Here is a 68939-nt window from a genome sequence, read left to right as displayed (position 1 = left end):
GTAGTTCCATGATGGCATGCAAGATTGGGATAGTGGTTTTTGCCACATTTATAGATATGTCTTACAGACATTATGATATCTTCTTGTTGCAAGTTGCATATAGGATGAAGCTGTTTCCTTAATTGCTGGATTTTATTTTGCAGTAAAGCTATTAAAGAGTTGTCAACTGGGTTGAGTATTGAGAGTGCAAATATTGAGTGTCTGTATTTGCGGGCATCCTGCTACCATGCGATAGGAGAATATAAACCAGCGGTATTATAATGTTTCTTTGGTTCATTTGGAATATCAGTTGTATGTTTAGTCATTTTACATTGATCTATTGGTCGCAGGTCAAGGACTATGATGCCGTGCTGGATTTGGAACTAGACTCAATGGAGAAGTTTGTGCTGCAATGCCTGGCTTTTTATCAGGTTTATTTTGATTTGAATTAGTATGTCTTGTATTATGTCCATGTCTTGCACTTTTAAGGACTATCAGACTATGTAATTGGTAATATGAAGGACTCAAAAGTATTCTGTGCACTATTGCATTTTTAGATGTGCATTTCCATCATATATCATATGGATACTGCAACCTTGGACACTTATCTCTTTTTCATTTCATTTTCTTACTCATTAGATTAAACATTTTTATTGCTTGCATGAGTAAAACTGATGCTTGACAAAGCATTAAGTTTGAAGTCAAACTAGTCATTTCTTATCCTGACCTGTATGATAGGACTTGAAATTTGTGATTCTGTTTTTCTTTCAGAAAGAGATTGCTCTGTACACGGCATCAAAACTCAACAGTGAGTTTGTCTGGTTTGATATTGATGGAGATATTGATTCTCTTTTCAAGGTGATGACTTGTGGAGATTATATTTCATTTATTTCCAGTTGATTATGATATTCTCTGTTCTTTTTTTTTTTTTTGTCAAATCCTTTGAGTCTGGTACATGCTTGTCAGTTCAGAAAACATCCATTATTTAGCACAATAATACCAAAAAATAAAGGATATTCCTGACATTTTGTAAGTAATAATATAAAATATATGAGGTATGAATTGTCATCAATGAAGTATAAAGTGGTTAGTTGGTAACTGTGGAAGCTATTCCAAACCTCTTAGCAACTATCTGTGTGACTGATGAGGTTGAAATGTGAAAAAATTAACAATCATCTATCTCTTGCTAGAAAATTTTCATCTACTAATTGTGAAATTGAAGAAGCTGAAATGTGAAGTCTCAAAATCATGTTTGTTTTTTTTGCCTATTAAAGAGAGGTTATGGTTAAAATGTTACTGTAGTTCTTCCACAAGATACCCTTACCTTCAGTTTCATGGAAGATCCTCTTGATTAATTTGCACACAAACACAGAGACCAGTATGAGGTGTTGAAAAAGCACTTTATGTCGGCTATATATCCAACCATGCTATTACAAACAGAGCTTAAAACGTACTCTTCTAAATTAATAAACTAGGGATCATTAACAAATTGTTCCCATATTTTTTTTTTTTTCAATTCTCCTGTTTTATGTATATATTGTGTTTTTGTTATCAAATTTTCAGGAGTACTGGTGCAAAAGATTGCACCCCAAGAATGTTTGCGAAAAGGTTTACCGGCAACCCCCCTTGCGTGAATCTTTGAAGAAGAGCAAGCTTAAAAAGCTAGATTTTTCAGTCACAAAGCAGAGTACTGCTCTTCTGCAAGCTGCTGATTGCATTGGGAAGAAAATCCAATATGATTGCCCTGGTTTCTTACCAAATAGGCGACAGGTGATTTTAATGTCAATTATAGGTTTGAAGTTTATTCCACTTTTGTGGCTTCTTACTTGCATTCTTTGCTATTTTTCAATGTGTTTTGGTCCTTATTTTCTGTAATCAAACCCATTGGCTTGAGGAAAAGTTGAACTGGTTTGTTACTAAATTTGAACAACTTACACACACACACACACACACACACACACACACATATATATATATATATATATATATATATATATAATTGAAGTTGCAGATGTTGCAGTGAATTTGAGCCCCTGGATTTTTCACCTCCCATGTGTAGAAATTAAAATAGTATGTATGCTCTATTATTTACTACTATTCAGTAGTGTTTGCAAATTTCTTAACCACAAGTGCATCAAGCAAGACTCAAGTTATGTCCTCATGGAATATTGCGGAGCTTGTCCACATTATTGAGACACCATAGTCCCTAGTATAGATTTGATGATGAGATACATTCAAACCCATTTTAGTGCCAGAGTTTGTTTCTCTACTTTTTTTTTTTAACTCTAAAATCCTCACACGGTTATGATTAATTAGACATTTATATTGGTAGTATTTAGCATTCTTTTCTTGTCTGAAGCATCCAACTCAACATATATAGAACTTTTTTTTGGGTCAAACATGTATATAAGTATATAACTTGATGCATGCCAATGGCTCTTTAATTTTCCTTTCTTTTCTAAAGAGCTTTGATTATTCAATCAATAATTCTCTTAATTTATTCGTATTATGTCTCCCAGCATCGTATGGCAGGATTGGCTGCTATTGAAGTTGCACAGAAGGTTTCAAAAGCGTGGCGTTCCTTTCAAGCGGAATGGAAATACTCAAATAAAAGCACATCCAAGAATGGCAAGAGACCGAGGAGAAGGGAAAGAATCAATTTGCCAAGCCAGAATAGAGGTGGTGCTGGGTGTAGCACTAGCACCTCCTCAGACTCAACTTCATATGGCATTACGCAGTCAAAATCAACTGGCCGTTTTATGATGTCATGGCATGATGTTTATTCAGTGGCTGTCAAATGGCGGCAGATTTCTGAACCTTGTGATCCTGTTGTGTGGATTAACAAGCTAAGGTACATTGTGTGCTGGTTCATATACTAATCATCTACATGCTCAATACCCATCGGACATCATGTTGAACTAAATTTCATTCACTTTTTCTTGAATGATTAAATAATGAATCAAATTGTTTTCTAATGTGAACATGGACATTTCTTTAATTCAGTGAAGAGTTTAATGCTGGATTTGGGTCTCATACACCAATTATCCTTGGACAAGCAAAAGTTGTTCGCTATTTCCCAAATTTTGAAAGGTAAAGGGTCTTTACTATTCTATTTGTTATTGAACTCTCTCTCTCTCTCTCTCTCTCTCTCTCTCTCTCTCTCTCATCACTTGAGTCAATGTGGCAGGACATTTGATGTTGCAAAGACAATCATGAAGGAAAGAAAATATGTGCATAACAAGTTAGATGGCCTGATTGATCTATCTGGGAAATTGCAAGATGTGAGTTCATTCAATCCATCATTTATACTTTCGAAACATGTTCTATTTTACCATACTTGCAGGAATATATTTGAATGCTGTGATATTGCCACTTTTAGTTCACAATAAAAAAAAGGAGCCATGCACATATTCATTTATTCAAAAACAGGAGGCAGAATTTGTTTTCCTTCATTTGTTTTTGTTATTTTGGGGGGAAAAGTTACAGTCAGCAGTAACGAGTGGTATCTATTTTTGGCAAGAATCATGAAGAATGTTGCTGTCAGTAGCATTCTGTGAAAAGCTACTTTCAGGCGGTAGTAAAGAGTAATTTTTGCAAAGATGGTTGGGCCTTTTTAGACTTGTTTTTTCTGTTTGTGAAGTTGTGGGTGTGGATTGGATGGGTTCAGTTGGAATTGAACTTGAATTCTGAAAATTGGCTTTTGGAGAATTGGTTATTGAAATATGCACCAACAATGTTACTGTCAGACAGTAGCTGATTGTTACATTCTCAAGAAAACTGTTGCCTGGCTCAATTTGGAGTTGTAGGCTTGTAGCTTTCCCATTTTTGAAAAATTATGTCTTCGATGTATGGAATATTGATTGCTAGTGCAATTACATATGTAGGTTATGCATGCAAAATCCTGCGCTGATCTGTACAGGGCTGTTGGTGAGGACTTCTGGTTGGCTACTTGGTGCAATAGTACTGCCTTTGAGGGGTAAAATTGCATATCTCAAATATTTGATGTTTTCACTTTTCACAATAAAAATAATTGCATGTCAACCCTAATTTATGGTTTACTTTGCCTGTTTCAGGAAATATCTTGAAGGGACAAGGATTACCCTCGTAAAATTGTATAGCTCTATAACTCTTCGTCTTGCAACTTTCCCTTCCTTTATTCCATTTCTTTTGTTTATATTTTATTCTCCATTTTAATCAATGTTTTTGTTCCCAAATTTCTGGATACATAAAATCAATTTTCTAGGGCGGAGCAGAGATATGACTTTGCAATCAGAACACCTTGTACACCTTCTAGATGGGATGAATTTGATGCAGAAATGGCAATGGCATGGGAAGTATGTTACCCTACATCTCTCTGCATGATCTGATTATTTATATTTAATTCTGATACTGGATTAGGAATTTTTACATGAGTGGCTTCTTCAATTGGAACATGTTTATGTGTTTTTTATTTTCCTGCAATTTTGCGCCTCTTAATGTCAGCAACATGGGGGAATTTTTACATTTCATTGCCTGATCCTTGGATCTTTTATATGAGCAGCGAATTGTGTAGGAAGAAATACATAAATCTAAATATTATACATGGGAAGTGCCTGGAATACCTTTTATTATGCCCTATTTTTAGAATCTTCCCAAGCATTATGTTGGTCAGTGGGGATATGTACTCATACCAAGATCTATCTGTATATGCTGTAATTAATGCTTACCAAGATCTATTATATTGTGAACTCCCATGCTGGTGCCTTTCTTCGAGTTGTAGCAAATTCTTTTTGGAGCATTCTCGCCTTAAAAGTCCCTAGATCCGGATTAGCAACTTGATCACTTATATATAAGCAGAAATTGGTATTTGAGAAAGATATTAAACATGGTAGTCTTCCGGATAAACTGGGCTTTAGGCCGGTGCTAGTGAACAGGTTTTAGCTAGTTTTGTTAACAAGCAGATTTATATGAGCCATTGCTCCTGTTTCACTCGGTGTTTCAGTGATCCTCTTGGTTTAATTGCTTGGTTGAATAAACTAATAACATTTGGATGCACTGGCAGGATATATGCAATGCTTATTGCGGTGAAAATTATGGGTCTACTGACTTCAATGTGCTTGAAAAAGTGAGAGATGCAATTTTAAGGATGACATATTACTGGTATAACATTCGACCTGTGTGGCTGGATATGGCATGCTTGTCTTATCCTAAGAAAGAGTATTACTCATATAATTGCATTTCAGGTACAATTTTATGCCCCTTTCAAGAGGATCCGCAGCTGTTGGGTTCGTGGTTATGCTTGGACTACTGCTTGCTGCTAATATGGAGTTCACAGGAATTATCCCTCAAGGTTTACAGGTGGACTGGGAAGCCATTTTGAACGTTGATCCAAACAATTTCGTGGATTCGATCAAGAGTTGGTTATATCCATCTCTCAAGGTAACATCATCCTTGAAAGATTATCCGGATGTGGGATCGACTCTTCAAACAACAGGTTCAGTTGTTGCTGCTCTAAGCACTTATAATGATTGAGCTTTGAGCAGTCCTGAAGAGGTAAGTTCACTGCATCAGTAGGTCATTGTTACCATCTAACAAGACATCATTTATCACTTAATAATTGTGCTGATTTTGTATATTTGACTTTCTGGCAGCAGTTTGTAAGCGAGAATGTAATTGAAACAATTTTTTCTTCGGGTCTTACTCTGCATAGAGAAAATCAATCAGCTTGAGGCTTGCAAATCTTACACCGGCTTAAGTGCGTGCTCTATGTTTATTTGTTGTACAGTTGTCTAGAATAATCTGTAATTTTCTTTGTTTTCTGATTAACATTCAATATATTGATCACAATAAATTTGCTTCCATCGTTTTGCTTCACAAGGAATAATTTTTCATATCATATTAGGATATTGTCATGTTGATTTGTTTAGTTTGTTTTCTTCAAGCACATCAACCTGAACACATCAGATATAAATAAATCCCAAATTTTGAATTGGATTCATGCATTATTGGCTAATATTTGATCTTTTTTTTTTTTTTTCTTTTTATGTTTTGCGACGGCTGTAAGAAAAGCTTGCCAGTTACTGGTTCCAATCAAGGTTTTAAATATCAGTATCTTTATATCTATCGGAACTTTGAAAAAGGGGATATCGGCTCCTATATCGTTTTTGAAAGAGTCAATTTATTAGAATTATCTTATCTGCATCCAAAAAGAGACTAGTGGTGGAAAAATCGCTTGCTAGTTTACGAAAATGCAATAATCAAACCAAGACATATGAACTATATAGTACGAATTGTAGTGATGAGCATGATAGTTATAGATCTTTTTAGACCTGCCAACTGTTTCCCTTATAAGGAGATAATGAGGATGAATCTAACTGGATGATTGATCATATACTTCCCCATATTGATTTTATCTATAAGCGTCATAGCCAAATTGATTGTTGCCTTCATGGGATTCATTTGATATCCCACTGCGCTCTGTGCTTAAACTAATAGAGTTAAAATTTAAGGCAATTAAAGAAACATCAGATGGGATATTTTGATCATCAGTTGCACCTCTAGTCCTCTTCCCATATCGAGTCTTTTCTTGAGCACCATGACCAGCTGTTCTCACTCCATGGTCTTCATCTTGGGTGGTATGATCAAAATTACCTTCACAGGTAAGTTGGTTTAATCCTCCACCGACAGAAGATTGTCCACATTCACTTTCACCTCTATCACATGTTCCGCTTCCACCCTCTCCACCATCATCAGAACTATCTGGAGTCACTTGGCCTCATTTGAATAATTGAACCTTTATCTTCTTTCTATTATTCAACTACAGAATACAGAGTTACATACTACATACGGAGTTACAGACACAGTCACATACTACACAGTACCAAATCTCTTCTCACACAAATTTGCATTTAGAGAATTACTTCTCACCCAGAATAGCCTTGAAGGTATTTCTCCTCACCTAGATTCGCCTTAAGGGGATTTCTCATCACCCAGATTTGCCTTAAGGAGATCTCTTTTCACACAGATTTGCATTCAGAGCATTACTGAGTTTTTTCTATTTTTTATTTTTTTTCATCAGATTTTACAGATATTTATTCACTTTATTGGGAATACCTCCCAAATATCTAATATATCGGGGATATTTGACGATGTCCGAGAAATTTCACAGAAACTGTAGAAAATAATATTTTAACCCCCTAAGATATATCGGTCTATCGAAAAAGGGAAATATCAGAGGATATATCTTCGATATTTCAAACCCTGGTTCCAATTACAATATTACACTACATGATGGTAATGCAATTACGTTCTTGGCTATAAATAAGGGTTTTTGTCTATTTACCCCATTTCTAGAGATTTTTTTTCCCACTTACCCCATTAAGTTTTTTTAATTCCCTCATACCCAAAACACTCTAAGGAGATCTTCCCTAATACTCCATTAAGATTTTTTTTTAATACCATTTTACCCTCACCTTTGTTACTGAGAGAGAGAGAGAGAGAGAGAGAGAGAGAGAGAGAGAGAGAGAGAGAGAGAGAGAGAGAGAGAGAGAGAGAGAGAGAGAGAGAGAGAGAGAGAGAGAGAGAGAGAGAGAATGGAAGAGAGAGAAACCATAGGGGGACTTCGCCGGAGCCCGGTCACCGATCGCCGAAATCCGATCACTGGCCGCTGCCCAACGGACTTTTCTGAAAACTTCACTGGAAAGGTTTATTGCCCACAGACATCTATCAGCCATGTATTGCCCCTAATAAACGTTTATTGCCCCCCAATAGGACTTTCAATAGCCAGAATGGGAACTAATATCCCTAAATTTAGACAGATAAAACTTTGATTAAAGAAAAAAAAAAAATTATATCAATTCAAAACGTCTATTGCCCCCCAATAGACATTCAAAATTTTTTTTTTTCCTTCTGCCCCATTACTTAAAAAAAAATCTGATTTGGGCACCCAAGAGCTGGACGTTTCTCGCCGGTGCTTCGCTCTTCGACTCCAAGTTCGTTGTCTTCAGGTAGCTTCGACCGGAGCTCCACCGCGTTCCACTCACTCACTCACTCATCGGCGTTTCTCAGTCACTCAACAACCTCAAGCCAACACATAATTGAACCAATTGAAACTGTCATAACCGAAAACTAAATTTGAATGCTTCCGATTGAATCTGCCGACGACGGTGAGAGAGAGAGAGAGAGAGATCGAGGTGAGAGAGAGAACAGAGAGAAACAGAGAGGTCGAGGTGAGAGAGAGAGGAGGCGATGACCACCGGTCGCTGCCGTCCTTCGGGACCCCCAGCCCAGAGCCCCCTTGACATCGGCACAAAGCGCGACCGCATGCCTGAGGTTGCCGTCGTGGTGAGGCCGAGATCTGGGAAGCCGAAATTTGGTCTGGCTTGTTGGCGCGCGGTGCTGGTTCGAGGAGAGAGAGAGAGAGAGAAACCAGATCGGAGGAGGAGAGAGATGAGGTAAGTGGGAATAAAATGTAATTTATTAAATAGGTTAAGGGTAAAATTGTCAATTTGCTTCAAATTGAGTTAGTGGGAATAAAAATTTATTGCTGGGGTAAGTGAGACAATTTTAGCTGATTTTGGTGCTTTGGGTCAAAGACCCTATAAATAAACCTAGTTCAAATAGAAAAGTACATAAAATAGAGCACTAACATCAAATTCGAATTGGTGTTCTTTGAATGTGATAACATGGAGCCGAAAGAACATGAAGTTTAAACTTCCTCCTAGGTCACTAACAACTTAACTATTCAATGTAAGGTGTCACTAACAACTTAACTATTCAATGTCAAATAATGCTCTTTCCCCTAATGGGGAATAGCTTTGTCAAACAAATCTAATCAGAGATATGCTTAGCGTGTCGTATCTAACCACCGATGTACTATCCTCTCCACTAATAGTAAATCCATACAATAATTGTCTTTTTCTTACATAAGAACGCAATTAATATTAGGCAGAATTGCATATAAACCAAATCTGACTTGGTTATCAAGGTTTAATAATGGTATTAGTAGGTAAAGTGTCCGAAAGTGGTTAATCTAGATGATAGAAGGGCAGAAAGCTGGCAGGTCTTTAGAAAGTGGAGGATAAAAAGACAGGTTTGGTTTTGACGTTGTTGTTTCTGTAGAACCCAAATTCAAAATTCAGGCAAAGCTTCATTGTTATTCTCATAAAAATTAACACGAAATGCGATTGAGTTCTTATTTGACAAGCAGATGTAATGTCTACTAATTTACATATGATATTTGGTTATACATAACATCTTTTTAATAATATGCACGTAAAATTCACTGTTATGTTATCAATTGATAAGAGAAAAAATATATCTAAACTCAAGCAAAGCTTTATTGTTATTCTCACAAAAATTAACACGAAAGGTGATTGAGTTCTTATTTAACAGGCAGATGCAATGTCTATTAATTTACATATGATATGTGGTAATACATAACTTCTCTTTAATAATATGCACGTGAAATTCACTGTTATGTTATTAATTGATAAGAGAAAAATTATATCTAAACCACGCTCGTAAAAAATCTCCTACCTTGTCTTGTCATTGACATTGACACCCTTTTCTTTTCTTCTCCCCTTCTTTACCTTTCTCCTTCTTTCAGTGAACATTTCTTCTACAAGACTACAATGGTAGCCTGGTAGGCTTACCTGTAAAAGGGCAGTCCTCTTCAGGTTTGTTATACATCCACGTGAGCCTCATCTGCTTGCTAATCATTCGTGCAGCGTAGTACGGGATCCTCCCACCTTTCCCTTGTTCAGACATCAAAAATTTTCCATTGACAAACTCCAAGCAATCCATCAAGCTCTCCCTTGCCAACCCTTTCATCTCATAAGCCTGTGACCTCCTCCACAGGCTCTTACCATGAACCCTCGCCGCACCGGTTGACAAACACAGAGCTCTGGTTGAGTCACTAATGGCTGCTTCTGGATTCTTCATCAACAAGTAACACTGTGCCCTATTACTATAAACCACAATCCTTTCCCTCCTCATTTTTAAAGGGCACAAATCCAACGCTTCTGAGTATTCAATCACAGCCTTTTCAATATTCCCTGCCCAAAAACTCATATTCCCTTGCTTTTTCAACTTTCCTACCATTGATTTTCTCTCTCTGATTTCTTGTTTTGACATTAACTTCTCCTTCTTTTTTCTCTCAACCTTCAAATCCCATATCTCCTCCAATGCTCTCTCAGCTTTCTTGCTCCCCAATCTCAAGTCCCCATACTTGATTTTATGGTAATCTTGCAAAAGCATCTGTGTGATTCTGTCTCCTAGTTTTGGTTTTCTCATTTCAACCAAATCGACAAGATACACAACTGAAATCTCCACCACTTTGATTCGGGTTTCGGGGTCTTTGAGAAGCAGCAAAAGACAATCAACTGCCATTAATTTCCATTCATCTGAAGACCTTGAGAGATTACATAATCTCTCTATAACTTCTTGTGAATTTGCCACACTTTGTCTTCCAAACTTGGTTTGACAAAGTGCTTTCAACAACCCAATTCCACCAGGTGAGTTTGGATTTGCTAAACCACCCCAAATCCCACAAACTTCAACCAAGAATTCCTTCTTGCAAATCAAACCTAAACACCTTTCCTTGCTCACAAAGCAGTTGAGAAGATTTAGGGACCAGCACTGAAGCTGACTACCCCATTCCTCAGCTTTTCTGCTCTCAATTTCCAGCCCCCCAAGCCCTCTTGTTATCAAATCACAATGGTACTTCAATCTCTTCGAGTGCTCGAATCCGATAAACTCATCGTACACCCTCTTCAAACATGTAGAGGCTATCTTCATAGCCAACTCGACAATCTTGACTTCATGCTTCAAAGCAATAATGGACTCAACGATCCCGTCATGACCAGCCATGTGACCAAGAGCTCGAACTGCCACTCTTTGCTCAACCCAAGTGATCTTACCTCTCATCAACTCCATTAGCGGCAGAACTACCCCGGATTTCAAAGCCTTTTCTGCAAACTGAGCCTTGTTCATGGTGTAAGAGCCAACGATATGAGCAGCATAGTAAGGGATGTATATGTTCTGGTCGCTAAGCAGCCACTTTTTGTCGTTGATACCTTTGTTGATGAGCTTTGCCATGCATTCGAAGATTCCAAGCGATGGGAATTCAGGGTCGTTAGGTTGCTTCATGGCTATGTTCCAGAGAGAGCTTAGTGCAAGGACTTGCTCTTGGTCATTTTTGAGAGGCAAGTCCTTGAAGAGCTTAATGATTTTGGATTTTCTGAAAGAAGGGTTTGGTTCATTCATGGTGCAGAAGAAGCAAGAGGGTTTAGTACACACAGGCTCAGAGGGATGTTTGGGAGTCTTTTTGGTCTTGTTGGTTTGGGATTTTGATTCCATGGTTCGGTGAAGAGAAGTTGGAGCTAAGCTCTGTTAGGTTTTTGGGTATTGACAGTGGAGGCCTCAAAAGAAGACGCTTAACATTGCTTGTAGTAAATGAAAAGATGGATAGTCTCTTCTATACATCCACTTCACTTAACAAAAGTATATATAATTTGTAATTTTGATAGACAATTAAAAGAAATGATAAATTAGATTAACAGATTGACAACATAATATATTAGAGTAATTAGACTGTTTATTATGATACTATTTGATTATACTGTTCGATTATTATGATTAATCATTCATATACATGTTAATTGATACACGTATTTGAGTGTGAATCAAATTCAAACATGATGTTTTCAAAATACAAGAATTTTTGGAAAATCTATAATAGCGTTTTAAACTGTAGATGAAGGAGAGGATAATGAGGACAACCAAGTAGTTCTATTGTGCAGAACCACCTGCACACTAAATAATGATTGACTAGAAGTAGGTACTACTGTTTGTTTCCTCAAAAGGGGTGCGTCTAACATGTTTCTCCATTCATTCATTAAATTTGCTAAAACAAGGAAGAACAAAGTGAAGCAAATTCACGGCTCTACTATACTTCTACAGCCGGCCAAATGGGTAGTTAATTCTTAATATCGATCTGAATTGGTAATTGGCTGCATGTTAAGCACTGGGTGATCATCTGCCCCAAAGTGTTTTGAAGTTTTAACAAGAAATTAAGGTCCAGATATGGGCTAGTATATATGATTTTCCAGAAAGGGTGTGATATGCAATACTGATATATATCTAATAAGGGTTACTTTTAACTACTCCAGACATCATATACTCCATTCGGTTTTATAACTAGCTTCAAAATGAAGTAAACTATTTTGGTCATATCAAGCCAAAGTGCCAAACAATTATTAAAATTGCTTGGGGTGCAGGCTTTTTAGCTAGGCTGAACTCAAAAAAAGCAAAGTGCAAGTACAACTCTGGGTTGGTTTCAAGAAAATGCGGCTGCCATATGAAAGATCTAAGGATAAGCATGTTTACACTATATACGATACTTCTACTTTATAGCTGTGCTGAATTGATTTAATGATGCCTTTCTGAATTGGCCACAAAGCAAATGATGCATTTCTTCCTATGACCAAGTGCATTCTGAAAGCCTTTAACATTGATTATACTCATGATTTTGTCATTGTTCTGTTCGAATTTCTTGACAATCAAAGATGCATGTGCTTCCCTTGTTCTTACACTTCTGTAGTTTTTGGTGTATTTTGTGAGACAGGCTCATCACTATTGGCTACTGCTTGGTTTAATGAAGCAAGAAAACAAAAAAACTATTTGAATTATGATTACTGATCAACTGTTAACGAGCATCTCATTAGGATGATTGCTATCAACTTTTTACCTCTCTCTTAATCAATCTTACAATGTAGTTTTGCAAATTGAACCCTTATGTTTCCGGATCACGTTTTAGAGGTTGTATGTGCATGAAAATTAATTAGACAATACCTCGTTTAACCGTATAACTTATGTCAGGACCCACCCCGGAATTTCCCTCCTAACTCCGAGATGGACCTGCGGGGCCCACTTTTCGGGAAAATTCGACAGAACCTCCCCTAAAAATGGACAACCCTAAACCTGCTGAAAACACTCCAAGTATAACAATTTCTATGCTTGAAGCCACCCTGCTACCAAGCAACAATCCGCAATTTCCAAGTGTAAACATCGAACTACTTATATAGATTACAACCCAGCAAATCAAGTCATTCAACTTCCTCCAATATTATACAACTCTCATACACACATAATTATACAAATGTATAAATCCACCCTTTTAAGTAATCAGAGCAATCTAAAGATCATACTCGAAATATAATACATAAAGTAGGTTAATAAATAACCTACTGAGGATAGATGGCAAAGGTGGTGCTAGCCTCCACTCCTAAGCCGGTCAGCAACGCTGCGATCTGGGCAATTGAAACCAAAGGGCCCAGGGGGAAAGTACATAAAAACGTTAGCGTGAGTGGACAAAATAAATAAGTATAAAGGAAGATAAGTTTATACTTTCCCACAAATTTAAATTATAAAATCTCGATGCATGCAACATTAATAAAACGTATTTCTTTAAATTTAAACTCGTGAAAAACATACCAGCCCCGCTGGTTAAAAGAAATCGGACTAGCCCCGCTAGTCAAGTAATGGTAAAATATGGGGAAGAAATTTCACCATACGAAAGAAGGGAGCCTCCCAGGCTCGGGTCGGAGTGTCCCACACTCTGGAGCATCCCATGCTCTGCTCTTACTCACCCACAAACACATAGTAAGCAGGGAGGAGTACTAATAGGCTAGCTAGCAATAAAATATAACGACCCAGGTATGGCGGGTAAAAACTATCAAAATCCAATAAATCCTTAAGGCTTCCCCATGTCCCACGAATAAAGAAAACACGGGTACGATTCCCAACCGTACCCAGAAATTCTCGTAGAATCGTATAAATTAACAGCGCGTCCCACACGCTAAAGGAATAAGTAGATGGTCAATGAGGCATTCCCAATACCAAAATCGATAATCAATAAATAAACATGGAGATTTACTCCAACAAAATTCAATTTGCAAATAAAGTCTCGAATCAACGAATATAAATATAATATAAATAATATAAATCCGGAAATCACATCGAAAACAATTCGTCGAAAGTCCACATCAAATATAAATTCGAATCCGAGTATAACAACTTAATAACCGAAACTCACAACCGGTATAAATCATAATACTTCACAAAAATCATCATTGGAAACAAATCCACGAGATAAATCGTAATCAAATTCCAAAAATCAATTCATATGCTCGGAAAATAATAGGTTAATTAAATAGAAAATACTTTAGTAAAATAAATGCATGCATCACTTATTTAAAACAAAAGTCCACTCACAGTGTACAGCTAAGCCTGTCGTCGATCCGAACCCTCCTCGAGGGAATCCTCCTCACGTCCTGTACAATATAACGCTCGTAAATCCATAATTACTGGATGGAAAACTAAATTACGATAAGTAAAACCAAACCCTAACATTAAATATATTTGCCCAAAACCTCCCAATCTTCTTCACTAATGTTATTCCCTTAATGTATGGGCTTTAGGGCCGAATCGAGGAAATCCGATGGATGGATTCCTCGCAATTCAATTAACAATTCCACCATTGAACAACATCAAAATCCATGTTCATTCCATCTCCAATTCTATCCCAAAGCTGCAATTATGAAACTAAATGTATAATTAACTATTTAGCTCAACAACAGAAGTTAAAGACTGGCCAAACACAGTCTCACGTGCCACCAACAGTGGCGGCGCGTGGCACCCACGCGCCGGTACCAACCTCCACCACCGGCTACCAAATTCCATGTATAGCTACAACTCAACCCACTGATTAATTTCTTCAACTACAACACATCCAAATAACAATTAAAAACGGCCGAAATCATTTGATGAACACAAACCCAGAAATTCCTAAGAACCCTAGAATTTCATTTCGTCAATTCGACTCCTACACAATAAATCACGATACAAGGCCATAGGGGAAATGATCAGTGATGAAAACCGAACCTTCGACGCCGGTTTGGTGGCCGGAGATGGCCAGTATCGCCGGAAATCGCCGAAAAACCAAAACTGCTACAGTGATCTTCTTGGTTCAGTTCCGAGCTCCTCCGGTCGAGACACCGTGAAATACCACCATGGGTGTGACCAGAAGGAAGAGGCGAGCCTAGGGTGTCTGGGTTTCGTCGTGGGGTGGCCGGAAACGGAGGAATTCGGAGGAGGAAGGATCGGGCCGAAAGGGGGAGGAAGAATCGGGGGAAGAAGAAGAAAGAGTTACCGGGGCTAGGTAGATTTCCGAAAATGGAAATCTACCAACAGTAACTTCCATTTATATATTAATTACCATGAACAGTAACTCTTACATTTTCGGCCATAACTTTCACATACTAAGTCCAATTTTTACGCACCACATATGCACGCGCTCGGTTTAACGTCCCCTACAACTTTCATGATGAACATTTCTTCAAATTTTGACCCGAACAAAAAGTCAACTTTTAGGGCCACTAAATATCGATAAAAAGAAAAGAAAATTGAAAGTATTCGACAATTACCGTCCAAATAGTGCGTAAACCGTTAATTCTAGGTTCGGGACGTAACAACTTATGTCCGATATATTTATGGTCTCGGAAATATTTAGAATAACTGTCTGTATATGTTTGACAGATCCGATTATGAGGAGAAGAGGCAGCTAGTTAATAGTACTTGAAGATAAGCATAGAAAATTGCACATTTGAACGTATCCTATAAACTTAGGATTTAGGACCAAACGTCCAAACTCACTCTCATTTATACTCGTTCAGCCCATCAACTCAATAGAATCATCAGAGTCTCAAGCTTTGCTAAGAGGCTACTAAATCCATCCCAAAAGGAGAATTAGACTCCAAGCAAATTTGGGTCTTAACATACTGCCATTGGGTTTGCAGAAGCCCATCAAATACCAGAGGCCGAAGTCCAAAACTCTGATTGTTTTTTTATTTTTTATTCTTGACCGAGTATTATACTATTATTAAACGAGGAGGAGATCAAAATTAGAACTTTCACCAACATTTCGTTGAAGAATACGTAATAGCTTAAAAGTTATATTCTTAGAGCATTTTTAGCAGACTCTCTATTTTGATTCCTTAGTTATTTTGGAGAGCATGTTTAGTTTTTTTTATCTATTTTAGCAGTTGCACCAGACTCCTAAGTGACTATCAATTATAACTTTTAGTTATCTCGCTCCTAAATATAGAGAGCGAGATGAGACTCTCTATAATTTAAAACATTTCTTTTGAATTATTTTATATAATTTATAAATACATTTAAATTATTTAATCTTCATTTAAAAAACTATATAAATTCAAAATTAGCTAAAATAGAGACCACTAATGCAGTGGCTAGCCAAAATGACTTTTTAGCTATTTTGGCTAAAATTTGACTCAAAAATGGGTAGCATTGCTAAAGATGCTCTATACTCTAAAAACAGGCAATTGGAAAAAAAACATGAACTCAATGACTGATCTACAAGTATTGTTAGATTCTTATATTCACATGGTATAGTTTATTTGTAAGTGATTCAACTACACTGTATCAGGTGTTGATGAATGAGAGATATCACCATACCAACATTTGGCCATTTGGGTGTTACCATACTATTCCTTCAAGCTAAATAGTTTTTATTTATTATTATTATTATTTTATGATTGGAAAAAAAGTTTACAACGAAAAAACAAAACTCCTAGAAACACCCTCTTCCAGCTGATCCAAATGGAACGCTGGAAACACAGAGAGGGGTAAGCAAGAAAACCATACACATGGAGTATGAAAGTGATAGGCTAAAGAAGCCATATGATCTGCTACAAAATTAGCTTCTCGATAAATATTTCGGAAGATGATAAATTGAATTTTTGCCGCTAACTCTGTAATATCTTGAACTAAAGTCTCGATACACCAGGGAATAGTGGCTGAGCCTAAAACACAATTAATAAATAGATTAGAGTCTCCCTCAACAATAATATTGTTGAATCCTTGAAGGAAAGCAGTATACAAAGCCTCACGTAATGCCGTAGTTTTTGCCACTATAGTAGTCGTAGAACCCAACGACCTACAAGCTGCTACTAAAGGATTACCATCAGAATTACGAATAACAAACCCAATAGTTGTTGAATCATTCCTCACTGAACCATTAAAATTAGATGTTTTTTAACTCGAGCATTGTCTACTTGTCTTTTCAACATATTTTTTCTCAGTTGTTCCCCCTAGCGTAGGTCTTCTTTGAAGCATAATCAATTATATTGGACCAAAGTCACCAAACTTATATGATCAATTATGCCCGAATCATATAATTTCAAACAACATTAAGATCAAGCATCATGTGTGTTCAATGTACCCAGCTCATTCCTCATTGTCATCTTATATGTCATGTCAAGGACAGTAACAAACTAACAAACGCGACAGAGAGTAATATTATTTAGACCCCAAAAAAAAAAAAAAAAAAAATCTAGAAATTCTTCTCAAAACTAAAATAAAGAAATAAATGGGTGAGAAATTTTGCTAATTTTGAATATAAAAAAAGGGAAGAAAATCTACTAATCCAGCTGCCAAAATATGCGCTTACAGATCACGGCTTCCGAGGCAGTAACGGTACAACCGCGGGCCCCACGGTTGTGGCGGTGGGCTAAAGTTACTTAACCACCACACAATTATTGCTACGGCGACTGCCGTGGCTTCCACTTATTGGGTTGTCATTCCTGGACAGTAACCCTACTTTTAACACATCCAGCTGTCAACAAAACCCCACTTGTACAAATATAAAAAAACATAAAAACAGATACAATTAAAGTCACGAGCCAGAGCCAGAGCCAAAGTGTGTTTAAGTGGACTTGTGCCAGTCCAGTGCCTCTACCTTAATCTCCTTCAATTTTACATTTCAGTCCTTTTAAGTTGCCTTAACTTTCACTTTCAACCATGATTTTTTTTTTTAATTCTTACCATTCGACTTCTTCAACAAAAATTTAAAACCGATCATTATATTCAGGAAACAAAACCCGACAATAACTTTCATTTATGAATTATGTTGATGGATTAATGATAATGAAATGATGTGTTAACATAACTAAATTACATAAATGTTTTTTTTTATTTTTTATTTATTTTAAATTACATAAATGTTTGAGTGGACATTATACACTTGTTATACAACATCTTTTTAGAAGAAGGGCCAAGCAAGGAGGATAACACGTAGGGGTGTTGGCTAGATTAATGCGCATTTTAAGATAAAACATATATCATAGTTTATTATAAACTATAAAAATTATGAAGAATGAAATTTAGACTTTCTAATTTGTAATCTACACTTACTATTTTCATTTCTAATTGAAATTCTTATAAAATGACAAAATTTTTCCTTTAAGTTAATTTGTTAGAGTGAAATCCACACTCCTTAGTTTACAATTTTTGAGAGTGAAATCCACTCTTTTTTTAGTAACTTCAATTTTATTTTTTTGCAAAAATTTCAACAAAAAAAAAAAAGAATAAATGTGAATTGTAAATTAAGAAAGGTGAATTTTATTTTTCAAATAAAGTATTCCAATAAAGAGAATATGGACTAGTGATAAAGAATGAATACAATAAATAAAAATGTTGGGGGCTATAACATGGGACATTGAATCAACTGTGACACTCTTCCACTTGTGATCAGATTTTATATGATTTACCAAAAATTAGAGGACCTTAAATGCTAAAAATCAAAACTACAAGTCCCAACCTGTGAAATGTGAACAGATTAGGCACAATGAAAACCGTGATTAGAGACAGGACACCGTGTGATTATGGCCCATCTTTGGTTCTTAAATGCCAACAAATCCTCTTAGCTTTAAGTATCACATGCGCCTAATGTTACTTAATGGGCCCAAGTGGGACCCAGACAGTCTGTGTCGAGTCCATACTTCAGCGCCACATTATACAAACCATGGCCCCCCTCTTCCCTCCGGAAGGGAAAGCCCGAACCTTCTTTTAGTCTCTGTTCACTGATCCAACGGCTAGTCAGGTCCCATCTATCCCCGGGTCCCACCGTATTTGTCGGTCCAGATTAACCCTCTACTTCCCGTTGGAGCCTTTTCGCCTATATATACGCTGTCGGTTATCATCGCCACTATTACTCTCTCTCTCATTTTACTCACTCTTAAGTCTTAACTCTCTCTATCTCTATCTCTATCTCTATCTCTATCTGCGACTGTGAGCTAGCTAAAGCCATGGATCGCAGCACCGCCTTAACGTTCGCGTTCATCTGCATTATCGTCGCCGGCGTCGGAGGTCAAGCTCCGGCTTCCGCACCCACTAAATCTACGGCCACTCCGGCTTCGGCACCCACTAAATCTCCCGCCACTCCCGCCCCCACCACTTCACCATCCGCCGCTCCTTCAAAGCCCAAGTCCCCAGCTCCCGTCGCCACACCGGCCTCAACTCCGACCGCCGCTCCACCTACCCCCGTCGCCGCCGCTCCAACTCCGGTAGCCACTCCTCCCGCTAAATCTCCGCCGACTGCTGCACCTACACCGGTCGTAACTCCGGTCAGCGCACCCCCCGCCACTTCTCCCACACCGGCCGTCGTTCCCGTAGCACCGGTTTCTCCTCCCTCCATCGCACCTGCTGCTCCGGCTCCAAAATCCGTGACTCCTTCAGCTGCTCCCGGTCCAGCGACTGAGAGTCCACCCGCACCGCCAGCTGAGGCCCCCGGAATGAGCCCTGATGCCTCATCTCCGGGTCCTTCCGGCGCCGCAGCCGATGAGGTAAAAATATTTGTTTCTCTTTTTTTTTTCTCTCTCTAATTTGACGCGGTGTGCGCAATGCGCACCCAGATCTGGAGCTTCGGCTTCCAAATCTAGCGAAATTGTTTTGACACATAGATCTAGCTCTCACTCACTCACTGAGCACCGTTTTCGGGTTTGCTACCAGATAGAGACTTCTTATAGTTCTTACAGATACGGTAAATCTGTTGGTTTTCCGTTGCTCTTGCTCACGCGCGCGTCGGTGCGTGTAAGCAAGAATAACGCTATGAAGTCATTTTAGATCTGGTAATAAGCTGGTCCGGAAGATGGGGATGGCTACCTCACGCGCCACCCCACCGTCGGTGGCTGGTGGGGTTGGCTAAAGTTGGTAAATTACTTAATTTACCCACCCACGGAAACGAAGCAAATTGTCTGTCAGAGCGTCATTACAGCAAGTAGTACCCTGTGATAGAAATAAATATTTGTCCTTGGTAAAACTTAAATCTGACATTTGTTTATTTTTATCGGGTTCTGAATTTTAATTTTGAAATTTGTGGAATGGAAAATTGCAGAGTGGAGCAGAGAAGGTGCATTACATCATGGTTGGATCGATTGCATTGGGATGGGGTGTGATCATGGCATTGTTGTTCTAGAGAGGAAGAGAAGATGAGATGAGGAGGAGGAGGACAGAGATCGATGATGACGGTGTTGTTGTAATGTTGTCCTTTATTATTTTAATCTTTTTTTACCATGTTCTGTCCATTATTAGAGACCTAGAATTGGATATTTATTTACCATTTGTTTTTTCTATTATTATTATTTTTTACTGGCTCTTGGTGGTGGTGGTGGTGCCTTGTGAATTGGTTCTTTTGTATTCTTTTGGAGACACACATCAATTCACTGCTTTTGTCCTCTTTTGACAATTTGGTGATTATTTTAGCATTTGCTCATTATTTTAATTTACATTTAGATCTGTAAAGTGGTAAAACCTGCTCAAGTAGGTTGCTGGCCAGGTAATTTGTTCACCAAAATTGGATTCTCTAAGAGGGGGGCGGGTAATTTGTACTCTTTAGTCTTTACTGTGCACATTAACTTTGTCACCAAAATTAATTTGTACTCTTTACTGTGCACATTAACTTTGTCACCAAAATTGGATTCTCTAAGGAGGGGGGGGGGCTTGGTTGGTGGTTAAAGTAGATTTTCTACTCAATTTATATTCACATTTAATTGGGCAGTGATTCTGTCACCAAAATTGGATTCTCTATTCAGTTCTGATTGATTTTGTTTGGTGAGGGACCGATGACAGATCAAAAGTATTGGGCTCCATTTGCTTCTTTAGGAACCCAATTCATTATAGTATTGGGCTCCATTTGGATGCTGTCATTATTTGCGAAAATGGTATGGATTTTATTTCAGACCAATAACAAGTGTAATTAATTGATGAAGAAAAGGAAGGAATCACTGTGTGGCCTGGCCTTGCGCGCTCTTGTTCTCTTTGTTTTGTCAAATGAAGTGCAGAAAGGAAAGAGGCATCAAGAAGAACACGTATGGAATCTCCTTTCCTTCCAGGTGTTGCACTCATCAAGAACATGTATGGAATCTCCTTTCTTTCCAGGTGTTGCACTCATCTAAAATACGAGGACACCAACCTACAATTCGAGCTGTTCTTTAGTGGAGGAACTTATCCGGCCGTGATTCACAGAGCCCATGGCTAGTGAGAGGTGTACATTGCTACGTACGCAGTGCACACCTATCAAATAAGAGGGTGGAGAAATGAGTTAGGATATATATATGCGGATTATCAACGGGTCTATTCCAACTTGATTAAAATGAACTCAAGAGTCTCATCAGTCTATCGATTCTTGCTACAAGTCAATTTTGAATAGTGAAAAAAACTTTGAGTGGGGGAATTTATTCAGCAATGTGATTCACGATGGCTATGAGTAGTCTTTCTTCTTTTTTTTTTTTTTTTTTTTTTTGGACAACGCTATGGAGTAGTCCGCTATAAGCATAGCCAAGACGAGAAAAATGAGTTGCATGAAATTATCATTTGAATAGGTTGTTCCACGTGCACATGATGTATTAATGCTTTATATTTAAATAAATATAATGTTGTCTTAGTTATTAGTATTATTCTAAGACTAATTTTTTTGGGTGCGACTATTTCCACCCAACTAAATGTTTTGTTCACCCTACAATTAAATTTGTTCTTTAAAATCTCAAAATTGTGCTCAAGTATAATTATTAACAGAATAAATAATTGTAGTTAAGCACAATTTTATGGATATATAAAATTTTACCCAACAGACATCCCAATTATCATCTCAGCTTTCCATTCCAAAAAAAGAAAAAAAAAATTATCATCTCAGCGACTCAGCTTCTTCATCGCTAGTCTACCAAACAATAAGTTAGATGAAATTTTCAAGCTATAGCAGCAAGTAAAAAGAATTGTTGGTTACTATTATTTTGATCTACTTCATGTGACTCGTGTTTGATTTTACGTCATAGTAGCTGATGAAGGGAAAAAATAGAGAAGAGGAAAAAAATGAAAAAGTAAAAAAAAAAACTAGAAGGCATGGGGTTGCACCACGATGGTGTGCTTATTTTCTTTTTCTTTTTTCTTTTATAGTTTTACATCTTATATAATTAAGCCAATTCTTGAGGGAATGGTTAAATTTTTGAACTACCATATATGCCCTCACATAATATAGATATTAATAAATAAATTATTTCTATATGAGGATAAGATAGTCAATTGACTATATCATATTTCAAAAGATTGCAATACCTCCCATGAAAAAAGGAGAAACTTCCTCAAAATGAGGAAAGAAACTGCTGTAACTTTTTTTAATTTAAAAAAAAATAAAAATAAAAGCCAATTGACATGTGCTCCGCCAATTCTTGAGGGAATGGTTAAATTTTTGAACTACCATATATGCCCTCACATAATATAGATATTAATAAATAAATTATTTCTATATGAGGATAAGATAGTCAATTGACTATATCATATTTCAAAAGATTGCAATACCTCCCATGAAAAAAGGAGAAACTTCCTCAAAATGAGGAAAGAAACTGCTGTAACTTTTTTTAATTTAAAAAAAAATAAAAATAAAAGCCAATTGACATGTGCGGAGCACATGTTAAGGGGCTAGTTTTCAATAGTGATATTTTTTTTTCTTTTCTTAATTATTTGAGGGTAAAATTGGAAGTTTAAGGGTAAAACACTACAAAAAAAAATTGCAATGGCTACCGCAGTTAGCTTCGGCGCAAAAATGCCGTCGCCATTGGTCATAGATTTGCTACGGGAAACAAGGCGTCGCAAAATTAAAATTGATTTGCGACGGCAAATTAACGCCGTGGCATAAAAACTAATACAATTGCGACGGCATCTTCAATGCCGTAGTTAAATTTGTCCCGATTCTTGCTACGCTATAGTTGCCGTAGCTTTTTTTAGTTTTCTTCCGGTGCAATATTAGTTGAGCTTGTTATTTTTATTTTTCATTTTTATTAAGGAAATAATGGTGCCGCTTACTCTCTAAAAACCCCTTCTCTCTCTCTCTCCTTTTCTCTTTTCTCTGGATACGATCGACGACTTCGAGAGGGGCGTAGAGAGAGGGCCCTCTCTTTCCCGCCGCCCAAAAATCTCTGCCGTTGATTCAATTCCGGTAAGTTCTTCAAACCCTAATCTCACCAATTTTCCTTTACATTACGGAATCAAATTTGAACGGAATCAAAAACCCCAAATCAGGTATGTGAAATTCATGTAGTTGATGATTCGCTGGCCTTAGGGTTCGTGTCATCTTATCTCAGATCTACTTGCAAATGGCTCAGATCTACCTCCATCTTTACCTCCTTGGCGGCTCTCTCACAGACCAAAGGAAGCCATGGCCGCCGTGCATGTCGTATCCTGCCCTCCCCGGCTTGGCAGTGAATCGGTAACCTTTCTCCTCTCTCGTTCGTCAAGTGTAGCTTCTTTTAGGTTAACACCTTTTATCTTCATCTTCCTCTGAATTCAGTTTGGTGGCACATGAATTAGAATTAGGTCGAATATATTCTCGCATAGATTCACATGAAAAACCCAGTCCAGACTATCTGCTGCAACAATGGCTGTAGGGGAGCCCAGAGCACCAAAGTAATAAATTCACATCTCCATGTTTGGGCTTTTCCTCAGAAGGTAACCCAACTCAGTTTTCTACTGTTTTGCTAGTGTAATTTTTTCTTTTCTTTTTGGGTAAGTTAAATTGGGATTGGATTTTGGGTTTTTAGGCTGCTGGTATCCTTACTTTCCTGGCCAAGAACCCACCTTGTCTGGGGATATCGATTTGTTGCTTCAGGTATGGCTTTCATGAACCCACTAGTATTCCGATTATGTCTTACCCTCTAGTATTTTTCTTTTCAATTTTGTTTGTTGCTCATTTAGAATGTTCAGTTACTGCACACCATGTGTTTGAAGTTTTGCCTCAAAGACAGCACCCAAGCTGAACCAGTGGGCTATTCCATGATTTTCGAAAACCCTATACTTCTTGTTTTACTCTCGGTTTTTGATAGCTTAAAATAGACTCTTCAATGATCATTTTGAGCTTGGTTTCATGAAAAACGGAGTTAAAATGAAATACTTATGCCATTTTGAAATTACTGCACTGTTTCAGAATTTATGCAGAAATCAGTATTTTCTGCTACTTTGGATTCTTGTTTGACCACTCATTTGAACTGCAAATGACCTGAAATTTTGCAAAATAGTAGCTTTACATGTCTACTTCAAATCTGGAGAGTTTTGCATGAAATCACTGAAAGAGTAGTTGGCGGTGAATTTTTCTTTCTTGCTACCAGTCTTCTGAAATTTTCTCAAATTTGCAGCAACCTTGTTACGAAACAATCTGTTTGAAAGGCTTTCACACCTTTGTCAGTTCTTGAATTTTAGTATGTTAAAATAGACTGAATATTAACATTCTTATCTGGATTTCTTGTTAACACTTAAGCAGGTTTGTAGAGAAAACAACAACCATGGGTCTAGAAGAATGCTATTCACATCGATATGTAAGTCTAATATCACAAGTGTAATGTAATTGGTGGAGAGGTGGACCAAGTGTTTGTTGTTCCTGTTTTCATGTTTTTCAGCGTGATTAATATGAATTTTTGGGTTTTTAAGCTGTTGGTAAATATCCTTACTTTCCTGGCCAAGAACCCACTTTGCTTGGGGATATCGATTTGTTGCTTCAGGTATGGCTTTCATGAACCTCCCTATGTGTTTGCCTGTGGAAAAGTGTAAAGAGGCCGAAGATGTCCACCATGGATGCCATAAACACTTGTCACATTTGTTTCAAGAGGTACGACCTGAATGTGGACCTTTTGGATATTCATGCAGACAAAAGCACATTTCATCATTTTGATAAGTTCAATCTGAAGTACAACCACTGTGGTCAAAGTAGGCTCAGGGAGATTTTCCTTAAGCAGGATAATCTTATCCAAGGTATAATTGTTTATTGGCTTACTTGCTCTTTTCATAGTTAAGTATTGGATTCTCAAGCCATGGCTTTTGAGATGTTATTTCTGTCAAGTCTTAGAGGCATTAATTTTCATGATTATCTTTTGTTGAATAGGCTGTTTCCTTGCTGAGCTGACAAAGCAAGTGTTTTCTGATCTTTCTGCCAGTAAATATCAGGTGCTTTCATGCTCTGCTACTTTTGTATAGGTTTTAGTGGTTTTATTTCCCTTTTTTTTTAATCATCAATTATGAAGAATGCTAGACTGCTAGTGTGGATTAACGCTCCAACTATTAATTAATTCATACATACTTTAATTTCCCAATCTGTTGGATATAAATACTAGTGTTTATAATAATTTAGATATCTGGATCAAGTTTAGGTTTCTGAATTATCCTTCCTTGCCTCTCTGAATGTTCATTGATATGGAACAAATGACCACTCCCTCTCCATTCCTTCTTGTTTGTTTGTCTTTCTTATTTCTCTGCATGTCCAGATTGGCTCCTTGCCTGATGCTCTATTTTAAAACTGCAGATGGCTGAGCACAGAATATCAAAATATGGCAGGAAGCAAAGTGAGTGGGACCAAATGGCTAGTTGGATAGTGAACAATGAATTGTACAGTGAGAATGTTGTATGGTTGATATAGGTAAATGCAAGATTACCTTTCAGAAATAGATCATATGAATTTGGGGGTTCCAGTAACAATGTTAGATTTAGGGTTTAGGATTCTGTAAAAACTTGAATTCTTATTACGCAATTTTTGTCTTCTTTCAGCTGCCACGGCTGTACAATATATACCAGGAAATGGGGATAGTCACATCATTTCAGAACATTCTTGACAAAATCTTTAAACCGTTGTTTGAGGTTACCATAAATCCAGATTCCCACCTGCAGTTGCAGGTTTTTCTGAAACAGGTTAGCTATCTCTTTGTTAAATTTTCTTTTTTATTGAACTTGTAGCTTAGTTAGGCTAATATACACGCTCAGGATTGAATGGAAGTCTTTAAATTACGCTCGGTATTATAACTGGATTTTACATCAAGTATTCCCCTTGATGATAAAGTTGATGATCGGGAGCGAAGCTAGTAAGCTACTAGTTTGTGTATATGAGCAAACTACAATTCAATCCATTGTTTCCTCATCATTTTCTGCACAGGGCATGAATATCAAATTTTTGACCTTACATTTTTCTATAAAATTCATGTTGTCTCTGGTTCATATTTGTTCTGGTTTTAGGTAATCTGTACAGATGTATGCATGTTTGTAGTTCGACTTAACCAAATCTAATTTTCTGGTGATTGTATAGGTGATGAAGATGGAGGTTGACTACAAAGTAAGTTCCCTTTGTACCTTCCTCCTACATATTTATTTTCATTTTATTTTGAATCAATTAATGCTTGCATTTTTATTTGCTAAACTAACTGTTGTAATTTAGGTGGTATTAATCGGATTTTCTGCAGACATTGGATACTTATTAGGAGATCAACACGAGCATTGCAGGTCTGTCGAACAAGGAAATGCAGAACCTTCAAAGGTAGCCGAACACGGGCAGCTTTTGTCTTTATTATTGGATTTTGCTTGCTGGATCTTGCCAAGTTAGAAGGAAGGGCTGAAATTCAAGAAATTCACTTGCTTCTTCGATTCCTGCTGAAGGAAGGACTGCACCTACATATATATGTTAATTATGCTGGTAAATAGTTTCTATCTCTCTACTCAAAAGTTCAAAATTTGAGTTTAGTTGTTTTGGGGAGAGAATGTAATACATGGTTTTGGAATTTGTTGATGTAATGTTGGATATCTGGGTTTAATGGAAAATATATTCTTCAATTTTATCTCTCTATCCATACCTTACCATAAATTTTACTACTGCTAATGGCTAAGATTACTCTATCACTTAATTACTCCTCCTGTCTCGACCTTTTTTTCCTTTAATGGGAATGAATATATTTAGAAGTATCAGGTCTATTTAGAAGAGGTATTGGCTAATGCAGTCATGCATCTTCTGTTGGACTTCGAGCTTCTTGAAATAGTCACACTTCATGTAACTATATCTCTGTTTTTATGTTTGTTTCATTGATGCTGGTTTCTTGATTGCTTTCTCTTTTGATTCTTTGTTTTGTTTTCTGCTTTATTGTTGTTTCAGAGATAACCCAATTCCTCCCAGGTTAGTTACTCATCATTCATGGTAAACCGATTCCTCCCTAGTTTTGTCATTATAATCTACAGTTGATTGGAAATTTAACATTGTCCCTAGTTTTACTGAATTCTATTAATCGTATATGTAATATGACTCTTAACAATCTGCCTTGGTAAATGTAGAGGTCAGCCAGATAGTATTGTGCAGGACATTTAAAATATGGTTCGCTCCTACATTGAGAAGGTAAAGTCCATTGAAATTTTGATCTGCTTTCTTCTTCTTCTTCTTTGTTTTTATTTTTTATTTTTTATAATTCTCTTTTTTCCCCTGAAGTTGTAAAAGAAACACTAGCTTTGATGACACTTGGTTTGAAATTTCCTCTCATACTGCCATTCTCTTTGTAATATGATTATAAAGAATGGTGCAACCTGCGATGTTCATTATTGAAATTGGGTTATGGTGTGACATTGAAAAAGGGTGATATGCAAAGCCATACATGATATATCAATTTTCTTTTTTTGATGTCTTAGGTTTCAGATGCAACTAGTAATCATGAAATTCGGAGGGAATCTGTAGGAGAAGAAGGGAATCTAGATTCAAGCTGTGATAGAGCAATGGACTGAGTTTCAATATGTTCATATTCTGATAGTGCAACATTGGAATTTTTGTTAAGTGTTACTCTTGTTTGTTTTCATTAGGTGCTGGGTTTTGGGCATAACTTTGTATTTCTTCTAATTACATATTTGGATGAATGCAGCAACTTAATTACATTGCTATGAAATAGATGAGTTAATGAACAATATGTGTTGTGTATTGATATTTTTATCTCATTTTTGGATGTTGCAAAAATACAGGTTTTGTTAAAAAAAAAAAAAAATTGCTGGTTGGCTACTAGCATCGGTGAATTGCCGTAGCCAAGAATATATTTTTATATAACACATGAAGCTACGGCAACGAGACCGTAGCAAAATTTGCTATTGAAAAATTAGCGGGAAGCAAATTTAGCAGGAAAATTTTTAGGCGGGAAACAAATTTGGCAGGAAAATTTTTTGGCGGCAATATATTTATCACAATATTAATTATGCTGCGACGGAAATTTGCCGTAGTAAATTTTGTAATGGCAACGGCATTAGGGGTAGCATGAAACCGTCGCAGAGTAAGTGTCGCAAATCACTTTGCCGTCGCAAACCACTTTTGCGACGGCATTTTGCCGTGGCTAAAGGTTTTGGCGACGCCACCAACGGCGTCAGAAGCTTTGCCGTCGCAGAGCCGTAGCAAATGTTTTTTTGCCACGGCAAAACAGCTTTTAGCTACGGCACGGCGCCGTGGCTATTGCAATTTTTTTTTGTAGTGAAAGTTTAATTAATTGTAGGGTGAACAAAGCATTTGGTAGGGTGGAAATAGCCTCACCCATTTTTTTTAACCCATTACTTACGCTCTAAATGGGTTTATATAAAAAAATTAATTATTTATTACTATAATAAAGAGAATAAAGCTTGCTCTCCATAACCGAGAAATATGACGGATATAACCCTCAAATACTAAAAAACTTTGAAAATGAAATAACCAACAAGGAACCACCCTCAAAATAAAATAGTAGTTATTGGCTTGAGTTAAAAAAACCACCCACTTTCCATTTCAAAAAAAAAAACACCCACACACACATGTAGTGTAGGGACATGCTAGTTACATTTTTTTTTTTTTAATCAAACTCAGATTGGGTGCCAATATATTAATCACAAGCCACAATAGACCGTTACATATCCATCATTCCGCTGCCATCTATAGACAAATAAGAAGATAGTGATAGTACCCACAGTGGTACATAGATAATAGGCCTACTTATTATACATTCAAATACGTAGGCATTGCGGAAATCCTCATTTGGTATTACTCCAGAAGCGTAGAGATACCTAGAGTATACACAAGTGCCTAGTTTTCTAACAAGGGAGTTATTGTAATTAGACAAAAACTAAAAACATAGGAATGAGCCTAGGGCAAAACACCCTAGCCTACATCAAAAGCCCAAGAGGGCAACTCCAAGAGAAGAGTCCCAAATAACGCAAAGGCCCAACAGAACTTGGCTTGAGCAACCCAAATGTCATCTCCAACCTGTGCAGATCCATGCAGCTCCTTTCTTTTCGCCGCCGTTGCTGTCCTGCCACGCTGTCCACTCAATACCAAGCCATGACCGAAGTATCGCCAAGATGCACCACCCAACGCCGCCGCCCAGATTACCAAGACCTACGCCGCTGAGCAGACCTTCAGGAATCATGCCGCGGCTTAGACCATCAGGAACTACACCACTGTCTTTTCACAACACAACCACCATGCCTAAGATATCATCAGGAACCAGCCCCCGCCACCCAACCAAACCTTGAGCCAAAAAAACCTCTCTCCAGAACTCCCCGAGCGACTAGCTTTCAAACACCCATCCAGCAGCAGCCCATCAGCGGCAAGGAGAACCCTAACCGATCCCTAGCGCCGCAGGACAAACATAAAATCTTCAAACCCTAGACCCAAGAGCAGTCCGAGTTTTTTGGAGCTCCTAGTAGCTGATTCTTGACTATGTTTTTATGCTAGTTACATTAGAACAAATAAAATATAATCTATACTATATTTAAGAGAAGAGAGTTTGTTAGCCAAAACAGAAAACATGTACCAGAATAATCCTGAAATATTAAAAAACTTTACTACTCGTAAAATAGATATGGATAATTTAGTCAAATTATAAAATAAACAGATCTATAAGTGAAAGTGGGAAATATATAAGTACTTGAAAAAATTGAGACAAGCTAGTGTACTGGTGGGTATGAGATATCCTCATTTACAACTATTTGAACAAAAATTTACAAGTATTTGAACCAAAATTACAACATTGAGAACAAAAGTTACCATATTCATTTACACTATTTACATATAGTTAAACAAAAATTACAACATTGACAACGAATTTGTTCAAAAGCTTGTAAAAATGTCGTAAGAGGTGTAATTATCATTATTAGAACTAAGATTACAACATTGACAACGAATTTGTTCAAAAACTTGTAAAATGTCGTAAGATGTGTAATTACCATTATTAGAACTAAGATTACACAAAGTAGGACTCAAATTACAACTTTGACAACAAAATTTGTTCTCACTTTTGTAAATGTGGGTATGAGATACCCACCACTACACTAGAATTTCCCGAAAAAATTACCCACTTCTATAAAAAAAATTGCCCCTTCATGTGAAAAACCTCCCACTTTCAATTACAAAGTAATAGTATGTATGTATGGCCCGTCTAGTATTCATAATGTGAAAATGAAAAATAAATGGTTAAAAAGTATAAACTACTATTGTACAGATCACGTTCCAACCTTATGGAAACTGAACTCCATAACATTCTTAAAAAAAAAAAAAAAAAATTCTCCAGAGACTAAGATTTCCATGCAAAACTATAGCACATAATTTTTAAGGGAAATGATTATTTACCCAATTTTAGCTTAAAAATTGCCCACTTGCTCCACTAACAGTTTTTTAACCCTATTTACCCAAAACACTCTAATACCCAATTAATTCTTTTTTTATTCTTTTTATTTATTTTTGGGACACTTTTGCCCTCTCCTTCTTTGTCACTTAGAGAGAGAAATGATAGGAGACCTTGCCGGACTCCGGTGACTAGTGGCCGGCAGCGGACTCCGGCGACCGGAATCCCGAATCCGGCTACCGGACCGGTGACCGGATTCCGGCGTCTGATTTTATTACCCCCAATAATACCCAGTAATCATATTATTGCCCTCCAATACTCATATTATTGCCTCCCAATAATCATATTATTGCCTCCAATAATCATATTATTGTCGTCCAGTGAATTGTATAAACTCCCAAAACCATAATGAATAAATACACTACAGACACAATTGATCAATTTATAATCATATTATTGCCTCCCAATAATCATATTATTGCCCTCCAGTGAATTGCATAAACTCCCAAAACCAAAATGAATACACTACAGGTACAATTGATCAATTTATATGCATATTATTGCCCCTCAATACTCATATTATTGCCTCCCAATACTCTTACTTTTATACGTTATCAGCACGCTCAGAGCCAATAGCCAAGAAAAAAAACTCTAGTTTACTAGTTTCTTTCCGTCAAAAAAAAAAAAAAAAACCCTAAGAAGGAAAAAAATTTCTTCTTTTCTGCTGCCATCCAAAAAAAAAAAAAATTTGTTTTGGCCGCCGGCCTCACCACACCCAGCCAAGAGAAATTGATCTCCACACCCAACAGCAGGACTAGAGCAATTGATCTCCGCGCTGCTCTTGAGACCCGATCTCGACCTCAACGACGACTCCTCTGCACCGTTGCCGCACCCAGATCGGATTCATTAGCCCCCCACCGTCGCAGCACCCAGATCGACGACGACGTAGCAGCCCACCCGCTACCTCGCTGCCCAGCCCCCGGCCCCCGGTGCCTAGCTTGCTCTGCCCAGCGCCTCTGCACGCATCGCCGCCGGACACCAGTGCTCCTCCAGATATCGATCTACCCAGCCACTCATCCTGCAGCACCAATCCCAGCACCGGCCGCAAATCCCAGCGAGAGAGATCAGTCAGCAGCTGCAGAGAGAGAGAGGAGAGAGAGAGAGAGTGAGAGATCGGTCAGCAGCTGCAAAGAGAGATAGAGGAGAGAGAGAGTGAACCTGTAATTTTTTAATTAATTGAAGGTTGAAATTGTCATTTAACACTGAATTGAGTAAATGGGGTTAAAAAACTCTTAGTAGAGTAAGCGGGCAATTTTGAAGCTGAAATTGGGTAAGTGGTCACGGCCCCTAATTTTTATCCAAAATCGCATGTTTTTATTTTCGCACCAAAATTAAAATAAATTGAATAATGTATTTCCTAGCGTACCTCATATCTAAATTGAATAATAAATTGATATCCGCATTCCCATACCGAAACGACTCGCCGCGATCCATATTTTAATAATCAGATACAGATACAGATCAAGTTCTATTTTTTATTATTATTTTTTATTATTGAGAAGTTAGTGTTACTGTTGGTATCACCACATCTTCAACGAAGAAATTCAAGTGAAAAATGTTTGACCATCTGGTACAGTCAGATTCCTAAATCCTAATCGACAAACATACGAGAGAACTGGTGACTGATCACGATGGGAACTGTTGTTGTGCTTATCTTTCCTTTTGACATGTGGTTCTCTCTGCCTCCCACTTCACTTCACTTCACTTCTTATTCCGTACGCCCCATCTCTCTCTCTCTTCTCAGCACACGTCTTCCCCCCATCACTTACCTTATTTGGAGGAAGCTTCCCATTCCGTTTCCCTACACCCTCACAGACTCAAATATTGCATTGCACTCTACTACCCAACTCAGAAACAAGCAAGCAAGAAGAAGAAAAAGCCATTCCCATGGCTACCTCCGGCAGTTTAGAAGCTTGGTATCAATCTCTGTCTGCTTTTTTCTAGCTTGTTTTTGCTGTTTGATTTGCTTATAATTGCTGCTCAGAAATACCCATCTTTTTTGTTTTGGCAAATTTGGTACATATATATGCTCTTAGAGAGATCATCTGTTCTGTTTGGCTATGAAACTTTTGTTGTTGATACCCAGATGTCCAATTTCATTTCATCTATATATGAATTTGGGTTTGAGCTCTGTTTTGTTGGTTAACAAATAAGTAGCTACTGATTCGAGAAGGTTCAGCTGCCCAACATTTGCTTTTCTATTGGATCAACCAGATTCCTTAAATAATAGCTACCCCATTTGCATACATATGGATGTACCCCAAACCAATTCGATATTACCCGAACCCGTTCTAACATATAGGACAGTCGACAGCCAGCTAAATTAGTGGGATACCCTTTCACGTATTTTATTTAAGGATACTCTTGACTCTTGAGTTCTTAAGGATACCCCGTCACGTATTTTTGGGCGCCGTAATTCTTTACTAATAATTTTTTTTTGAGTTGTATTTGAATATCTATCACTCGGATCTGATCAGTTCTCGACAACTCGAGCAATAAGTAATAAGCGAGAAATTCATCCTTGAGGTTTCTTCATTTACCCAAAAAAAAAAAAAAAAAATTAGACTTTTTGTTTTTGTTTTTGTGGTCAATAGAAAATTGGCTTACCCTTTAATTAAATCAAATCATTTCTCCAAGTACAGTGAGTTGAGTGCTAAAGTACTCGCCTTTCTTCCAAAGGCACAGGCTTTCTCTGGTTAGTTAGCCTAACAAACACGGTGAAGGTCACGGGTTCAAATCTCACTGATATTAGGAATGGGATAGGGTGGGGAGTTACATTGTCGTCGTCCAAAGTCAAAAAAAGTACTCGCCTTTCTTCCAAAGGCACAGGCGTTCTCTGGTTCTTGTTAGTCACCTCTCTGAAAAACGTCCTATGTCCCCTTAGCCATGACCCTGTATATGCCCTTATTCAGGTCATGCACAACCCTACGAACACTGACCCAACTCCACGCCCATCTCCTAGTCTCAGGTCTCCACAGAGACCCACAAGCCTCCACCAAGCTCATCGAGTCCTACTCCCAACTGGGTTCCCTCCACTCCTCAACCCAGCTCTTTCAAACCTTCCCTAACCAAGACCCTTTCATGTGGGGCGTCCTCATCAAATGCTTCATGTGGAACCGCCGCTTCCACGAAGCCATCTCACTCTACCAAGAAATGCTGCAATGCTCAGTGGGCATGAGTAGGTTTATATTCCCTTCTGTTTTGAGAGCCTGTTCGGGCTGTGGTGAGCTCAGTGTGGGTAGGAAGGTCCATGGGAGGATAGTGAAATGTGGGTTCGACGACTCGGATGCTGTGGTCGAGACCGCATTGCTTGGTTTGTATGGGGAGCTGGGGTGTTTGGATGATGCAAGGAAGGTGTTTGTTGAAATGCATGTGAGAGACGCCGTGTCGTGGAGTTCGGTTATCTTGTGTTGTGTGGAGAATGGAGAGGTGAGTGAAGGGTTGGAGATGTTCCGTGGGATGGTGATGGAAGAAGGTGTTGTACCGGATTCGGTCACAATGCTTAGTGTAGCTGAGGCTTGTGGGAAGTTGGGGTGGTGGAGAGGAGCTAGGTCAGTGCATGGTTTTGTTGTTAGAAGGGAGTTTAGAAAGGACGAGTCTTTGGATAGTTCTCTGATTACAATGTACAGCAAGTGTGGCGACTTGAAGAGTCCGGAAAGGATTTTTCATAATGTTGCTCATCGGCACACTGCATCTTGGACCGCAATGATTTCCTGCTACAATCAAGCTGGTTCTTTCTCAGAAGCACTGGATGTTTTTGTTAAGATGCAGGAGTCTGGAGTGGAGCCGAATGCTGTGACGTTGATGTGCATTCTAATGTCTTGTGTTGGGTTAGGCTTGCTCAAAGAAGGGAAGTCTGTTCATGGATTTGTTATTAGAAAGGCTGTAGACCCTGACCTTGATTTTTTGGGGTCAGCATTGTTAGAGTTATATGCTGAAATTGGGGGACTAAGCTATAGTCAGAAAATTCTTAATATGATTGGAGTCAGAAATGTTGTTCCTTGGAATACAATTATTTCAGTTTATTGTCAGAAAGGTCTGCTGAGAGAGGCATTGCTACTCTTTGTGCAGATGCAGGCCCAAGGACTAATGCCAGATTCATTCAGCATGTCAAGTGCTCTCGCCGCTTGTGGAAAGATGGGTTTATTAGAGATTGGGCATCAGATACATGGTCATATAGTCAAACGAGGCTATTTGGATGAGTTTGTGTTGAACTCACTAATTGATATGTACTCAAAATGTGGGTTTGTAGATTCAGCATACATAATATTTGACGAGATGAAACATCCTGGTATCATAACATGGAATTCTATGATCTCGGGATTTTCTCGTAGTGGTAACTCTGTCATGGCTATCAGTCTTTTTGACCGAATTTATCTGAACCGTCTTGAGATTGATGAAGTCACCATTTTAAGTGTTATTCAAGCTTGCTCCGAATTAGGTTATTTAGAAAAGGGAAAATGGGTTCACCACAAGCTCATAACCTATGGTGTGAGGAAAGACCTCTATATTGATACAGCTTTAACTGACATGTATGCTAAGTGTGGTGACCTTCAGTCAGCTCAAGGTGTATTTGATACGATGGTAGAAAGAAGCGTTGTGTCTTGGAGTGTCATGATCGCTGGGTATGGAATACATGGCAAGATACGTGCTGCCATATCACTCTTTAGTCAAATGTTAGAAACTGGAATCGAACCAAATGAGGTTACATTCATGAATATTCTTTCAGCTTGTAGTCATGCAGGTGCTGTTGAAGAAGGGAGGTTATATTTTAGATCAATGAGGGATTTCGGCATTGAGCCCAATGCAGAACATTTTGCATGTATAGTTGACCTTCTAAGTCGAGCCGGTGATCTGAATGGAGCCTATGATATCATTAAATCAATACCATTCTCTGTTGATGCCAGCATATGGGGCGCCCTGCTCAATGGATGTCGAATCCACCAGAGGATGGACATGATTAAAAGCATCGAAAAAGACCTTTTATATATTAAGACAGATGACACTGGCTACTACACCTTATTTTCTAACATATATGCTGAAGTAGGGAACTGGGAGGAATTTGGGAATGTGAGATTAATGATGAAAGGTATTGGTCTGAGGAAGGTCCCTGGATACAGTGTAATTGAGATTGATAAGCGAGTGTATAGATTCGGAGCTGGAGATACTCCTCTTCCTCAAATGAAGGAGGTTTACGGGTTTTTGGAAAACTTTCAGTGTCCAACTCATGGAATCGGGATAACATAGAATCTGATAAGTTGACATTTGACTCTAGTATATTACAAGTCTGAGTGTGAAGCTGCAATGCCATTTCAAACACAACACTTGCATGTGAGTGCTATGCTTTCATGGAGATCTTTACCATGTTTGTTTAATGCTATGATGCGTACTTTGTTTCTGTTTGTTAATACTTTACCAAGGATTTTGTTACCTTATTTATTTTAGTTTTTGGAGAAGGATTCTGTATTGTTAATTACCTTGTTCTATATCTAGGTACCTTAATTCTTGCAGAAAGCATGAGGTAGAGCCCAATTCAGCAGTTCTCTCATGGTTTACTCAGGTTCTCTTCAAAATCCAAATTTTTCTTCTTTCCAATTTTAGTATTAAATATTAACTTTCTGTTTGTCTGTTAATATTGTTCAGGCCAAAGTTCAAAGTTCTCAGAATGAGAAGTGTAGCATAACAATTTCATTAGACCAGCTAAAGGATGCTGACATTTTGCCACTAAAGGACGTGCTTATGTCAAGTGACTCATCTCATATTCATGCAGTTGACTTATTTCTGGAATTCCATAGTGACCTGGGCACAGAAAGTGTTGTGGATTTGATGAATGGACTCAATGCAAAGCTTCGAGTTGTCGATCTCCAGGATTTGTCTTTGGGGAAAGAATTTCTGCGGTCTGTATTCGTAATTCTCAATTTATAGATCTTGTTCATTTTTCACATTCACTAATGACACTAGAGTATATTCTTCAAGTGGATACACAAAGTAATTCACTTTGTATAATATTGTCATACACTCGTATGTTCATTCTGCTATTACTTTTTCAATTTACATGATTGTGAAATTTGGATTGCTTTTGTTGATGAAGTGCACATCTTTCTTATATGAAACAATTTTGTGACTTATTATTGTTTTGGAATCTCTACAGGGATCTTTGTCAGGGTTCCTTGGCTTGCCAAGTCTTCAACTTGCGGTCCATTCATATCCAGAAACTCGACATGATTGGAAACTTTTTGCGACTACACACCCTTAATCTTGATTTTTGTACTTCACTCGGTAGTTTGCGAAGGGACTGTTTTTCTTGCATGCCAAATCTGACGCGCCTCTCAATGTGTGAGACAAGAATTTCCAATCTCCTGACCACGACTGGTGCTCTGTCAAGACTTCCTTGTTTGCTAGAACTACGGTTCCAAAGCTGTTTATGTTGCAAGGAAACTGGATCATGTCCTGGTTTAGAAGGGCAACAGAAATTGCAGACTGAGGTGAGAATACAGCGGAAACTGTTATTTGTTGGTGATGGATTAAGTAGTTAAACTAACAGTTCGTTTGGCAAATTGTAGACTCAAGAAAAAGATGAAACCCTTGTAAGTGAGGGTAAAAAAGCCTCGAGGAATGTGAGTATTACATTGAAGAACTTTGTAACTCATCATCCTTCACCCATATGCTTTGAGAAACATTATCGGGAGTATATCATATCTTCGCTGCCTGGTCTGGAAGTTTTAGATAATTTTCCTATTAGAATGACGGAGAGGGAATTGGCCAAGATGACGTCTGCAAAGTACTATGAATACTTACCTTATAAGAGACGGCACAAAGAAAGTGTTGTTAGTGTTTTGAATAAGCGTGAAATGGGAACTAGTGGTGTACACTTCCAGAAACCATTCAAGCCAAAACAATTATATCCTCATCGAAATGGTCAGAATTTTTTCTTGAGGTCTCTGTGTGCTGCCAAACTTGGGTCTTCAACTTGGCCACTGTTACATCCACTTTCCAATTTCAACCACACATGTAAAGCAGAAAACAAGAAGCTTCGTCCAAGGCAGTTTGAGTATCATCCATCAAACCCAAGTCTTATGGTTTTCGGAACTCTGGATGGTGAAGTAGTGGTTACTAACCATGAAAACGGGAAGATGGTTGGTTATATTCCATGCATAGGAGCAATGAGTAGTGTCTTGGGGCTTTGTTGGCTCAACAAGTCTCCGTCCAAGGTATGTGATTCCTTGTAAGCAACTATGCATTAACAGTCTATTCTATGTTTCAGATTTTAGTCAAAGCAGTGGTTTTATTTCTTACTGTTTTCTTTCTCGTCTCATCTGTGTCGAACAAGTAGCTTGTTGCTGGTTCAGATAAGGGCTCCTTGAAGTTACTCGACATCAACAACATGTCACCAGAAGTTGCAGACTCTTGTTGCAGCTCTAGTGGTGCAACTTTTGAAGATTTCGAGCAATTGACTTCTCTTCATGTAAATTCAACTGATGACCAGCTTCTTGCTAGTGGATACTCCAAAGGCCTTGCTCTGTATGACGTTGGCAGTGGAAAACGTTTAGAGTTGTTCAGTAATCTTCACCGAGAACCGATCAATGTTGCCAAATTTGCACACCATTCCCCTTATATGTTTGCTACTTCATCCTTTGACCATGATGTGAAGATGTGGGATTTGAGACAGAGCCCAAGGAAACCGTGCTATACAGCTTCTAGCTCGAGAGGAAATGTGATGGCTTGCTTTTCTCCTGATGACCATTATTTGCTTGTTTCAGCTGTTGACAACGAGGTACACCTCTATTACAAGGGTCTGGTGGTTTTTCAATTTTGAAGTTGGATGCTCAATTTCTTGAGTCGTCACTTGCCAGGTTAAGCAACTTTTGGCGGCAGATGGGAGGCTGCACATGAGTTTTGAGATAGCTTCAACAGGAAGTCCTCATAACTATACGCGGTCGTACTACATGAATGGAAGGGACTACATCATCAGTGGAAGTTGCGATGAGGACGTGATTCGCATCTGCTGTGCTCAAACTGGAAAGCGACTTAGGGATGTTTATTTGGAGGTAGATTAGTTCATGAGATTTGTGATTATCATATCCAAAGCACATATGCTCACCACAGCTTCTTTGCAGGATGAATCAGGAAATTCAATATTCGTGCAGTCCTTAAGGGGCGATCCTTTCAGGGTGAGTTGTTGACGCAATGTGATTAGTTGTGTGTGATTTTCTTCACTGGGGTTTAGGAAATATTCTGTTACAAACAATCCACTCACAAAAATTGCTACTTTTTTTTCTGTTGTCTTAACAGCATTTTAACATGAGTATATTAGCCACTGCTACACGCCCAAGCTTCAAGTGGGAGATTATCAAGGTAAACTGTAATTTGCAACCGGCATTATTTGTTGTTGAAGGTTTAACCGGGGGATGACTAAATTCTGTAAGAATTCATGCAGGTCAACTTACTTGCATCGAGTGACTCTGCAGAAGAACATTGTTATGGCCAGTGTTTGCAGCCTTCTTGCTGTCTGGGAGGTTGATATAGGATCAGAAATGTGTCTCTGTGCATTGTATATGTTGGAATAGTAAGGCTTTTATGGGATGGTTGAGTTTTAGACCATAAACCGAGTGGTGTGGATATGCATTCGAGTGTTGTCTGTATCAACGGAATCTGTCTGTACTAGAAATTTTAAGCAAAATTTGTTTACCAATCTAAACAAGGAAATCACTTTGCAATTTGTTCCAAACAGGAATGGATCCATTCAAATATGAGAAATAATCCAATAGATTTTCGAACACACGGAAACAAAACTAGCAGGTTGCGCAATGTTTATTCCTGTTCAAGTTTCACACAACATAATTCACTACAACTTGAGAGGCATATATAATCCCAATTCTTGGTCCCGGACCCTCGGCAATATGCATAGTAACTATACAAGGGAGTATGAGATCAAGAAACCAGATTCTTCCCACATTAACTATACAGGACTCCTTCCCATAAAAAGGTAAGGAGTGTTTGTGCCTGCAAGAACACCAATTGCTTTATTAATTCCCACATTAACTATACAGGATTACTTGCTTTCAAGTTTGAAATCAAATCAAGTCTGTACTGAAAGAGTAACATAGTACTTGTGTGAAGTGTCTCCAAGTAGGCACTAACTGACTGATCATATTCATATAACACTAGCTAGCTAGCTAGGCCCCCGCGGCTGGGAATTGAATTTGATAAATTCCTCAGGCTCTTGGAAATGTGCTTATGTTTAGACATTCAACTGAAGAAACTTCGTCGGCAAAAGTTTGTGCATTATTATTTTACGGAAGGCTTTTGTCGATGAAAATGGTTCTTATGGTGATGAAAACGACTGACAGTCTGGCAACTAGACGACCAAGGGAGAGAGAGGAAACCATAACAAGCAAGATTTCATACCTTTTCTTTGGCCCTTGGGGTGCCAGACTGTGACAATGCCACCAAAGATGGAACAACTCCTTTATCAACCACCATACTACATTGTTCTTCACTATTTGTGCAGAGCTGTAATAGAGCAGCAGCTGCATTCTCCTTACCTCTTTCGTTAACCTAACTTCAAAACCTCAACCAGAACAGGAACCCCACCTTCCTCAACAATTTCTATCCTCCCTTCATGACTTGTACAAAAAGCAGCCAAATGGTCAACTATTCCAGCTTCTGGATTCATCACAAACTCCACCAAGTACTTCACAGCACCAGCTTGAACAATCCGTTCCCTGTTCTCACGAAAAATCAACAAACTAAACAATGCTGTAGCTGCATCTTTTTTCCCCTCTAAGACTCCCATTCCCTAGTAACTCAACTAGAGGCCTAATAGCCTTGGACCTTCCAATCCGAACCTTGTTTTCCCAGATCATCGAAAGGCTAAACAACGTGGCAGCTGAGTTCTCCTTGGTCTCATCACTCCCATTCTCAAGCACATGAACCAGAGACTCAATTGCCTTGGCAGCAGTAGCTACTGCTGATCTTGTTATCAGCATTATTGATCGACAAGTTAAGAAGTGCTGTGACAGCATTTCCTTGTACCCTTTTGTCAGTTGAGCTTAGCAAATCCACCAAAAAGCTTATGGCTCCACAGTTTGCAATAACAATCCGATTGTTCATGTTATGCTTTGCGAGTAGTCGGAGCTGAAGTGTTGCTTCTCTTTGAGTATCAACACAAGTGCCATGCAACTCTTCAACCAGATTCTGGACTTGGGATTTGACTCCCTTGAGGTCAGCTCTTGTTTCCATTGCTGGAGGACAAGAACAGTTCCGTGGGACTAATCTCCCAGATGCTATGCGCCTCATTTTGGTGCAGTTAGCTTGTGGAGTAAACCAAATAAAGAGAAGTCTGTTTATAAAGTTCAAATGAGCACTAAAATAAAATCTTATACATCATTTATTAGTTGAAGCTTATGAAGATGACAGAGACATGATAGTTGGTCAGAAGTTTTTCATATGTGAGTGTGGTGTTTGTTACTGCATAAAAGGCAGTCTACAACCTTCTCATGTCCTATTGGTTTTCTTGAAATAAACCAAGGACTCAAGGATTTGAGATTGAAATTTAATATTATATGCATCTATATTTTAATATTTTGTTGCTTACAATTAGGGGTTAGGTTAATGGGATCACTAATCAATAGATAGGAGTGCAACTTGGATTAGAAATCCAATTCTGATGAAGTTTGATTAAAAATGCTACTATATATGATAAAAATTTCTGAAAATTCCAATTGAATCAGAATCAATTCAAAATTTTGATGTACTCTAAATATTTAGAAGTTTAATATCAGAATAAAAATCCAAAATTATATAAAATTAATACTCATTTGGTAATTAGGAATTTCAGAAAAAAATAAATAAAAAAATAGAAGCAGAATGTATTTCTTGTTCCAACTTCCAACTATGGATTCACTACCATTTGGCATCTGTTTGGAACTTTGGATACTAAAGTTAATTGCTTCCAACTAGAATATTAGCCTGTCTATAATTTTTCAACAGCCGGAATGGCCGAGTGGTATTCTTTTTTCTCTTTGATGGGGTTTTGCCTCCATTGTAGCAAAAAAAAAAAAAAAATAGCCTGTCAAAATGTCAATGAAGCCATGAATGGGAATGAATATATTGATATATAACTACATCAAATGGCAGAAGGGCATCAACCACAACAAACAGTTCAACTAGTAGACTCGCAGGTATGAATTTTCTTTTCTCCAACGTTCACATAACAAGTACTTTACAGGACTGATATAAACTCTCTATAAACCATTTGTTTTTCCTCCTAAAAATTACATTAAATCCACACAAGAAGACCTTCAAATGAATTATTTGCACCAACAATTTATACATCATCTATAAAAAGTTGAATCAAAACCTCTGGTGACAGCAAAGATTCTATTTGAGCAATTATCCTCTACCGGCACTACCATGTCTATGGTCTCTGAAGAATCTAAGTAGTGTCTGAGCCTGCAAGAAAACCAAAGACTTGGTTAAACAGTATCTTTTGACACATAATCTGTCATGAAGTCTAAAACCTAGAGTGAGAGAGAGAGAGGCAACCATCAAAAGATACAAACAGCATCATACCTTTTCTTTGGCCCTTGGGGTGCCAGATTGTGACAATACGACTAACGGCGGGACAGCTCCTTCTTGGAGCACCATACTGCAATACCTATTACTATTTGTGCAGAGCTGTAAAAGAGCAGCAGCTGCATTCTCCTTCCCTCTAGCAGAACCCAACTCAACCACCTCAACTAGAACAGGGATCCCACCCTCCTGACCAATTGCCGTCCTTCCTTCAGGAATTGTAGAAAGATTAGCCAAAACAGCAACTGCCTTGTCAACCATTCCAGCAGCTGGGTCCATTAACTCCACCAAGTACTTTACAGCACCAGCTTGAACAATCCGATTCTTGTTCTCATGGAATATTGACAAATTAAACAAAGCCGTGGCTGCATCTTTCCTCCCTCTAGGAGTCCCATTCCCCAATAGATCAACTAGAGGCCTAATAGCCCCTGACCTTCCAATACGAACCTTGTTATCCTCAATCACCGAAAGGCTAAACAGAGTGGCGGCTGAGTTCTCCTTGGCCTCAGCACTCCCTGTCTCAAGGACATGAATAAGAGGTTCAATTGCGTTAGCAGTAGCAATTAAAGTTTTGTTGTTATCATTGATCGACAAGTTAAGAAGTGCTGTGACAGAATTTTCCTGGACCCTTGAATCTGTAGAACGGAGCAATTCCACCAACAAGGTAATGGCCCCACAGTTTGCAATAACAATCCGATTATCCATATTGTGCTTTGCAAGCATCCGGAGTTCATATGTTGCTTCTCTTTGAGTATCAAGTGAAGTGCTTTTCAAGTCCTCTACCAGAGTTCGAACTTGGGCTTCTAGTCCAGAAAGGTCAGGTCTTGTTTCAGTGGATGGAGTCAAAACTATCCTTGGGATTAAGTTCCCAGAAGGTCGGCGCCACATTAGGTTTCGAGGTCTTGCCTCTAGCAATCTGGTTGGCAACTCAGTTTCTCTGTGTTGAGGGCTAGCAGCTGGTGGTCCTGATTTAAACTCCCCAGAAGCATCACTGCTGTAGCCTGACAGGTTGCCTGACGTCTGTAAGGACCCATTGGCATCTACTGCATTTTCTCGAGTACCATTGGTATTAGAAAGTATGCCGGATGCTGAGGCACTTCTATTATGGCTTTGCGACGACTGGTTGGCTTCAGTAGTAATAGGAAATTCATTTCTGGATGGTGATGTAGACTGTTGGCTCACTAGATCTGTACCCTTTTCGTCTATAGCGGCAGATCTGTCTTCAGAACTTGTAGATGATACTCTTGCGATATCCAAAACCTGCCCATTTCCAGCTACTGACAAGGAACCTTCTGATGCGGAACGAGGATGGAATGGAGAACTTCCTTCCCGATGCAATCCACCAGATGAGATATATTTATTAGTGGGGGAACCCATAGATCGAGTTGACTCAGGTGACATTGATGAATTGACCCTAGAATGAGGAAGAATAGGCGAGTCCTTTGGCGCACCAGGCTCTGCATGTCCAAGAAGGTGTGTTGGCTTATTTAAGCACATAGACTTTGTGGGATCAGGCAGTTTCACATTGTTTGACTCGCACCAATTTGCAATCAGTGCCTTTACAGTGTAATTAGGTATCAAATTGGTGTGAGCTAAAGTCTGCCGTGTCTTAGGACAAACTGTGAGGCCAAGATCAATCCAATTCTTGATGAAAGTCCTCTCATAGGTTTGTCCTGATGCCACAATCACTGGATCTGTCATCAGCTCCAGAGAGAGAGGACAGCAGAAATCAGCAGGTATTGGAACTGCGCTGCAGCTTTCAGACTGCTTTATCGTAATAAGACGCTCATGCATACGAGTGACGAGGGCTATCATATGCTCAATATATTCTGCTTCCTCGATCTTTTCAGATTGTTCAGCATTCTCCTTCAGCTTTTCGAGTGCCACAGCCTCAATAAGGATCTCCTGATTCGACCTCAAGCTAAGGCCCTCTGCAATTTTCACTAGGATCTCTGAGCTAGGCGCAATACCCTCCACTAGATCACTTATAGCATCTTTAATGACAGTTGATATTTGCTCATAGCTCATATGCTTTAGTTTCTGTATGCAGAGCTGCAACCAACCAAGGTGAGTCTTAGACATCCCAAAATGATAAATGCACCAAAATGATATCAATTACTTCACTGGCATTCAAAAAATTTAGTGTTTAAAGATTTCACCATCTAAGTAGGGATTTTTAGCTCTGTTGGTGGAGACTGTTTACTTTATACCCAAGGAACAGATTACTTTCCCCTACCCCAACAATGCTAATTACAAAAAAATACATGGTTTTACCATCTAACAGATGGTCTTTTATCTGACAATGTACTTTTGATAGGCGATAGACTTGAAGCAACTGAGTGTCATGCTCTACTGTAACACAATACATAAAGGTAGAGAATTAATAACTTGTCTCACACATTTCATACCTCAAGAGATGCTGAACCCAATTCGTCAGGGAGATGTTGCTCAGAAGTCTTCAGCAGCTGAAAGACATCCAGGCTACGAGTCGAAATCTTTGATATCCATGATTCAACTTGCAGAACCTAAACAAAAGAGAAGATCATTAGAGAAACTGTCAATTTTGAAAATGCATCAATCTCTATCCTCAGGGAACTTAAATTGTCACTATCTAATTTGGGCCACCAGTGGACAAAAGTATATATAATTTCAGTGAATTTTGTCTCTCAAACTAATGATAGTGCAGTATATCTATTATTTCAGAATTCCCTTCCATAATACAATTTTGAGCTTAAAGTAAACAGGCATGAGAGGGGGAAAAAAAAAAGAACAAAAGAAAAAAAAAACAGAACAAAACAAAAACAAAAATATCATTACAATGGAACAGATTACAGAATTTGCAACAGAGCTCCAGGCAAGAATTGGAGTGGCTTATACTTCCAATATTTACATGTATGAAGCAACCTTTTAGTAGAATTCGACTCTCAAAAACCAAAAGTTTTGATACTCTTCAAAGGAAGCACTAATCAGCAAATCTGATGACACGGATTTAAAAAGGGGAATAACTGAGAAATGGAAGAGAACACATTGGCACTATAAATGCAGCAATGTCCAGATTCATCAACCATTTCCTGCCATGCCTTCTCTATAGAGTCTAGACTAATAAAGCCACACAGCATGTGGTATTAAATTTTAGAGTATGGAAAAAACACAGGAACAAAGATAGGGTAACAAGACAAGAAAGGTAGACAAAATCTCTATTAACCACGGCTGGGGAGAGAAATCCTATTAAAGTATCAATTCTAACTAAAGGCTTAACCGCACTTCAACTTGGTCAAACTTATGACAGGAGCCTGTGACCATGAAGGGTCAGTTTTAGTAAAATTACATCATTATTCACGACAGACTACAACTGAATTGTATAGCAACTTACAAGATTCACTTTACTCAACAATGGTTGCCAGTCTTCAAATTGCTCCCTCAATTCATCAAGATAGTGACCCAGTTCTTCAAATGGCTTATTAAGCACTTCATAAGAAGCTATCTCAGAATCAACAATGGCATCAAGTACATTGTTCAACAATTTTAATATCTCTTCTGTTTTTTTGTAGTACTTCTGAACAGGATCCAAATTTATGTTCTCATGGGATGAAAAATGGAAAAAAGAGGAGATTTTATTAAGAAGTGCTTTGAACATTGATATCTCCATGCCACCTGTGTCAATATAATAAGAACACCCCTGTCAATATTAAGATTTAAAAATCCTATTCACAGAATGAAAGGAATAGAAGAAAACAAAAAACAAAGTACTAGTAAAGGAGAAGCATGCATAGCATATATTTCATAATGATAATGACAAAATGATTAAACTGATTTCATATGTAAGTTGAAGCACATAGTTGACCTTTCTAAACACTGGAATTGACATATAAAAATTGCAAAACCAATTTGCACTTTTGTCAGAAATTTGATCCTAATGAAGAGACTGAACTCAAACAGATTTATAATGCATCAAGGTAAACTGACAAATTTCCAGCAGTACACGTTTCCCCGTTCTTCTAATAAATCCCATTATCAAAAGATTATATTTTGTTAATGTCAAACAGGCACTTAGTATTAATCATTAATTCATCATAATTTCCGGATAAGTTAGGTAATCTAATTTGCTAAAGCATACTGAATATGCAACTATGAAGATGCAGTGAGCTAAGGCTAACCAAAACCTATGATGAAGCTGCCTATCTTTTTGAAACTGAGGATTCCTTCATTATTCAAATTTCAAACAATGGGGTACATAAGAATTTGTCATACAACCTTCGTAGAAAAAAAAAATAGCATGAAAGATTATGATAAAGAAGCAGAACAATAGGGTAGAGGCTTATTTTTTTCTTCTAACTGCTGTAAAGGCATATGCAAAGATAATTGAAGTCAGAATCAGCATATTCCTGAATAAGCTATCTTGTTATTAGATATTTCAGAATAACACACCCATTGTTCTTTATGTGTAAAAGTCACCGACTTAGATATTTTTTCTTCTTTTTTGTATTCTAGTTGGGTTGACATGATTCACTTAATTATTACATATAATTTAGAAGGAAAATTAAGAATTGCCACATTTGTAGTAAAACCCCCTATACTGTATTAATTATCAAACAGGCACAGTCTTAACAAGCGGATCATATTATTGAGGAACATGCCCATGTGTATATCTTCAATTGTGCTCCTAATAAGAAATATATAATAAAAAAGAAAGAAAGAATGCACCTTTATTCACCATAAATACACAACTTTTCACAACAAAGCAATCTTTCTCATTTCTGATCCTTCAGAATCTATAATCCATAAAAATGAGGAAAAGACTTCTCAAAACCCATAGAAAATCTACACACACTCACTATTAAGCAATAAAAACCAAATCTTGGAAATCAAATATCCCCAACTAGTAAACCCTGCAAAAAGAGAAACCAAAAGTCGAAAACTCAAAATATGAGCTTGATAAGTGTGTGTGTGTGGTAACATAGTTGATGTAATATTGACGTTTCAAATCTTTAACTTTTCCCTCATGGCCTCAAATTTGTTTAGGCCTAAACAATTTCCTCACAACTTTGTTCTGTCAGCTTTCCTACAGGAAGAAAGCTTAGGTAATGTAAAGGAGCCCTTTCCTCATTCCGCAATGCTTCCCTTGTTACCCCATCTGTCTATCCATATATAACATATAGAAAAGATATGATGGACCAAAGATATCTTCCCTGATTTTCTTCTTCCAATCCTACATATGAAATTAGTCTATCACCACTAGCTCTTTTTTGTTCCTCTCTTATCTGTCTTTCCGGTTGTTAGCATACAGTAGTACAATGTACAAATAAGAATAATAATGACCGACTCACTGTGGCTTATTAAACTTGAGTATGCTTCTCATTAATTTGACAAAAATTTCCTTGTCTTTTAACCAAAACATCAAGGAAATTTATAAATTCCAATCATCATGCATATGGATGAGGATGTTTAAAGAACTTCAAACCGATGGAATTTCAAACAATGAGGATGTCTGAAGAATTTCAAACGGTGGCAGAGGTGATGTGACATTGGTGGAATCGGTGCTCATGGTGGTTGTTGTGGTGATGATGGTTATGTTGGGTGTAGCTTTCATCTAAAATTGAATCGTCTTGGAAATTTAAAAATGACACCTATTTAGGTACAATCAAGAATGGGAATTTATGACCCTCAATTTATACATCTATTTCCCCAGTGAATGAAGATAACATGCTAACAATACCAAAAGAGGAAAGAATAGCTTGTCATTTTCCGATCCTGACTTTTTCCTAAATACCAAGTTGAATGTTCCTCGTTTCGAACATGCCGTTGCAGCCTTTAGCCTTCCCAGCTCCCATACATTTTGACATGTGTACAACATTTGGGCAAATAATCATATATCCGAATTCCAATTTCACTAATTAATTACAGCTCCCAACTCCAAATCATAACCGTCTCCTACTTCCTGCCTCGGATAGGCTTCGCCAAATCAGTAACAAACTAACTATGATCAAAAGTTAAGAGACCCTGAGAAGCCTTGATCCTCAAACCCAGCCATTCACTTATCCAGGTCTTATACATTACCCAAATTTCCATCTTTTCACTTTTTAATCTCAAACATTTCTTTTCATCATAGCCAAAAACAATAACCATTCAGAATTCAAACCCAAGCACATATTCAACTACAAACATCACCAAAAAATATCAACTTTTTCTTTACACTACTATCCGGGCGTGATCATTAATGCAAAAAAAAAAAAAAAAAAAAAAAAAAAAAAAAAAAAACTCAAAATTTGAATACAACTCATTAGACCCAGAATGGGATTCGATTCCCCGAAACAAAACACACTCCAACTAAAGTCTAAGAACAAACAAGAAAGCAAAATTGATCAAAATCAAACCTCAAAATGTAGGTACAGATAGTCAAACAAGCAGTCAAACCAACAAACCAGGCGAACCAAGCAGACAACAAACCTCCCCACAATTCAAAACCCCCAAATAGATCAAGCTGAAGATGAAAGCAGAAACAACAAGTGAAAAAAAAAAAAAAAAATTGTACCTTGATTTCGCGAGAGAGAGAAAAAAAACAAACCCCCCCCAGAGAGCAAATGAGCAAGACAAAGCCAAAGTTCTCAACTTTCTCCAAAAGGGTTTCAGAAACTTGAAGACCCTGGAAGCAGGAAGCGTTTCCCTAATTCTCTGTGTATGAAAATTTGAGAAAGAGGGGTTTTTTTAGTAATTTTTTAATTTAGGTTTTTTGGAATTGGAGGAGTTTATATACACACATACAGTAATCTGTAGTAGTTTGCTGCCTGCTGCTACTTTTGCCTTTTGCTCGTTGGAGACTGAGGGTTAGTTTCGTCATTTCGTTTACTGTATAATATGCAACTTGGAGAGTTAGAGTTGGGAGAGGTTTTGACTGGAAATGGAAGTCATTTGGGTAGCCGCCGGTTTACCTCCATTGGTGCGCGGGCGTTACCATTTCTTCTGGTTTATACAAAATTAAAAATATGTCCTTTCTTTTTTCAATTACTATTTGGCTATATTGCAAATGACAAATACAATCCCAATTTTTTCTTCAGCATCCTGGATTTATATACTGAATTCAGTGCTGGCAATGTGGGGGCGAGGCGATGTTAGATTCGTTATTTCTTATTACCATATTCGTTATTTTTTTTTATTTATCTATTGTTATATGCGCGTTCTTTTCTGTCATGTCAAGTGTCAAAAATCTAATAAAATTATAAATAATTTTTTTTTAAACCTATAAAAATTTGTGTTTTTACTAGTTACTAATAGGCAGAAATTCAATTGTTCATTTTCCCTGAAGAGGAAAAAGAAATGTGCGAGCAAGTAGCATGACCATGTTTGTTCTGGAGGGAATCAGTGGCACTAGTCAAACACGTAATCATTTGAGATTGTTGAGGATGGATGAAAATAAATAGACAAGACTCAAATAATTGGAACTGAGAGTCTGACAGAAAAGTAGCTCTGTTCCCATTTGCTTCTTAAGCCAACTATGCATTGCATAATCTCTTCTGTCCAACCACATGGCATGGATATCATTCCATGCTTTCACCACTCACTTTGTAAAAATCATGAAAAGTAAGTTCCATGTCAGCCTCCGAATTTTATAAAAATCTTCCAATTACAACTTAAAAAAATTCTATCCCTAAAAAACTCAAGATTCATCCCATTCATTTTCATTGTCAGGCTTCACCGGAATGCCGGAAGCGGTGGCCGGAAATAGCCTTAAGTGGTTGGTGTGGAGATGGAAAGAAGAGGAGGTAAGTGTACAAGAAAATCGAGAAAATTAAAAACGGGTTCTGTCCATTTATCTCATTTCTAGGGATTTTTTTCCCACTTACCCCATTAAGTTTTTTTAATTCTCTCTTACCCAATACACTCTAAGGGAGTCTTCCCTAATACCCCATTAAGATTTTTTTTTTGTTTTTAATTTTTTTTTAATACCATTTTACCCCTCACCCCTTTATTACTTAGAGAGAGAAATAGAGAAAATGGAAGAGAGAGAAACCATAGGAGACTTCGCCGGAGCCCGTCACCGGCCGCCAGAATCCGGAATCCGGCCAACTTTCGCCGGAATCCGGTCACCGGCCGCCGGAATCCGGTCAACTTTTGCCGGAATCCGGTCACCGGCTGCCGCCCACCGGAATTTGCTGAAAATCTCACCGGAAAGTTTTTTTGCCCCCAATAGACGTCTATTGCCCTCCAATAGACGTCTATTGCCCCAATAGTCTATTGCCCCCTAATAGACGTCTATTGGCCCCCAATAGACGACTATCAGCCATGTATTGCCCCCCAATAGACGACTATCAGCCATGTATTGCCCCCCAGTAGACGTCTATTGCCCCCCAATAGACGTTTAGATTACCGAAATGGTAATTAATCTTTCTAAAACTACACAAATAAAACTTTGATTAAAGAAAAAAAAAGAGAGATTACATCAATTCAAAACGTCTATTGCCCCCCAATAGATGTCTATTACCCCCCAATAGACGCTTTAACAGATGTCTATTGCCCCAATAGAACTTTTTTTTCTTCATTTTTTCTTTCTATCCGGGCATTCTGCACCATTTTACCCAAAAAAAAAAAAAACAGAGAAATTGATTGAGTCACCCAATGAAAAGCTCTGGGCACCCATGTCCTCTTCTCCATTCCTGTTGCAGTCGGAGTCGACTTCTTCTTCTTTCTATTTGCTGCTCACCCAATCTTCTTCTTCTCTCTTCTTCCACAGTTGCAGACCAGAGCGGAAACCTAACAAAAGTAGCACCACTATTTTGATTTGCAACCAAGAAGCTTCATCCAAATAAAAAAATAAAAATAAAAAGCTTTTGTAAAAAGGAGACTGCTCGGGACTTCAGGGGGAATATATGGCCAGAAATGAAGAGAATGGGCCGGAGCGGATCAAACCAGGATATCCCCGCTTCGAAATCCCCGGAATCCGACATGAATCTCGCCGGAGATGATTGATTCGCGGTGGCTGCAGTGGAATCGAGGCGAAGGAGATCGCCGACCGGGCTCTCCAATCCAAACCTTCTGATCGCAGAAGCCACCGTCGGCGAGCACGAAGATCAACGCCGTCGTCTGTCCGACTACGACGAGGAGAGAGCGACAGAGCTTTCATGGCAGAGAGAGAGAGAGAGACTGGAGGGCAAGGACCCCAGGGTATCGGAAACCTTCGTCGCCGGTGAGGTCGATCTCGACCATCACTCACATCCTTGCCTTCTTCGTCGTCTTCAAGCTTGGACTGCATCTCCGGCGCGGCCATCGCAGAGAGAGAAACCAGAGGTGGAGATCGGGGAGGAGAGAGAGAGAGAGGAGAGAGAGATGGGTTGCTGGCAGCGTGGAGAGAGAGCAGAGAGGAGAGAGTGGCATCATGTAGTTTTTTAATTAGGTGAAGGGCAAAGTTGTCATTTCTCTTTAAATTGGGTTAGTGGGAATAAAAATCTGTTGCTGGGGTAAGTGGAATAACTTTGGCTCATTTTGGGGCTTTTGGTCAAGGACCCAATTAAAAACTCGTGTCAAAATATTTGAAAAGTCAAAAAAATCTTTGGAGATTCACCTCCCTTTCAAAAATTTGGTGGGCAGATTATAAAAGGAATGAACATACATTTTATGAAAAGAAAATTAAGGCAGTAAAAAATTAGTAAATAATAATCGGGTTTCCCAAGTTTTCAGAATGGTATCAAACATTTTATACTTTAATCAGCCATTTGGATTTTATGCTCTCTAAAATTCATTTTGACCAGAAGAAGAATCTTCCTTGCCAAACAAAGATAGAGAAAGATGGCAGCAAGTGCTTCAAATGTCAACTATGCAGTTCCTATTCTAATTCTCAGAACCTGCTTCGAACTCTGTTTTGGGTGACTCATTCCAACGACTCTTGCTATCCTGTTAGTGTTAGGTACAATTTCTTGAGGCTTGGCTCATTAGCTATGCAAAGGGACGTTGGTCAACAATCTAATATTCTTTTCTCTTTGTAGTCTTCTTGACTCAATAATCATTATTTTATTTTATTTTATTATTATTGAGAATGAATGATTTATTTATTTAAAGGAAACCAAATTACAAAACATGGTGATGAGTATAAATTCTTCACTCTCTTTCCTATTAACTAAGCCAGTTACGGGTTCGTCACCAACAATGACATCCATAAGCTAAGAGTGCACCGCAGACGCACGAACCATTGAGTGTTATAACTAACCCAGGTCCCTCAAATCTGCTGGCCACAGAATGGAGCTGGGATTCGAACTCTAGAGTTGGGGGTTCCAGACTAGGCAACTCGACCAACACACCACACCACGTGGTTGGCATTATAACAACTTCAAATGATAAACTACATATTTTATTGTGTTAAATTGTTAATTATCAATTATTTATTTTAAATAATTAATAGACTACAACTCACTGGTAAAGAGAATAATATAATGAACAATCTGTGAATCATTTGACCAAATCTAAGAAGAAAAGTCTTTAAGCATGACGAAATGTGACAAGCTTACAATAGCTATAACAATATTCTAGATCACCTAGTGGAGTTGAAGAAAATAGAAGGAGAATAAAATACAAAGAAAAACAGCTCAAAAAGAGGCCTTATTGGGCATACTTTTGATTCACTTGTATGTTGTTACAAATATTCACATACAAATTCAATTAAGTTTACAGAATAAAAATGTGAGTAGTTCTATCTATACCTCTCTACTATCTAGGCTTTAATAATGAGCATCCTTTTCTTTGGACTGCAAAGAATGATTCATCAACAATAATCTTGATCACTGCGAGTAGTTTGTGATTCCAGATATTTTTGTTGTCATGCGAGTCAAAAATGCAAATGGCAGGCTTTTGTGCCATCAACCACTGAGCAAAGACAGCTTCCTGAGTTTCAAAGTGGCTGGAGTTCTGCCTCTGTAACAGTCGCATCCACAGGCTTGTATGGATTGACGGTCCGTTGTCGATGTCTCCAAAAAAGCCACAATCCAGAAACTAATAATCCAATAACAAGAACGACTAAAATTGATATAACCACCACATGACTCTTCTTCCACCACGTCCTGTGCAATTTTAGAAGACAGATATTAAAGAGGCTATTCTACTTGGGAATCTCCTCTTCGTAAGTGGGAGGTTGTGAGTTCGACTCATGAAAGACTAATTGTAACATTTGGGTTGTTTATCTGATAAAAAAAAGGCTATTCTACTTGTGATACTGTTATCCAATGGACAAGTCCTCACTCTAAATGCATCAAAAGGCTATTGGGCCCTTTGGTCATGCACCAGTACATGATGACATCTTATTATCAATCGTAATTATTCTTTGTGGAATGTAACCATTGCATTCTATCTCTTGAAATAGTTTAACGTCATGTATATTGCAGCACTAGTTAATACATATGAGACCGAGCATTACCGTCTCATATATGCATGCTAAGGAGATCCTAATGTAATGTTATCAGTGAAATATAAGTTACCGTTTTGCCTTGGGCTCAACCCTCCAATCAATCAACTGATAACTTCCAAACATGACAGGAAACTGCAACCGATGTTCAGCAAGCCTGGAAATTATAGCCTGTGGGAAGAGCAAATCATCAAGCAAGTAGTTAAAAAGTTGGTAGACACTAGTTGCAATTCTACAGGGCAGACTTACCACAGCTGTTGTATTAGAAATGTAGTCGGTTGAATCTGCGGGGGTTATGTCCCATTTAATAAAGGAATGATTTCCACCAGAAGAAAATTTCACCAAATTGACCTGAAATCATCCATTCAAAATTGGCAACCTAAGCAATTAATAAAATATCTATCTGTAGTTACAGCAGTATTGAACTCTTAGTGAGGAATCATGAATTAATATCAATCAAAATTCATGGTTTTGCTTGACCTGTGAAGTGTTAATGTCTAATTCCTGAGCTATGAATTCACCAAGTTCTGTAATGTGGGGCTTCAGATCTGAGTAGCTGATGTTCAAAGACATATCAAATGTTATGTGTCCAATTTGGAGGTCTCCTGTACGTTACGGTTAACAAGGAAAATTTAATTAATAGCTACAGAAACAAATTAAAAACGGAAGGTAGTGCAATATGTCTTTTTCTGAAAAAGAATGCAGCATAAATCGAAATTCCCTAACTTTTTGGGGTTCGAATTTTGAGTAATAGACATACATAACTGTATCGTGATGTTAATATGACAGCAATAATACTATTATAAACAATATTATTTACTTTTTAGGTCAAGAGAAGAATTGAGTTATTCACACCAGCCAATGAAAGAACTCGGTACTGAAAGCATTGGCTGAGAACAGAAGTAGCAAACTAGCTTAATATTACTCAAAGTGCTGTATCCTGCACTACCTGAAAGTACATATGGCGATCCAGATGGAGCTACTGTAGGCTGTGTTTCGGCAGTTGGATTCTTTTCCTCAGAAGTAGGAGGCATTGGTAGAGGTGAAGGAGATACATGAAGTCTTTCCCACAACTCAGAACAATTAGTTTTCCAAAAACCAATCTTGGAATGCTCACGGTCGTATGTTACAAGAGTATTGCGGACAAGGATTCCTACCATAAACATCACAGATAGCATGATAAGATTAATTGAAAGTACTTAGAAAGTTAACAGAAAAACAGTATTATAAGATATAAGACGTGTAGAACTGTGGAACACTTGCAAAGCATCTACCTCCCAAAAGTGTAGTTGGATCCTTTCCATTTTGGAAAATCCCAAGACAATAAGCACCATGCACCTTTGAATGCTTCATGGTTGATGATGTTTTAATAGAGTAGAAGAATAATCAATTAGTGACATCAAGTAACCAATGGAAACTCACAATGTTGCATAATAAAAATGACAACTTTTTTTAACATTTCAAAATGCAAGTGTATTCAGGAATAAGTGGGACGGGTCAACTAAAACCTAAAAATTCAGTCACTTACTCGGAATAAGTAATTTTCAGGAGATAGGCCAAACTTTTTCCCATTGCCAAATATCATATCAACTTGTGGAAAGGTGCTTGAAAGTTGGGACACATCACTGAATTAAAATTGAGAAAATTGTTAATTGCATCCTAAGGCAAGTGATGTAGTACAATCAATTAAGTTCTCAGAACCCTATATGTGATACCTTACATCAGTGGAAAAACAGATATCATTATAGTTGGGATCAGGGCCACGGATCTGTTGGAGTGAATTAACTTCCTTCATGATCTACATGCCCATTCAATGAGGAGAAAAAGAAAAAATAGGTTAGAAGCTGAGATCTTGGCAGTATTATAGGTGCCAATTTAATGAAAGAAAGCAGTTTAGGTATGATGAATATATGAAAGAACTACACCTAGGAACATCCCAAATATATACAGAAAGGAAATTCTTAGAAAACAAGGTGTTTGAAATGCCAAAAGTTCCTTTGCAATTAAGGAACTGCAAGTTCTTCTACCCTAACTACAACTTAGATATACTATTGAGCTTCTAATTGGTCATACATATCAATGATGTGCATTATATTCAAAATATATTACCCCGTCTTCTTTGGCAATTCTAAAAGACAAGCTGCACAACAAAATTAATATTCAAGAGGAGTCTTTTACTCAATATTACTTCAAAAAACTGTAAGGTAGCAGCTAAAGTTGAGCATCAGCCATAACATCTTATTATATGGCCTTGTAAAAAAATTAAAGCAAAATTTTATCTAAATTCCAAAAGTAATCAACAAGGGCAGAAGAGAATCTGACAGCCTCTTTAAATGCTAGAAATGCTGCTTCTGGAAGGTAAGCGTATGTTGTGCCACTGTCCAGGACTGTTCCATGTTTTCCATCAAAGACGCTTGGATTCAGAGCCAATTGCTTCCCAGCTACATGTATCTCCTTCAAATCAATATTGTAGTATGGACTGTTGCCATCCCGAAACTAGAGTAAATGTGTAAGATGTATAGATTGTATTTTTTTTTTTTTTTTTAGCAAATTGGACATGCTGCACTATATGTGGGGAGATAAAAAAAAATTCTAAACAACACACCTTCGTCCGGCGTTTGATTGCGTAAAGACCATGTCTTCAGGAGCTGCGATACCACCAAGAACCATTGCACCCCCGCCAATGTCCATCCCACCATAACACAAGGAGAACGAATCACTTATAACACCTTTCCCAACAAGCTGATCCACCACACTTAGATCACCACGTCCCAATCCCATTATCCCATCGGCAGCCTGGCTGAACAGGTCACCGGTCTCCACATTCTCACACCCGAAAACCGCTCTCTGAGGCTTGAGATCACTCCGGTTCCCAAATGATATAAGATCCTCGCCCAACACACCACTACTACTGCTCATTTCGGCATACTGCCTCTCGTATATACAATTCACCCTGTCATTGTCACAGGAACAATCTATGTTGCATTTCACAGCTTGGTACGTGTTCGACGATTCGGGATCAAACTTAGGGTCCTATCCAAATCATTACATTAACATCAAAAAAAAAAAAAAAAAAAAAATTCTAACACCATTTACATTCTCCCTATAGCAAAAAACGAAATCGAGTGTTTGATTCAGAAATGAATACCTGGTGTCTGCCACACTGTTCACAAGAGGAGCAAGGCACATAGGTGACAGTGCTGCCGGTATCAACAATCAGAGCAAACATCTGCGGCGGCGTTCCGATCCAAAGCCGGGTCGTATAGTACCTATGCACCACACAAAAACGACACCAATTTGAATCGGAAAAACCTAAAAATGAAACGACAAGAGAGAAACGTACCCGTTGCGGAGGAGATCGTCGTAGAGGCTCATCCTGGCGTTGGGGCGGCGAGGGGACTCGGATCCCTGAAGGTGGCGACGCGAATTAAACGTCGAAGAAGAAGAAGAAGAAGAAGAGGAATTGGGAGTGGAGTGGTAGAGAGGTAACACCATGGCCGGGACTGGAAGTGAATGGAGAAGAAGAGCAGGGGTGCTCGGATTGGCAAAGACATGGACGGAATCGATAATGAAGATCACGAGAACAATGAGGATGAAGGTGAGGCGAGTCGGTGATGCCTCCTCGGCCATTTGAGCCGGAGCCGAAAATGGTTCAGATCGGAAATGGAAACAGAGAAGAGCAGAGGAGGAGCTTTGAGGCTTTGAGTGAAGAAGAAGAAGAAGAAGGCCTATTCATTTGTTTGTTAGTTTTCTTCAATAGAGGGAAAGTCAGCGGTTATAAACCAAACTAAACTTTTATTGGTTGCTGACCAAATTTCTGTTCAAAATTTAAAATGATTTTTTTTTTCTTTTTTTTTTTGTCATGCATTTTTTTTTTTAATTTCTTTGAAATAGACCCCTGCAACTGAAGTTGAGCATTGCAGGGGTTATCTATTATTCATTCATTGCAGAGGCTCACATACGCGTGTATAACATATATATTTGTAGATTTTAGTTTTGAAGAAATATATGCACAAATATTAATGACAAGGCCATCCATCACCATTTGGCAAAATTTTCATTGAATGACCTGGGTAATTTGGTTCATGATTTCTATCAAAACTCTCTTTTACAACAAAATTCTAACAAATCGGTATCGGCTAAAGAGAATAGGGACTGGATTCAGATAGCAGCATACTTTTTGGGGCAAGGCATATCAAAAATACAAGCCCTGATGGGAAAAGCAAAATGGTTGTCCACTGCGCGAGTGTCTTGCTGATCGCAAGTTCCACTCTGGTGTGGCGAGGAGTCTTACATGTATGGTTGGTGTTGAGACTGTAATCCAGTACCAATGTAGCTGCCGTAAGTAGGTGGAGCGGCGTTATATGAGGTTGGTGCAGCTCTATCATCTGGGGGATAGTAATATAGCCTTGGTTCACTAGCTTGTGGAGCATAAGCCGGCTGGCTTGGAACTTGATAATTGTAGGTGCGAGGACCAGCGAGACCATACCTCTCGGAGATCCCGGTGTATACTGGCCTCTCACCATAAACAGGTTGGCCGTGCCTACCAACAGTGGGGGACGAGGCAATGGCGAGACCTGGTCCACCACGGTATCCACGCCATCTTCCAGTGGCTTTTTGCTTTTTCGGTGGTTGTTGGCGTTTACCAGAATCACCACTTCGCTTCCTGTCAGCTTTGGATTTTTCTAGTTGAACAAGCCTTTTCTGCAGTGGATCGAGGGGGTACTCAGCTTCAAGCTTGTAGTCTTGAACACACCCTACTACAGCCTTCAGACCAGAAAGCTCTTTTGCATTAACATCCTCCTACAATTTATTAGAGATCATCAGTAAAATATTATTACAAAACATCTGGTCATTTGGTCGACTAAATTCTACCTGTGCGTCTCCATTGCTGTCGCCTTGTGAATTTCTCCTCAGTTCTTTCAAATACGTCTTCAAAAGTGGCACAGGAGGAAAACTTTCAGTCAGCTGGAAGGCATGAATAAAATGCACAGCATCAATTTGTTTTCCAATTCTGATCATTGATTCAACAACACCTGCAGAAAACAATAGAGTTTAGAACAAACTTTGCATCCAAAATATGAACAACCGATCTTACATTCTTACCGGAGAGAGCTAAGCTCGACCAGCGATCAACAGTCTTTATTTATTGACTAATTTCACTAACTACTTAAGGAACATCTTATGGAAACAGTGCTAAGCCTCCAGACTGCATCAGGTCAGTTAGGTAAAGGATGACCAACCTGGCATTTTGTGTGTTAAACCAAGGGAACGGCAGAGCTCAGGTGTCTGCCTGCGGTGAGCAACTGCTGCAAGAACAACCTTGCAGAGTTCTTCTTCGTCAAACTCAGAAGCAATCCTAAAAGTTGCAAGAAGCTGCAAGAATGCCTCTGCTTCCAATGAAATTCCATTGGCAGCGTCAATAGCTCCACTAAACAACTTAGGCCTCCACTCATCAGCAATTGCTTTGGCTTGCTGCTTGGTCTCAGGGTTCAAAAGGTGATCAGCAACTCGATCAGCCTTTGAGGCTAAGGTGGTCAAGGATTCCATAAGCATGAGACAGGATCTACGCTTACCCCGAAGGACAGGATCCTTCTTACCCTCTGGTTGGTTAGTTTCATCAAGAGGGTAAAACCCCTCCAGTGAATCCAGCACCAATTGCGCTGGTTCACTTGCACTTTCTAGTGCAATAGTAAGTTCCTGACGAGCAACATTTAGTTTTTTATGATTCTCAGCAATATAATTCAGAAGCCCTTTGGCATCCATCTGCTCACAAAATTGCCTCAGTTCTGGGCGTGGCTTAACGTCACTAGCCATACCCTTAGCATTATCACCTTTTTTAGTTGGAATATCTTCCTGTGGTGAATTTGTATCACCAAGTGAGCTGCTTACCTTGCTGTCTTTGTTAGTCCCATCATTCATGGGTTCCGAATTTCTTGACTGGTGAATGTCTCGTGCCTCTGCAATAGCAGCGACTGCTGCATCTTTTAGCTCCTGCACCCGATCCAGCAGAGCTTGCTCTTTAGCAATAACAGTAGCTTCTCTCTCCACAAGCAAAGTACAGGTTTCAGCTTCCTGCTCCTCAAATTTCTTCTCCTTGGCTTCAAGCTCTTCAGATTTCTTCTTCAGTGTCAATTCAAGGTTGCGGAAGTGCTCTTCAATTTCTGTCCACTGAACTCTGTCCTCAGCAGTATGACTATGAGCATTTAGTTCCAGTAATACCATACCAAGCTGATCTATCAAACACTGTGATGTATCACTTGCCACCACTTGCTCTGCATCGGCCATTCTCACTGCAAATGTAGGCTTCTGTTTCAACAAGACAAAAGCTATATAAGCAACAGTGATAGAACCGATTCAACCAAGGAAAAGGTGAAAGCTCACTCTATGTTAGTAAATATAATGAAGTATGGAACTTCTCTATCTGTCAAAACAAAGACATCATTCCAAAAACATTCAAAACAGACAGTACAATAAACTCAATTTGATCCAGGCTGTGTTAGGATTAAACAAATTTCATCAGCCATTTTTATGACATATATAAATATAATTTGACCCACAAAACTGATTTCAAGGCAAACTAGAAATTTAATGCACCAAAGGGAAGCTCAAAGACATTAAGGCCCCGTTTGGGATTGCTTCGCTTTTAAAAAAATCAGCTTTTGTTCAAAATTTTAGATTTTATCTTGTTTGGTAAATAAATAAAAAGCAGCTTTAATTGAAAGTTATAGGTCACTGGCAGCAGATTTTAGAAGCAGCCCAGAGGTTGCTTTTAGAAGCTGCTGTTGATTAAAACACGCTCTGCAGTTGTTTTATGTACTGACAGCACTTTTAAAAATATTATTTATCAAACACAAAACTGTTTTAATTCACAGCTGATTATTCTCACAACACAGCGGTAGTAGTTTTTTTTTAAAAATCACAGCAATCCCAAACTAGCCCTAAAACCTCAAGAAAAGATTTAACAAGGAACTTACAAAAAAGTGTCAACCCAAGTCTACCATGTCTCCATAAAGTGCCCCCAAAAAGATATAGGTTGGTCAAGTTTAAAAGCCCACTTAGTTTTGAAGTTCGGCAAGTCTTGACCTCTGTCAATTGACTTTTGCCAAACAGACTTGAGTCCATCGAAGCACTCAATCAATAGCCCACCATCCCAGCAAACAGTTGATTAACACCAAGGATACTTTTAGATGAAATTGCCTAAGGATGTTACCACCTAGAGTTCACCACTTCAGACCTTAATTATCATCTCCCTCTTGAAGCCCTAAAACATTTTTAGTAAGAAGCTGCATCTCTCTCATTGTGACGATTATTGAAGTTGACCTAATTAAACTCGTATCCATGACTAAAGGAGTCCATTGCCCCTTCCTATTTTATCATACAACTAAAATTCACTTTCGAGTTTTTCTTCTCTTCATAGTTATATAACCGAAAAATCCAGTTCAGTGAGCAAACCCAGCAATCTAACTGCCAATCTGCAACCCAATCCTAAATCCTCCATACAAAATGAATCACTCCCTTCCGAGACACACTTGCATTGTTCACAAAATATTTCTTAGCACACACTTTTATCCGTAAATGCGTTAGTTCAATTCCTAAATTCTACACTAAACTACAATCTTCAATGCCATTAAACATTGTTTCGCCCAGCAATAATTCTAACAGTAACAGCATTACCAACATTCATCTCTCATATACCACTATCCCTCACAAACATTACAACACAAAAATTCAAACAGCATTGAAAACGTATTCAAACAAACCTAATCTCCAAACCCAAAATTGAGGCGAAAACATGTAGGTCATCATCAATTACATCCGAAATTACAATTTGCATGCAATTGCAGGTATCCATTACAAACCTAAACCTAATTCCAAACCCAAGCTCACTAATCAATTGCTGTATTTACTCCTATATATATCCCCAGAAAGAATCAAAGAACAATCAAAACCTAGGTCTTTAATTAAAGCTCACACCTTTACGCCATGCAAGATTGAAAAGAATCAAAATTTAAAAAAAACAAACAATAGGGAAAGATCAAAAGGAAGTAGTAGCGTACCTTGAGAAGCAGAAGCACTGAGAATTTACAGAGTCTCCGGCGCCGAAGCGAAAAAAACCAAAGGAAACCAGATAGGAGTGGTTGAATTTGAGGAATGGGTAGGGATCAGAATGTAAATTAGACTAGGATTTTGGGGGCAGAGTGAGGTTTGTTGTTTCTAGAGGGAGCGAGGGAATGAACCAACCGTTTGAGCTTCTGATTGGTTTAATGGAGAATAACCGCAGGGAAGGTCCAAAGACTCCAAAGGCAAAGGACCTTCTCTCCGGCCCAACCACTTCAATTCGGGTCGTATTAACCCGACTCAATTTAAACTCTATAGGCCCGAGTTTACTCGATTCCCAAATTAAACGTAGTTTCTTTAGTCAGTTACTAATCAAGTAACCAGGGTCAATATACTCATCATACTGGAAGTAGGAACAATTTCATACTTGCGTGATTTTGATTTAATTGTTACTAGCCTCTTAAATTCTTAATACACGTGATTTTTTTAATATTATTTTTCTTTTTTAATATATAATAATTTTATGTGTGTAAAAATTAATTTTTGTATTAATATTCTTAAAGAACCTAGTATTTGGTTTGGGCTCATGATGTGATTGGAGAGAGGCTCGCTCTGATACTATTATAATTAGTGACAAACGTGACATTTGACCCACTATTGCACCAATACCACTTATAAGATGTTTAGTTTTTATCTCAAAATATCTTGGTATAATTGGGTATAAACTTATAATTTATATTTTTTCCATCAATTTTCTAACATGGGATCTTTCCATTCTCCAACAGCAGCTGTCTCTTTCGATTGTAATGATTCTTGATCAATGAATTTATTTTTTCCCCTAAAAAAAAGAGTTTTATTATTATTATTATTATTTCTCATTAGACAAAGTGAGAAAGTGATATATATATTTTTACTTTTAAGCACATAGATCCACAAACTCTTCTCCTCGATCTCTTTTGATCTTTCTCTCTTTCTTTCCCAGAATTTCCACTGAGACTTATCCTCTCTTCTCATGATCACATCTACTTTATCTGCTGTTTGAACTTTCTTCTTCCCCGTCTTTTTCAATCAATTGAAACTTGCAGAATCATGCAGTAGAGAAGAATGAAGGATTTAGTGTCAGATCTAATTTATACGGATGATTTAGGAAGAAAGCTTCGGTATTTTATGCTTCAATATAATTGGATTATCTCATGGGCAAAAGGAATTAACAACTAAGGTTGAGACATTTGATTGAATTATCTTTTTGAACTAAAGATTCAAGAGCTTGCAACTTCATATGATATATTTTATAAACAAAATTGAGAGATTTGATTCTTCTTGTTCAATCTCCTTCACAATACTCTGTTTCTTTTCTCATAACAACCAATAAAGGATTCATAATCAATACAAACAAAATAGTCAATCTTTCATGATTACTGAGGAAAAACTAAATTGAGTGTTATAGATATGTTTTTTTTTTTTAAAATGATAGATATGTTTTTAATATTTCAAGTTTTGAAATACTTGTACCGAATATGTATTTACATCTTAAAAACTTATAGTTTAATTCCCCGTTTTCATTCTATAATCCAGTATTACAAAAATAGTTTCATAAAACGTAACAAGACACACCCTAAGTTTTCGGGATGGATGGAAACTAATTTCTCTAAAATTAGAGTACTTGAGCATTTCTCCTAAAATAGAATGTATACTTATTGTTACTAGTGGTTTGCTTAGTTATCGAAATGCAACGTCGGATTCCGACAGCTCTTTACGTTCAGCCCCGAAGTAAAAAAACTTGACCGGCCGTTTCTAACAGGTATGTCAAATTGTCAATATTCAATATATAAGTCACAGAGATTAACACTATTTTGGGGCTAAACTCGGCTTCTTCTTTTCAATGCTACGTACTTTCCTCTGTTTCTGTAGTTGACAGCTTGCTTCGGGAGTGTACGTTTCAGTTTCTCGGAACCAAGAGTTTCTTCTTATTTTAATCGAAAAACTATCGAGGGAAGACTTGAAGCATTGACCTGGGCACTTGTTGCCTAGCTACTTGCCTCGCTAACTTGCTGCTGCATATGTTTCCTCAAATACATTGCAGGTCTTTCTTCAAACACAATTGTGACATTGGAGGTTTCCTTATTCATGGTAAGTGAAGATGCTTTCTCACTTTTTGCTTGTAGTTATTGACTACCATATCTATGTTCATGAAAGAGGAATCATAGCTATATTTGATGAATCCCATAAGCTTGAGGACCTGTTTTGGATATATATATATATATATATATAGTCCCTAGATTGTTTGCCGTTTTTTTTTTTTTTTTTTTTTTTTGAAAGGAGATTGTTTGCCGTTTTATTGACAAGGGTTGGAGTTGTTGCTAATTTTTGTTTGGAATTTGTGAATTTGTGGTTTAGCTTCCCAAGGTGACGTTGTAAAGGGAATGCATATGGAAAGTTCTGTAGGAGCATTTAAGCCTTATTTCCGAGTTTTGGATGAAAAGATGCTCTTAATCAAGCGGAATAAGATACTTATTTTGTGTGCCATTGCTCTCTCATTAGACCCCCTATTCTGTTATATACTGCTCGTTCATGATGAGAAGAAGTGCCTCGGATTGGACAGAACGTTGCGTACCATAGCTATTGTTTCGCGATCGGCCATTGACTTCTTGTACATGTTGCATATAATTTTTCAATTCTGTGCTACTCGTTCTATTAATCCAGTCGACATACTTGCGATTCCTCCACTTCCACAGGTTTGGAAAGTAGCTGTACTTGATATGTATAAGCTCTGCTTGTTTAGCATTTTACTTTTCAATTTGGAAATCTGGTATAAGCTATGAGATGGAAACTTGTTTTCAAGCATTTTTCTACACAGGGTACTTTTGGATTGTAAATTATCAGTATGTTGAATATCCCCATGTTGCTGTATTTTTCACTTGGTTTTAATTACTACATGGAAATTCTTCTACATTGTTCATCCTGAATTTGCAATATTTGATATTCGTATTTTCTGCCCTGCACTTTGAGCTTTTAACTTTACTTCCTAACCTAGTACATGCGATCTTGTAATAAAAGATTTTGTCTTTTCATTTGCTGCTTATTAACTGCTTCATTATTTGTTTTCGTCTGTTAAGTTCGTGTGGTTTTAGTATCACTAGAACTACTTCAAGTATACTTCTATTGTTCATAGTTCGATTACAGCATGCTGTGGACTAATGAACTCGCTTTGACATGTTCAGGTGCTAGTTTTTGCTATCATTCCAGAACTGAACAACTTGAGGATTTTAAAAGCAACAAAGTCATTGAATTTCATATTTATCTTTCAATATGTGCTGAGGTTTCTTCAGATTTACTCCTTGTTGAAAAAAGATCTAGGGTCTTCTGGTATCCTGGCTAAATCTACATGGGCTAATCTCTTCTTTTTTATGCTGGCCAGCCATGTAAGTTCCATGCCATTTTGATGTAATCAGTGAACTTTTACTTGAAAAGGCTTGTACATTTCTATTTTTATGAGAGGTTTGTATGAGGTTCCATACAGCTTAAGAAACTCAGAAGTTATGAGAAACATGAGACTAACTTATGCACTCAGTTCCTTATAAACCCTAATTCCCTATAATTGTTACTCACTCAGTGTACTGTTAGAGCAACTTATTCTGTTTGCAGATTCTGACCATCAAGTGCTTAATTTAAGTTTGTTTGCCTTGAAGGTCATTGGAGCGTTTTGGTACTTGTTTTCTGTAGAAAGAAAAGCAACTTGCTGGCTAGAAGCCTGCAGTCATGTTGGTGTTCATTGTTCTGTATATTGTAATGATGCACATAGAGCTAGCATAATTCTGAACGATTATTGCTCTAAAAATTCCACATTTTTTTGATTTTGGAATATATGTTGATGCCCTTGCATCTGGAGTTGTGGATTCAGCGGATATTGTACAAAGGATTTCTTACTGTTTCTGGTGGGGGCTGCAAAATCTGAGGTGCACATCTAACTCCTTGCACTCGATCAACTATAGTTTAAAAGTACTCTCTGTTAAACAAACCAAATAACAAAGTTAGGGACTTCGGATTTTGTTCTCAATTTTTACAACTTATAAATGAGTATAGTAGCTAGTAAAGATAGACCTTGTCTGCTTTTGATATATTTCAATTTTATATTGTGCAGCTCTCTTGGTCAAGGCCTCAAAACAAGTACCTATGTGTGGGAAATCTACTTTTCCATCTTCATTTCAATTTCTGGCCTGCTATCATTTGCATTTCTTATTGGAAATGTGCAGGTTGGTGCAAAAAATATTTATTTCAAACTTTTGGTTATCTAGGAAATAAGCCAACACTTTTTCTTATATGAGATGATTCATATTTAGGTCCTTTAATCTGATGAACTGTTTTCCTTTGTCAAACAGGCATATTTGCTGTCGGAAGTCGCAAGATCAGAGGAAAGGAGAGTACGAGTTAAGGAAATGAGATTGAAGAGGCAAGAGATGGAGTCATGGAGGCCTTTCCAATCCTTCCCTGAGAATCTTAGAGAGCGGATTTTGCAAACCATTGAATGCAAATTACAAGAAAATATACTAATTGATGTGCACAATTTTCTTCCCCATCTATCCATGGACCTCAGGAAAGATACAATACGACATCTTGGCCTGGATTTATTTAAAAATGTAAGTTATTTAATTCCTACTTTGTTATTCTATGAATTGGAAGTTGTGTGATGCTTTTTATGTGATATCGTTTTGTTTTGTCTACGACTCGATTTCACAAAAGGAAGGTTTTGCATTTCTATCTGGCATGCAGTGAGTTTTACATTGCTGAGGTCTCTCTACTTAACTAATTTTATGAACTGAATTACTAGTTATAGGTTTATACTTACTATTTTCTTTGATGCATTTTATTTCAAGTGTCCAGCGTTTGACAAATGGGATACGCAACTGCTAGATGCAATGTGTGATAGTCTCAAGCCAGTAATCTATACAGAGGAAAGTTACATTTTTCAAGAGAGTGGAACTGTGGATGCAATGCTCTTCATAGCACAAGGAAGGTTAATGAGACTGACAAGTTACGGTGCAACAACTGAGGCATTCTTGTACAGATATCTCGGCTATGGTGACTTCTGTGGTGAAGAGCTCATCGGATGGGCGTTTGATCCCCACTCGTCATCTATTAAACTTCCCTCATCCATCGCAACTGTCCAGTCTCTAAGTAAAGTTCTGGCACTTGTTTTAAAAGCAGATGACTTGAAGCTCATAGCCTCCCAGTTCCGGCACCTTCATGGCATTCACCATGTCCGCAACACTTTCAGGTTTTACTCAGGTCAATGGAGACTTTGGGCAGCTTGTTACATACAAGCATCGTGGCGCCGTTATTGCAAGATGAAACTTAAAAAGTCTTTGGAAGAGCAGAATGGAAGGTTGCAAGATGCACTGGCAAAGGCTGGGACTAGTTCCTCAAGTCTAGGTGACACCATATAATGTCTGATCCTTTGCTACCGATGAACTATTTCCTGTACAGTTTTATGGTGCGCCAAAGCCTGTAAAGATTGCTTTTTCTTGAACTCAAACCCTGAATCCAGAGTTGCCTTGATACTTTAGATTGTTGGACACACTTGCATTTTCTTTTTCAGCAATCAAAGGAACAACTCACACTATGGCTTGTATCCATGTTCTAGTGGCCTGGCCTGGGTCTCAAACTTGGCATAGATCCTCGTTCACTCACGTGTGGAGCAGGGAAAAAATCATATACTGTTGGGGACTATTTCCCTCCATATGGAAACCTTCAGAAGGATTATTTACATTTTGCTGAGTAGCGTTGTTGGAACTTCGTTGTTTTGTTGGTTCTGTATTTTGGTTCAAGAAAGAGAGAGAGCTTTCGGGATGAATAGATGCCAAAAGGATATTTCATTGATGATTTAAATTTAGTACATAGTGTCCAAGGCAATGTCTATCATGTTGATTACATTTAACAGGTATTGTGCTACTACAAGCATCAGTAGCATGACCAGCTTTTCTAACCTATTCTCTGAATACAACACAACTATAATACAGAAGAAACATTGAGCTTATGTTTCTTAATCAGCAACCGCTCTGTTTCTATGCACTCCTGACAGCCTTTGGAGATTTGGCAATAGTATACAGCACAATTCTCTTGTGACTTGAGTTTAGTTTTAATGATTACTCAGTTCAGTGTGTCTGTGACATTCTTTGATTTGCCCCACCTTGGAAAGGTGATTCCCTTGAAAACAAGGTAGACTATAAACGCTGCATATCCTGCAGTAAAGGCACACACTACACAGCCAAACAACACCCCGTTCACTTCGTTAGAAAAGAAGTCCAGCAACAGATAGCCATTGATCACCATCACCAGTGCAGCCACAAGCCATGCAACCATCTTCACAGAAAATAAGCAACAAGATGTGAGCAACTAAACCATTACTTTATTTATTTCTAACTCATAAACAAAAGAGAAAGAAATTACTAGATGCTAGTTATACAAGGGACCAAGTACTGCCGCAACATAATCAAAAATTGAAATCAGATACAAATGCAGACGAGAGAGAAATTTTGTCAGTCAGAAGAAAGCTGATATATACTCTATTTCAGAATGTCCAATTGATTGAGACAGTTTCTTTCTTAAACCCATGGAGACTGTTTACTGTAAAAGGGGCAAAGCGAACGACACTCAACAAAGCATTGCAGAACAACTAATTCATTAAAAATGCTGTTCTATGCAGCAAATAGTTTTGGCTTAGAACATAAGGAAAGAACAGCAAATAAGAGTATATGACATGGTTACATATTCTAGTCACTTGGAGTTTTGGTGACACAAACAGGAAGCAAACAGAGTATAAGGCACCATCCACAAGATACATTCATATACAAATGGATAAAACCCAGCCAGGCTTAATTTAATTGAATTTCATACGCAGAAAAATCATCAGGCATCATTGTTCAAAACCTATAAAATAATCGAAATGCAAATGCAATGGTAAATGCCAGCATACCTTGAGAACATTGCCAATCTTAAAAGATCCCATGATTCGCTCGCTTGACACCAAGAAAAGCAAGGGAATCAAGGCAAAAGGAATCTGAATTGACTGAAGAACATTAAGCCACTCATTCAGAACATCCAATGTGTCCTCAGATGTATCA

The 68939-nt window shown here is 38.1% G+C and overlaps 9 protein-coding genes and 2 pseudogenes across 11 annotated transcripts in view; 5 read left to right on the top strand and 6 right to left on the bottom strand.

Annotated features, from left to right (window-relative positions):
- The window catches only part of LOC133721568 (suppressor of RPS4-RLD 1), a 10291-nt gene extending 4437 nt beyond the window's left edge, over positions 1-5854 (top strand). The window contains exons 12-24 of one of the 2 annotated variants that reach the window (XM_062148221.1): positions 144-252; positions 330-410; positions 751-837; positions 1543-1749; positions 2499-2830; positions 2983-3069; positions 3167-3260; positions 3864-3955; positions 4053-4091; positions 4223-4313; positions 5021-5118; positions 5202-5511; positions 5613-5854. In XM_062148221.1, the coding sequence (XP_062004205.1) occupies positions 144-252; positions 330-410; positions 751-837; positions 1543-1749; positions 2499-2830; positions 2983-3069; positions 3167-3260; positions 3864-3955; positions 4053-4091; positions 4223-4313; positions 5021-5118; positions 5202-5490 (1606 nt within the window). In that variant the 3' untranslated portion in view covers positions 5491-5511; positions 5613-5854. Of the gene's footprint in view, positions 1-143; positions 253-329; positions 411-750; positions 838-1542; positions 1750-2498; positions 2831-2982; positions 3070-3166; positions 3261-3863; positions 3956-4052; positions 4092-4222; positions 4314-5020; positions 5119-5201; positions 5512-5609 lie in introns of both variants that reach the window. The other variant, XM_062148230.1, reaches the window with a different exon arrangement.
- Positions 5855-9276: 3422 nt separating this feature from the next.
- LOC133727416 (uncharacterized) lies at positions 9277-11520 on the bottom strand. The gene has a single exon (XM_062154997.1). The coding sequence runs from the start codon at positions 11314-11316 to the stop codon at positions 9586-9588; it is 1731 nt and encodes a 576-aa protein (XP_062010981.1). The 5' UTR covers positions 11317-11520; the 3' UTR covers positions 9277-9585.
- A 7501-nt stretch (positions 11521-19021) lies between these two features.
- On the top strand, positions 19022-20563 carry LOC133721558 (lysine-rich arabinogalactan protein 18). The gene is made up of 2 exons (XM_062148211.1): positions 19022-19661; positions 20213-20563. Exons 1-2 carry the CDS (start codon positions 19125-19127, stop codon positions 20291-20293), a joined length of 618 nt encoding a protein of 205 aa, XP_062004195.1. The 5' UTR covers positions 19022-19124; the 3' UTR covers positions 20294-20563.
- An 11989-nt stretch (positions 20564-32552) lies between these two features.
- On the top strand, positions 32553-39518 carry LOC133721545 (protein DWD HYPERSENSITIVE TO UV-B 1-like). Of its 2 annotated transcripts, none has more exons than XM_062148191.1 (10): positions 32553-32713; positions 36291-36357; positions 36441-36694; positions 36949-37282; positions 37361-38008; positions 38131-38571; positions 38651-38845; positions 38915-38968; positions 39090-39152; positions 39235-39518. In XM_062148191.1, the coding sequence occupies exons 1-10, from the start codon at positions 32685-32687 to the stop codon at positions 39316-39318; spliced, it is 2169 nt and encodes a 722-aa protein (XP_062004175.1). In that variant the 5' UTR covers positions 32553-32684; the 3' UTR covers positions 39319-39518. The 2 variants fall into 2 exon arrangements, with proteins under 2 accessions (XP_062004175.1, XP_062004183.1); XM_062148199.1 differs by lacking the exon at positions 32553-32713 and adding an exon at positions 35991-36128.
- LOC133721534 (putative pentatricopeptide repeat-containing protein At1g69350, mitochondrial) lies at positions 32724-36044 on the top strand. Its single transcript, XM_062148180.1, has one exon. The coding sequence runs from the start codon at positions 33684-33686 to the stop codon at positions 36042-36044; it is 2361 nt and encodes a 786-aa protein (XP_062004164.1). The 5' UTR covers positions 32724-33683.
- A 679-nt stretch (positions 39519-40197) lies between the features above and the next one.
- Positions 40198-40786, bottom strand: LOC133715263 (U-box domain-containing protein 4-like; annotated as a pseudogene).
- Positions 40787-41960: 1174 nt separating this feature from the next.
- LOC133721525 (U-box domain-containing protein 4-like) lies at positions 41961-49144 on the bottom strand. The gene is made up of 5 exons (XM_062148171.1): positions 48904-49144; positions 45745-46025; positions 44780-44896; positions 42372-44423; positions 41961-42251 (listed from the first exon to the last, which is right to left on the bottom strand). The coding sequence occupies exons 2-5, from the start codon at positions 46018-46020 to the stop codon at positions 42192-42194; spliced, it is 2505 nt and encodes an 834-aa protein (XP_062004155.1). The 5' UTR covers positions 46021-46025; positions 48904-49144; the 3' UTR covers positions 41961-42191.
- A 3785-nt stretch (positions 49145-52929) lies between these two features.
- On the bottom strand, positions 52930-57519 carry LOC133721509 (aspartic proteinase 36-like). The gene is made up of 12 exons (XM_062148145.1): positions 57101-57519; positions 56906-57026; positions 56363-56790; positions 56080-56236; positions 55473-55555; positions 55286-55382; positions 55032-55104; positions 54707-54910; positions 54238-54362; positions 54007-54108; positions 53831-53928; positions 52930-53416 (listed from the first exon to the last, which is right to left on the bottom strand). Exons 1-12 carry the CDS (start codon positions 57385-57387, stop codon positions 53248-53250), a joined length of 1944 nt encoding a protein of 647 aa, XP_062004129.1. The 5' UTR covers positions 57388-57519; the 3' UTR covers positions 52930-53247.
- A 263-nt stretch (positions 57520-57782) lies between these two features.
- On the bottom strand, positions 57783-62022 carry LOC133721518 (FRIGIDA-like protein 3). The gene is made up of 4 exons (XM_062148157.1): positions 61818-62022; positions 59001-60066; positions 58633-58793; positions 57783-58560 (listed from the first exon to the last, which is right to left on the bottom strand). The coding sequence occupies exons 2-4, from the start codon at positions 60043-60045 to the stop codon at positions 58048-58050; spliced, it is 1719 nt and encodes a 572-aa protein (XP_062004141.1). The 5' UTR covers positions 60046-60066; positions 61818-62022; the 3' UTR covers positions 57783-58047.
- Positions 62023-63859: 1837 nt separating this feature from the next.
- Positions 63860-67546, top strand: LOC133721491 (cyclic nucleotide-gated ion channel 1-like; annotated as a pseudogene).
- Positions 67547-67671: 125 nt separating this feature from the next.
- LOC133721502 (metal transporter Nramp3.2-like) overlaps positions 67672-68939 on the bottom strand; it is a 3167-nt gene continuing 1899 nt past the window's right edge. The window contains exons 3-4 of the mRNA XM_062148133.1: positions 68792-68939; positions 67672-68178 (exon numbers count right to left, since the gene is read on the bottom strand). The exon at positions 68792-68939 is cut by the window's right edge and continues 505 nt beyond it. Of these exons, the coding sequence (XP_062004117.1) occupies positions 67966-68178; positions 68792-68939 (361 nt within the window). The 3' untranslated portion in view covers positions 67672-67965. The remainder of the gene's footprint in view (positions 68179-68791) is intronic.

The sequence above is a fragment of the Rosa rugosa genome, chromosome 1 (genome assembly GCF_958449725.1).
Source record: "Rosa rugosa chromosome 1, drRosRugo1.1, whole genome shotgun sequence".
In the NCBI taxonomy this organism is placed as follows: Eukaryota; Viridiplantae; Streptophyta; class Magnoliopsida; order Rosales; family Rosaceae; genus Rosa; species Rosa rugosa.
Note: the sequence above shows the minus strand (reverse complement) of the source record. Positions and strands in the feature narration are given on the sequence as shown.

Coding starts and splice junctions, on each gene's coding strand:
- LOC133727416 (XM_062154997.1), bottom strand. CDS start 11,316: ATGGAATCAAAATCCCAAACCAACAAGACCAAAAAGACTCCCAAACAT.
- LOC133721558 (XM_062148211.1), top strand. CDS start 19,125: ATGGATCGCAGCACCGCCTTAACGTTCGCGTTCATCTGCATTATCGTC. Junction 19,662..20,212: donor CCGGCGCCGCAGCCGATGAG/GTAAAAATATTT, acceptor GGAAAATTGCAG/AGTGGAGCAGAGAAGGTGCA.
- LOC133721545 (XM_062148191.1), top strand. CDS start 32,685: ATGGCTACCTCCGGCAGTTTAGAAGCTTG. Junction 32,714..36,290: donor TCCGGCAGTTTAGAAGCTTG/GTATCAATCTCT, acceptor TTCTATATCTAG/GTACCTTAATTCTTGCAGAA. Junction 38,969..39,089: donor TAAGGGGCGATCCTTTCAGG/GTGAGTTGTTGA, acceptor TTGTCTTAACAG/CATTTTAACATGAGTATATT.
- LOC133721534 (XM_062148180.1), top strand. CDS start 33,684: ATGACCCTGTATATGCCCTTATTCAGGTCATGCACAACCCTACGAACA.
- LOC133721525 (XM_062148171.1), bottom strand. CDS start 46,020: ATGGAGATATCAATGTTCAAAGCACTTCTTAATAAAATCTCCTCTTTT. Junction 44,897..45,744: donor TGTTGAGTAAAGTGAATCTT/GTAAGTTGCTAT, acceptor TCTTTTGTTTAG/GTTCTGCAAGTTGAATCATG. Junction 42,252..42,371: donor CCCCAAGGGCCAAAGAAAAG/GTATGATGCTGT, acceptor GTTTTCTTGCAG/GCTCAGACACTACTTAGATT.
- LOC133721509 (XM_062148145.1), bottom strand. CDS start 57,387: ATGGCCGAGGAGGCATCACCGACTCGCCTCACCTTCATCCTCATTGTT. Junction 56,237..56,362: donor CAATCAAACGCCGGACGAAG/GTGTGTTGTTTA, acceptor GGATGGCAACAG/TCCATACTACAATATTGATT. Junction 54,363..54,706: donor ATCGCCATATGTACTTTCAG/GTAGTGCAGGAT, acceptor CGTAACGTACAG/GAGACCTCCAAATTGGACAC.
- LOC133721518 (XM_062148157.1), bottom strand. CDS start 60,045: ATGGCCGATGCAGAGCAAGTGGTGGCAAGTGATACATCACAGTGTTTG. Junction 58,794..59,000: donor TTTAACACACAAAATGCCAG/GTTGGTCATCCT, acceptor TGTTTTCTGCAG/GTGTTGTTGAATCAATGATC. Junction 58,561..58,632: donor ACAGCAATGGAGACGCACAG/GTAGAATTTAGT, acceptor AATAAATTGTAG/GAGGATGTTAATGCAAAAGA.